The sequence below is a fragment of the Camellia sinensis genome, chromosome 7 (genome assembly GCF_055761805.1).
Source record: "Camellia sinensis isolate YWXY chromosome 7, ASM5576180v1, whole genome shotgun sequence".
Lineage (NCBI taxonomy): Eukaryota > Viridiplantae > Streptophyta > Magnoliopsida > Ericales > Theaceae > Camellia > Camellia sinensis.
The window spans coordinates 111,782,030-111,854,118 of record NC_138967.1 but is presented as its reverse complement, the minus strand read 5'-3'; the positions used below and the strand labels follow the sequence as shown (position 1 = coordinate 111,854,118).

The following is a 72,089-nucleotide window of genomic DNA, read 5'->3' as shown; positions in this document are numbered from 1 at the left end:
TCCAATCAGTGGCCAATCATGATGAAAATGAGGCAACAACACACGCACAAACATACAAGGTGCAATGGCTCCGAGTCCAGGGCACAAAGCACAACTCTACAAGAGCATTGGAAGGATGAAATATGGCGTGCAGTAGCACAAGTCCAGCTCTGAAATGGCATACAAGATGGTCCCGAATCATGCAAACAACTCACATAATGCATGTTAGATGGCTCAAATACCGAAACTAGTGAAGCACATTACAGTAGAGGTATGCAAAGCAATGCACAAATGACCAAACCAGCCCCAAACAGTCCCTATATAGGCCCAAAACAGTGGCAAAATGGACTAAGATGATGTCTTGAAGTGCGCAAAAATGAAGCTCATGCAATGGCTCATAAATGGGACATACAAGCACAACTCTCAAATGCGCTTAAAGAGTGATAAACATGGGAAGATGGCAAATGAATAAGCTCTCAAAAATCATACACAATGATACTAAAACATGCAAACACCTCAATATAAGCATGCAATAGGCTTCAAAACTCAAAGCTTAAAGCTAGGCATGGCTATTACACTACAAGCATGCATGGAAAGCATCATTCGACCATGGGACCTCAAAATAGAGCTAAGGTAGCCCAAATCATGAATAAAATCAGTTTAGAACATGGCCAAAATATGCTAGAATCAAGGGCCAAAACAACATGCAATATGAGCTAGTGAACATGGATTACACTACAAGCATATGAATCATTCAAGAGGCCATTAAACCAGCAAAATTCAAAGACATGACATGCCAAATAAAGCCCAAAAATCCACTGAAACATGATCAATGCATGCAATAATGACATGCTCCTTTGATAGGCTATAAGAGGGGTTATTCTACACATGCAAGAGACACACCCAAGGTGACAAAACCAACTCTGGAAAGAGCCTAGGCAGGCCCTAAAAGTCACCAAAAAGGGCCTGAAACAACGCTTGGAGGTGTGAAAATATAGGCCCCTTTGAAAGGCCAAATATGCTAGTAAACAAGACAACAAGAGAGAGGGTCACCCCTCTCTGATTTTGGCCCTCAAAACCATATTCTCACCACTGAAAATCCACTGGATTTCAGTGGTAGGAAGGCCAAGAAAATACTAGCTCAAAGGCCTTATGGCATGGCACAAAATAAGGCCAAAACAAGCATGCAAGAGGGTAGATGACCCTCAACAACAAAATGGTCTTAAACAAACATGAAAAGGACCTTAAAAAAAGACTTTTTTCAGTTGACAACAAAGCTTAAATATGTATGAAAATGAGGCTAAGAGAAGGATCAAAATAATGCTAAAAAAATCGAAAAAAGGGGTTACCCATGTAGCTCAGCAAAACCAACAGCTTCTCCAGCCCAAAACCAACTCTTCAACCTCTAAAAATACCCTCCAATAACCTTAGAACAATGGTGGAGGTGTGTGGCTATGAGGTGTGGTGCAAAGGTGCAAGAACAAGACCCTTTTGGACTCAAAATATAGAGATATGGATAGAGATATGTATTGGAGCTTCCAAGAAGTTCTGAACCTTTTGCAAGGAAGAGGAGGGCCTCTCTTATAGAGATACAAGGCCAAATCTTCTCAAAGAAGCTACAAACTAAGGCCAAAGATCCTCCATAGATGCAGTCTGTGCCTTCCAACTGGCACAGCTGGCAACAACTCACAGAGACAAGACAGGGGGAGGCAAGCCGACCAGTTCAGGTGGTTGGCCAGCCACTTTAGGTGGTTGGCCGACCAGTTCAAAAGGGTCAAGTCAAAGAAAGGTGGTCGGCTAGCCCATTTGGTGGTCTCCCAACTGAATACAAGCTAGTGGTGTGGTGGGAGACCAGCAATTGTAGCCCAAAAATGAGTGAGACCGATTACCTGACAAGGAAACTGGCTGGCAAGAGAAAAGTGATCTCCAAGGAGAAAAGGTGGTCTCCCACCCTTGTACCACCTCCTAAACAATGAAAACAAGGTCCATGCTAAAAATGAACCAAGACGGATGCAAAACGAGGGTTCGGGGGTCAAAACGCGCAGCTGGGTGCCCCGAAAACAAGCTGTTAAGCATCGAAAGTGGCATGCGACCACAAAGGTGGTCTCCTGGGCCACAGTGTCCCTCTAGATAGAGGAGACAAGGTGTGTGCCAAAAACCGTGCCCAACGGAGAAAGTTAAGCGGTCCCGAATCGAGGCGCACGGTAGACGGCTCCGAAAATCAGAAACTGGTCTCCAAATGGGAAAAGTGGCCTACGACCACGAAAAGTAGCCTACGGCCACTGAGAGATGGTCTACGAGACCTCTCCCTCCCTTCGGGAAGAGAAAACAAGACTTAGTTCGTAAACCGAGGCAAAGCACAAAGAGTCCCGAGGTCCGAGAGTAAGGCTCTCAGTTGAAACTCCGAAACCTCAGAACGAGCACAACATGCACCATCACCGAGCACTCAATCGATGACGTCTGAGTCTTAAGGTCGGTCAAAAATGGGGTGTCTACATGCTACTTCATGAGGCATGCAAGACTAGTTTGCAAAATTTACACTACAAGTGTATAAAGCATACAAGGGATGACAAAACCAAGTCAAAACAGTGGTATGCCATGTCAAAACAACCCCAAATACATGCTAAGATGGAGTCAACACAAGCTTAACAAACATGCTCAAACATGAGGCATACAAAGCAAGCATGCAAGACACAAGGAGAGGGGATGACCCTCTCCTATTTGGGACTTCAAAACACCATTTCCACTACTGAAATTCATCTGAGTTTCAGTGGTAAGAAGGCCAAAAGGATGTGGTCCCAATAGCTTAAGAGGATAGCACAAAAATAAGGCCAAACAAGGCCTAAGAGGGAGTAGACTACTCCCAACGCAAAAGAGACCTTAAACAAACATTACAAGCATGCAAAATCAGAACTTTTTGTAGTACAAAGTTAGGCCTAAAACAACATGCAAGTAGGGCCAAAAGCCTAATCAAAAAGAAGGGATTAAGAGGTTAGAAGCTCACCCTTGCAGAACCACTTTAGAGCAACAACTCCAGCAGCTTTTTTGGATCAAAACCTGTCCAAAAACTTCAAAACCAACCTCAAAGTGCCTCAACTCCAAAAGTATGGTGTTTGAGTGTGTGTTTGTGTGCAATAGTATGATGAAAATGCACTTTCATGCACAAAAAAGAGACAAAGAGAGAGATATAGAAATATATGTGTATCTATAGCTCAAGCCAGCTTTTCTGAACCTAAGGCATGAGGGAGGAGGCTCCCTTATATAGAAAAACAAAGTCCAAGCTTGTTGAACACACTTAAGCCTTCAAGCCATCCCTCTATATACGTGTATGGAGGATGCTTTCTGTGCCCAACAACTGGCACAGCTAGCAAGAAAATATCTCCAGCAAACTGAAGAAAAGCTGTCGACCAGTAGAAGTGGTCGGCCAGCTACTTTTACTGGTCGGCTAGCTACTTGTAGTGGTTGGGCGACCACCACAAGTGGTCTCCAAGGAAATAAAGTGGTCGGCCATGATGGAAAGGTGGTTTGCACCATGAAAGCAAGCTAATGGCATGGTGGGAGACCACTATTGGTGGTCCAAAGACCAAGAAAACCAGTTGGCCAACCAGAAAACTGGCTGGCAGGCAGGAAAAGTGGTCTCCAAGGGGAAGAACTGGTCTCCCGTCCTTATTCCACCCTCCAAGCAAGGAAAACAAGGTTTGTACCAAAAACAAACCAAAAAGGATGAGAGACAAGGGTCCGGGGGTCAAGGCACACAGTCGGAAGCCCCGAAAACTAGTCTATGAGCACCAAAAGCGGTCTACGAGGGAAAAGTAGTCTACAACTACAAAAAGTGGTCTACGAGACCACACTGTCCCTCTAAGCAAGGTCAACAAGGCATGGTTCAAAAACCAAGCCAAACGGAGAACGTTAAGCTGTCCCCAGACAAGGTGCGCTGCCGAAGGCTCCGAAAATTGGAAACTAGTCTCCAAGCAGGAAAAGTGGTCTACGACCACAAAAGGGTGGTCTACAAGACCTCTCCCTCTCTCCAGGAAAGGGAAAACAACAAGACAAGGCACTCGGCCAAAAGCTCCGGAAACTGGAAACTAGCCGACAAAAAGGAAAAGTGGTCTACGACCACAAACAATGGTCTACGGACCTCTCTCTCCCCTTCAGGCAAGGTTAGCAAGGCTTGGTCCACAAACCGAGCCAAGACACAAAGAGTTCAGAGGCCCGGAGGTAAGGCACTCGGCTGAAAACTCCAAAAAGTCGAAACAAGCACAAACATGCGCGATTACCGAGCGCTTAATCGATGACGTTTGAGTCTTAAGGTCAGTCAAAAATGGTGTGTCTACAATAGGTTATTGAAACAAAACAAAATTACAATGAAACTAACTAAAGATTTTAAAAGGAAGAGTGATACTTTTTTTTCTTTTTCTTTTTTTTTATTTAGTAGTTTAAGAATACAAAGGTTACTGAAATTTATAGATTATTAACACAAAATAAAATTAAGAAATAAAAAGGTGATCCCCTGATTTTTTTTTTTAATTAAGTAACTTTAGAATACAAAAATTGTTAATAATTATTAGTAGTATAAAAAAAATAGAGTTAAAATTTGTATAATAAGATATAATAAATGTTTATTTTTTAACTACACAAAATTTAAATTTAAAAAAATTATAGGTGGAATTTAACTCTTATCTAATTTTTAACTTACTACACGTCAATTCTTATTTTTCAAGTTTTTTTTTTAACAAATTTTAAAAATTATAGGTGACATTTCACTCATATCTAATTTAAACTACAACCCTCTATTGTGCTCCTATCATTAGAGTTGTATTAGATTTTTTTTTTCCAGGTTTGTTTTATTTTATTTTTGAATTTTAAAAATTCAACTTGATTTCTTTTTTTCTTTTTTCTTTTTTTCAATCTTCATTTGATATATAATGAATTCCTCCCCACCTCATTTTTCTGGATTTATTTAATTTTCTCTTTCTATATTCTTATAGTTTATTGTCAAATTTAAACTTAATTTTTTTATCTTTATTTTGTATTTACAAAATCCACTATTGCTCTTGTAATGCCCCCAAAATTATAAACAATAAATTAAATAAGATAAATATGCTTAACACACGATCTTGTCTCAATCAACCAACTTCCTCAATTGGTACATCATTTCATAGAAGAAGTATACAAACGAAGTGTTCACATGCAATACATATTCGCCCTCCTAAAAAGAAGAAGCCATAACATGTGTAACTATGCAAAAGTGAAAGAAAAGAACAACAAAATAGATGCCCTGAGGCTACAAGTTTTAAGGCTTAAGCTTGGTTAACATCATACAAAAAAGGAGAGTCTCTTGTCCTCAATACATTCCACACCTTTAACTAGGCGGGATTACTGCATCTTTTCCTGCACAAATCTACTAGGGGTGAGCACAAGGCCCAATAGAGATATCTTAACAAAGTATATATGTTTTAAGCAATCTCATATAGGTGAATGTGATGCCATGTCACATTCAAATGCCAAAGTTTTCTATTTCTTTCGAAATCCATGCGATATTTCATTCATAGTTTATTATCTTCATGAAAGCCAAATTTAGATAATGGGGTGGTAAATACAACTCAGGTAATTCCCCATGGCTAGTGTCTGCAAGTAGGCGTATCAAGCACTGCCAAATCCTACCTTACCGGCTACTGACCGGACGGCTTAGGCACCTGTGTTGGAAAATTGGTTTTTATAGGCTTATTTTGGGCCAACTTTGAGCCCAAACCTGAGTGGGGTCCACACGTTTTTTTGAGGTGGGTCCAAAGAGGTGACGTGTTCCTTGCCGTATGGCAAGTCACACGGTAAAGACGGTTTGTCAAAACCATTTATGAGTGAATAGGAAGTTGAAGTTGTTTTCGGGTTTGTGAAATAAGAAATTAAAAAAGTAAATGTGAGTTTCCTTGAAATAGGTTGTCCCACATTGAAACTTTAAGAGATCTTATGTGAGTATATAAGCTCTAGGTGTACAACCTTGGGTTGGGCCCCAAGGGGCACCCTAAGTTTGTAGAAGGGAGGAGTTATGGACAAATGGAACCTTGGCTCAAACCACCACATGTGTGCGCGCTGCCGCCGTCCGATCGGCTAGCCGAGCCGTGCCGAGTGTTAGGCCAAGTTTGGGAAGACTAAAAAAGTGTACTTTTTGTCTTTTTGGACTAAAAAATTGAGGTTGAAAATATGGGTGTTTGGGTTAACTTTTTGACTTTTTATTGAAAAATGTGTAATAAAAAATTGTAAAAATTGATTTATAGGGAAAAATTTGAATTGGGAGTTGTGCAGCCGTAATTGTTGACTTTTGGTGAATAGTGTTAACTTTTTAACTTTTTGAATAACTTTTTGACTTTTTGGCTTTTTTGGAAGTACCCAAACTTGGCCTTAGTGTCGGTGTGGGTCAGGTCAGTTCTAGTATTAATTTTTTTGACAAAATTCTTATAGGAAATTATTTGAATTTCAAAATGTGTTTGAAATCAAATTTTTTGTCCAAAAAATTGTGCCTCCGAATTCCCCTAAATTTCCAACTATTAAACAGGTTTTTTAACTTCCAAAAACTGCCAGCAATTTACAGATTCAACTGCCAGCAGTTTACAAATTCAAACAGTGACCAGATCTATTCAAATTTTGAATCTGTATCTATTCAAACTGTGTGCACCTGTTGGTTTCAAAACCAATCTGTTCCAATTTGAAATAACACCTGTTCGGGTCTATAAAACTAGATCTATTCTAGCATTTTGGTATTCCGAAAATTCATTTTCTTTGCCTTCATTTTGCTCTCTTACATCAACTTATTCTTCATATTATTTTAGGAAAAAATTCAGAGAGTTTAGAACACAGGTTTTGTTCGCCGAACAAATTATTTGGAGTGCTACTACAATTTGTGAAGATCATTGTATCCTGGGAGATAGACACCCTTTATCCGTAAGCACCGTAGCGGGGCAAATCTATCTTAAGAACAGAGTGTCACACACTCGACTTAATCTTTTAAATATTTATTCAGTTCGGTAAAATAAATTTAGTAAGTAATTTATTTGATTTAGTTTCAAGTTTTTTATTTTACACAAAAGATTGTTTCGACAACCCGTACACGCGTGTTTCTAGTCTTACACCAAGGATACTTAGGCCAACTTAATTTCCAATCTACACCCCTAACCAGACTTACCAAACGTATTTAGCCCGAAACATTTTTAAAAATAACAATTGTTTTCTCAAAACAATGAATTTATTTCCGAGTCAAGATTGTAAGTGGACAATATTTCAAGATAATGCAAATGAATGAAATGAGAAATAATTACATATAAATATCTTCTTTCCACAATATCTCCATAATTCTTACATTTATTCAAGTAGAGCTTTCATGATTCAATAGTTCTCGAAATCATAGCAAGGTACGAATCCATGTGACATATGACATTTTCTCATATTCACAATTAACGTCCATCTGTCAATTTTCCAAATTTTCAAACATAAACATCACATATTACTATAATTGTTCAATCGAAATTTCTCATTCCTTCCATGAGTGCCTCAATAACATAACACCCTAAGAGGATTTCTTTAATTTCTCAAAAGATTTAACATCAATTTCATGAATATTACACCAATTTCACTTTTTTCCAAATTTCCCAAAAATCTAGAGTTTGATCAAAAGAGGGTTTTTTCCTTCATTTTCAAAATAAGTACAAGCATGCATCCCCAAAGGGTTCATAGTTCACAAAAGAATTTATCTTGGACCAAATCATGAGAAAAAAGTCATTTCTCTAACATTTTTTTTTCTAGGTTCAACCTTTCATAATCCAAACCGAAACTAGAAATCGTAGTGGAATGAACAAGATATGCTAAAACCATATATATAACTCAAACAAACATCCCTACCTCATGACCTTGAGTAGGAAAGTTGAAAAGCTCCGAAATTAATGGCGTTAAAATCCGATCTCCACTGTACACAAAGTAGCTCTTGACGAACTCTCCAAAATTAAAGAAGACACTAAGGTCAAAATCTCAACGGATGATAAGTGATCAAAGACTAAATGAAGTAGGTGGAGGGTTTTCTAGTGAGAGATGAGAGAAAAGGGAGTGAGACTTAATGTAGAGAGAGAGTGTGAAGTGAAAAGTGATAGAAAAATGTGTAAGACTCAACTTTTGAAGTGATTTAACACAATTTTAGGAGCAGGCTGCGGACAGACTACTCAAGCAACCAAACCTGCGCTCGAGCGAACAATTCAAATTTGAAAGACCGCTTAAACGATCAAACATGCGCTCGAGCGAAATATACCCACTCCCAGAATCTCCACTCCTCTCTATAAAAGACCGCTCAAGCAATGAAACTTTGCTTGAGCGAAGAATGCAAGCTCTCAAAAGTTCAGACTACAAAACGAGGTACTAGAACGTCGATTTCACCGCTCAAGCGATCTTAACCTGAAGGTGAGACAAAGAAACTACAAAACATTAGCCAACCTTCCCGATTTGTTTTCAATCCCCAAAAGTACAAGATGACATCTCGGAACACACTAAGATGTACCTACCAAAACAACCACAAGGAATAATGGATAAGAACACAAGACCCAAAAAGGTTTAACAATGATGAAGACAACACAAAAAGACAGAGATTACCAATTAATGCACTCAATTTGCTTTAAAGGATTCGGAACATCACAGTTTTTGATTTTCAGCTGAGTTTATTCTTTTTTGAAAATTTATCTAATTTTCTTTTCTATATTCTTATAGTTTATCTTCAAATTTAAACTTAATTTTTTTTAACTTTATCTTATATTTATACAATTGTACTCTTATTCTTCCTTTTTAATTGAGTTTATTCGATTGAGTGTATTTCAAAAAAATTAAATTAGTCTTGTATATCTATATAAACATAGTGAAATCACTCAAATCTACTATTTAAATACTCATCTAAATTAATATCATAGTATTTTGTTAATTTTTAACATGTTTAGCATTGTTGTATCACCTTTTGTTACTTGTCAGTGCATAACACGGATTTTGCGCTTGTACTATATAAACAAAAAAACTCATACATAATTTTTATACATAATGATATGGCTTATTATAGACATTTCACTTCAAAACAAAATACCATTGAATATAAATTTATTTACAATAATAACATTACCGCATCATTCTTGTGAAATATTTTGTTGAATTTTATATATGAATATAATTTTCCTATCAAAAATGTTATTTTTTTGGTAAAAATTAGTGTGACATTTAATTTTTTTAACTGATAATAAATATTTAATGGCTTTTTAACTCTTTTTTTTCCCTTCTTGATAATCCTTTAAATAAAAGCAAATACTAACAAGCGTCCTAGGAGCATTGTTTAATGTTAGGAAGTGTGTAAAAAGTCCCTTAAAAATGTGTACAGATGTCATAAAGTGTATTGATTTCGTTAAAATTGCATTGAAATTAGTAAAAAGTGTATTTGTGTTCTACAAATATGTCTTTTAAGAGCACTTGTTAATAAGACTCATAATGAGTAAATTACACTTTGCCCTTTTTGTATTTGACCATTTTTCTACTTTGATCCTTGAAATTTATTTTTTTTCCACTTTAGCCCTTCATATTTTAAGCTTTTTCCTCAGTTTACACCTAAACTAATTTCTATTAAAAATTAGACAGAAAATGACACATTGATAGTCACGTGACATAAACATATTTCATTATAGGGTGAATTACACTAACAGTTCCTATAGTTTGGAGCTTGTACCACTTTGATCCCTGACCTTTCAATTGTGATACATTTGACCCTCTGAATTTTGAATCTTGTTCCAAATAAGGATAATTAAAGACATTGTTGCTTTATTTGAAGAGTAAAGTCATCGTACAACTTATGTTGTGTTGGGTAACTTATATATTGTTTGAAATATAATGATATTTTTTTAATGAATCATGCTGAAATTTACACCATTTTTATATAATATTATATTTTGGGAGGGTAGATAGAATTTTTTGTTTATATTTATTTTCGTTAAATTAATTTTTATTTTTCAAAAGTCAAATATGACGAAAACTTTGATATCATTATTAAACCAATCCATTAAACCACAAAAATTCAAAACTAAAAATATTTCATATATTAAACATATTGATTATACATTAAAGTCTACTAACCATTCATTACATGATAATTGTGGTGGGTAAAAATTGAACCACTTAGCTGCAGAGGCAACACGATGGGTATAGCTTGATTCCTGACCTCAAAAATGCTTAGAGAAAGGCAAAAGGGGGCGGCTGGAGCAGCCTAAGGACTCTCCGATGCCTAAGACAGTGACAAAGTAGGCAAAGGTGCAAGATTATAATAGTAGGGTTCAGATCAAAGTGAATGTATACCTTAATGGTACTGATTGTTTTCCCTTTTATAGCTGGCTCCTGCTAGTCGTTATGGGCTATTAGGTTTTTTCCCCACTCCTTGAGTCAACTCTCTTTCTTTAGGGATCATGTTCCACCAGGCGCGGATTTCTAGGAGTTGGTTGAGCCTAAAATGAGGAAACGTGGATTGACTGGGTATGCGCCCTTCCTGGGTGTGCTTACTGCCGCCTCTCTCCTGTCCTAAATTTTCCTGTCCTAGTCTGGTCCTAGGCCTCCAGACTAAACCCAAATTATCCTGGGCTGATTTTCTATTTTGCTGGTGTCGTGTCGTGTTCTTCTTGTTACTAGTCTAGGACATTCAGTCTCGCCTCAACCTGATTTGTTTTGGCCTCCCACAAAAACTATCTAAAAATATCTGTTAACAACAAATACATCCATTAGCACATGATAACCATCCAAAAATATCAACAAAAATAATCACCCAGTACATGATTATCATCTAAACACATAATAAAAATTAATTTGGTAAAAAAATAAAAAATAAAAAATTATCATTTTTATATAATTTTATCTTTGGTGAGTAGATATAATTTTTAAAATTTTAAAAATATTTTTTTGACATTTATTTTTGTCAAACTAGTTTATATTTTATCAAATTGACAACTTTGCCCTTGAAATAGAATAACAATGTCTTTAATCATCCTTATTTGGAACAAGATTTAAAATTTAAGGTCAAATATATCACAATTGAAAAGTCAAAAACTAATGTGATACAAGCTCCAAACTACATAAACTATTAGTGTAATTCGCCTTTTATTATATATAATTCGCACATCTGACACAAACTCAAATCTCAATATAGGAATTTATTTTTTATGTTATGTGACAATTATCGTGGCATTTTCTGTCAAATTTTGAACAGAAATTAACTTTAGGAGTAAATTGACAAAAACAATTTCAAACATGAAAGGCCAAAGTGAGAAAAAACAAACTTCAAAACCTAAAGTGAAAAAGTAACCGAACATAAGGAGGGCAAAGTGTAATTTATCCTTAAAATAATTATAGGGAAAATTACAAAAAAAACACCTCAAGTTTTGACTATTGTGTTAAAATAAACATTGAGTTTATAATTTTACCAATTTAAACCTTGAATTTTTTATTTGTTTTCAATATAAACCATTTACCTATTTTTGTGAAGTAAAATCAATAATAAATAAATAAATAAATAAAGTATTTCTCATTAAACTTAATGAGTATTTTAGATATTTTATGTATATTTATATTGAGTTTAATGACTAAAATACTATTTTTTTGTTAATTTTAATTAATAAAAATAAACAAATAGTTTAGATTAAAAATAAATTAAAAAATTAGAAATTAAATTGATAAAATTAAAAATTCAAAGTTTATATTGTTACAAGGGTCAAATATTATTTATTTATTTATTTTTGTAATTATCCCTATAATAATAATAAAAAAATTCCTATTCCTGAAATTTAACCAAACTGTTTTACCAATCGGGCTAGCACGCCACACGAGGCGATTCACACGTGTCGATTGATTCCGATGTTGTATTAGGTAATTATACCATGATTTATGATTTTTTAAAAAAAAAAGAAAGAGTAAGGAGCTTTTTTAGTAAATCATTTTTCTAAGAGTTCTATACTATACAACCTAAAACGTTTTAGATTATTCCATTAGGTCCTACTCATTATATAAAGACCAAAAACCCCTCAAGCCAAAAGCCACACTCATCATCTTTGAACCAAATAACACACACACACACACTCTCACTCACTCACTCTCTCTCTCTCTCTCTCTCTCTCTCTCTCTCTCTCTCTCTCTCTCTTCTCTAGAAAATCACAGAGAAGATCTCTCAACCTTTCAAAACCCTAAACCCTAGTCATCAATCCCCTATTTTCCCTCTTATCGCGATGTCCATCGTCTCTATGTCGTTCTTCGCCAAAATCGCCATTATCATCTCCATATTCGTCGGAATCACCATTGCCGACCACTTGTGGCAATCAAACCATCGAAATGGTCACCAAACGTAAGTATTCATCACCTATTTTCTACACAAACCTTAAAACTCTTCCTGAATTTGCACCAATGTAGATTTCCACACATATCCCTTGATTCTATTCATATAATGTGTGGAAGCTCATATTATTGTTGTTATTCCCTTAATCGTGTGATTGTTGTTATTCCCTTAATCGTGTGATTGTTGTTATTAATATTATTCATGATTGAATGTGAACCCCTCACCCCCAATTATATAATTTTTTTCATGAAAAAAAATTACAATAACAATTGTTATTATTGCTATTAATAGTAGTGAACATTCACATGAAAAACACAATTATAGACCAACTCACTTGTTTCAGTTGTTGTTGTTATTGTTGTTGTTGTATGTTATTCTGATGTGAACATTCACAATCGGCTTAAATTGAGCATCCCCTTGTTAATGGCTGTGAACATTCATATCATATGCTGTTTGATTACGAGGTTTATTCTTATTTTTGTATTCTCAGTAATATGTGTGAATATTCATATTGTTCAATGTTTTTCTGTGCATGTTGACACTATACAAGCCATTTTTATTTTAAACATAATTGTTTTGTGTTGCTATAATTATGGCTTAATTAGATTTTTCTAAAGTTTAACATTATTCATGTAACGCCCTCAAAATATTATACAAATCAACCATTCATAAATTCTAGAGACATAATAGACATGTTATATTTTCATTCATCAAAGTTAATATTACAAAAGATATCACATGCATTACACTTTCATAAATATTCATCTTGAAACTATAGCATGTAACTCTAGTTTAGAACAACAAAATAAATGCCCTGAGGGCTTACATCTTTCCAAGACTTCGCTTGGTTACAACAAAAGAAGAGTCTGGTCTCTATACAAGTAAAGCCCTCGGCTTGAATAAACATTCAACTCAAAACAAAATCACAAAGGTGGAGCCTTCAGCCCCTAAGCCTCCCAAGCTATGTCCTTGGAGGTGGCATGTCACCTGTACCTAAAATAGGTTTTCCAAGTAGGGTGAGCCAAAGCCTAGTAGAGATATGCTAAACCATACATGAGAATTAACTAAAATATAAGCATCAGATAAATGTGCAACATTCTTAGCCAACACATATTCTTTTTAAGGTCATTCAATATAAATAACCAAAACCTCAATTCATTTCCATTCTACCATTTCGGGTAAATCAATTAGCCAAATTCATTATTATCGAGCAACCAATATGAGACTACAACTCAATGGTTCATAATTCAATACATTCATCAAATCCAACACTTCTATTTCTTTCCATTTTACGGAACCACGTCCGAGGGAACCGGCACCCATAAATATATAAGATTTCGGGACTTTCACCCTAGACACTCTGGCCAACTTAATTATCAACGGAGTCCATCACCTATCTCTTCCAACACAATGGAGTACATCTCCTATCTCCTCTTAAACAATGATACATATACAATGTATTTAAACACGTTGTCAACAATAAAGAACCTCATTGAAACTAATCACTTGGTTGGTATCATTGAATATGACAGTTGGACATAAATATTGAATATGTGAATTGTTGGGTCATTGTATATGCCAACATATTTAATACATTGTATATGTATCTTTGTATGTGAGGAGATAGGGGATGCACTCCATTGTGTAGGAGGAGATAGGGATGGACTCCATTGATAACTAAGTTGGCCGGAGTGTCCAGGGTGTAAGTCCCAAAATCTTCTTTATTTATGGGTGCCGGTTCCCTCGGACGTAGTTCCGTAAAATGGCAAGTTATGGAAGTGATGAATGATGTTTGTTATTGAAGTGTTGTTACATGAGTTGTAGTCTCATTTTAAACTGTTTGGATAATATTGACTATATCAATAAATTGATTGGATAAATAAATGAGAATGGACTGAGTTATGGATGTGAATGTTAATTGGTTATGGAGAGCATGTATGCAGTCTACTTGTGTTAAACATTTATTGGATACTGATGTTTTAGTTAATTCTCATATGATGTTTAGCGTATCTCTACTGGGCTTTGGCTCACCCTATTTGGGAGATCATTTTTCAGGAAAAGGGGACATGCCGCCTCCAAGGTCTTAGCTTAGGAGGTTTTGGAGTTGAAGACTCTCTTTTGTTATTTTGTTTTGATATTAAATGTAAATTCAAGCTGAGGGCTTTATATGTAAAGAGTTAGAACTCTTCTTTTGTGGTGACCAAGTGTTTACTTGGAAGGTTGTAAGCCCGTAGGGCATCTATTTTGTTGATTAACATGTACTACCCTCTGTATAGAACACTCTGATGAATGAAATATAATGTTTTCTTTATGATTATGGATCTCATGAATGTTTGTTTTGTGTTGTAATTATGAGGGCGTGACAAGTGTACTCTTAATTACCTAGCGAATCTACGCTCGAATTGAACCGCCCCCTATATGCCTCTTCCACCACGGTCTTCACATCAGAATTGTCTTGCCCAACATTGAATCTATAACGTCAATGTCGAATCCACGACGATGAGCCACTCCAGAATCCACCAAAGCTTCGGGCCCAAATTCTCCGAAATCCACTGAAGAACAATTCTCTCTCTCTCTCTCTCTCTTTTGTGAATAAAACAAACTAAACAAACCCTTTGATATAATACACTCAATTCATGATTAAACTCTCACAGATATCAAAGGAAACAACAAAGAAGCCCCAGATGAAAACCCTAATACCCAAGAAGAAGATCTGGAAGCCGTAACTCTAAAATTTGACTGAACCGCATATTTATAGAAAATAGAACTGTGATCTCCGCTTGAGCGCAAGAATGGCCGCTCGAGCGGAAAAAAACAACTCCTAGTACTTTTGCAGGCGAGTGAAACTTCTGAAAGGTCGCGATCTCTGCTTGAGCACAGAAATGCCCGCTCGAGCCGACTAAACAACTTCGACTGCAATTTTGTTTTTTCCTTCAGGGGTGCTGCTTCTAAACCCTGCCTGGCACTGCCCCCCGAACCCCCGCGAGCTGTCCGGGCCGCTTGATCCCCAACATAGATAATAATATAGGTACATAACTATGACCATTATAATTTTTGTTTATTTTAATATTTTTTTATTTTTTGAGTGGTACAAACAAACTTGATGCTCTTATCATTCACTCATAATTTCGAAATCTACCTATCTAATTATCTATCCAAATGTGACTCGTCATTCGTTCAACAACATATCTGTCGAATATTATATATTTCTCTAGCTCACCATCACCACATGTTGTCACTAGCTGCCGGCTGCCAGTGACTTTTCTAGCGTCAATGACCTTTTCTAGCTTGTCTTTATCACTAAATAAGATTTTACCTTAGATTTAATGCCTTATATCCCTTTTCGATAGACTTGTCACCAATTCTCTTTAAAATTAGCATAAATAAATGAGAAAACTAAAAAAGGATAATATGGTTTTTTTAGAGTAAAAATGATTATTACAATTTATAAATTATGTTTTTGTATTTATTTTCATCAAACTAAATCTACTTTTTCAAAAAATTAAAAATTAAAAAAATGAAATCAAACAGAGGTTTGTACAAGGACTCCAAATCAGACTGTGGCGTCTAAATTTGTAGAGTTCATCACCTGTTATTGAACTACTTATTTCATAAGATTTTGCGTGTAAAAACTAAATTTATTCAATAATTATAACCACATTATTGAAGATAACAATTTGTCATGGCTTGTATATCTCCCCTCCATAAAGAAGCTGTGAGAGGTGTTCTACCCTCTCTTTGTAATATATATATATATATATATATATATAATAGCATATGCCCGTGCCTGAAGGCACAATGTAAGTAATATTAGGATTTGAATATAATTATAATCCCAACACTATTTAAATTTATTTTTTAATTTGATAAAATCACAAATTTATTATAAAATTTTGGAGTTCTCACAAAACTCCTCACGAAAACTCACTAACCTCCTCATGAAAACTCACTTTTGCTTATATAATATATAGCTAGATAGGTAGATAGATAGATGTGCCTAACATACATACAATTTCCACGGGCATACGTACAATACTGCTTTTACTTATATAATTATATAGAAATAGTATGCATGCCTGTAATGTCCTAGTGTATTAGGGCATGCATATATTGTATGGAAATATGTGTAAAATATATTGAACAAAAAGAAGAAAATAAAAAAACAAATAGAGAGAAAAATAAAAAAATAAAAGAAAAGAGAAAGGAATGCAGGATCATGGGATCATCGATGAAGGGGTGTGGGAAAAGGGAAAAGTAAGAGAGTGAGAAGCAGGAAAGTAGAAAATGTATATGTAGAACAATTTTTGAAAAACATATCTAAGCCAATGTTTTATAATTTGAACAGATCTGAGCCATCCAAATGTCCTAATAGGATAAAACTATGTTGAAGATTCATATAAGATCTAAATTTAGAAAATCTATCAGGTATTCAATATATTTAAAAATAATAATTAATTGTTCAAATTCATTTAATTTGTGGACTAAAAAATTCATTAATATAATCTCTACTACACACAGCAAAATCTGGCTCCTAATTCTGGGATCGCAGACTTTTCAATATAATATGAATAAAAATAAGTGAACAAAATGGAGAAAAATAAAACAAATAGAGAGAAAAATAAAAATGGGAGAAAATAAAAAAATAAAAAGAAAAGAGAGAGGAAGGTGGGATCATGGAATCATGGAAGGATGTGTGAAAAAATGAAAAAGTAAGAGAGAAAAGTGAGAAAATAGAAAATGTACATGTATGATATTTTTTGAAAAATATATCTCAGCTGTTGTTTTGTAATTTGAATAGATTTAAACCATTCAAATGTCCTAGTAGGACAAATGTGTGTAGGACAAATGTGTGTAGGACAAATAAAAAAAAATCCTGCTTTATTATATAGATGTTGAAGATTCATATGAGGTCTAAATTTATGAAGTTTATCAGGTATTCAATATATTTAAAAAAAATAATTAATTATTCAAATTCATTTAATTTGTGGACTATAAAATTCATTAATTTAATCTCCACTACACACAATAAAATTTGGCTCATAATTATGGAATTGCAGACTTTTTCCATATAATGTGAATAAAAATAAGTGAACAAAAATGATAAAATAAACAAAAAGAGAGAAAAATAAAACCGGGAGAAAATAAAAATAATAAAAAGAAAAGAGAGATGAATGTGGGATCATGGGATCATAAAAGGATGTGTGAGAAAAGGAAAAAAGTAAGAGAGAGAAGCGGGAAAATAGAAAATGTACATGTAGGATATTTTTTGAAAAAATATATCTTAGCCGTTGTTTTATAATTTGAATAGATTTAAGCCATCAAAATGTCCTAGTTGGACAAATGTGTGCAGGACAAATTCAAAAACCATCCTACTTTATTATATAGATGTTGAAGATTTATATGAGATCTAAATTTATAAAGTCTATCAGGTATTCAATATATTTAAAAATAATAATTAATTATTCAAATTTATTTAATTTGTGGACTATAAAATTCATTAATTTAATTTCCACAACACACAATAAAATTTGGCTCCTAATTCTGGAATCGCAGATGTTTCCATATAATATGAATAAAAATAAGTGAACAAAAAAGAGAAAATAAAAAAAATAAACAAATAGAGAGAAAAATAAAAATGGGAGAAAATAAAAAATAAATAAAAAGAAAAGAGAGATGAAGGTGGGATCATGGGATCATAGAAGGATGGGTGAGAAAAAGAAAAGTAGGAGAGAGAAGCGAGAAAATACAAAATTTACATGTATGATATTTTTTGGAAAATATATCTCAGCCGTTGTTTTATAGTTTTAATAGATTTGAGCCGTCCAAATGTCGTAGTAGGACAAATGTGTGTACGACAAATTCAAAAACCATCCTGCTTTATTATATAGATGTTGAAGATTCATATGAGGTCTAAATTTATGAAGTCTATCAGGTATTCAATATATTTAAAAATAATAATTAATTGTTCAAATTTATTTAATTTGTGGACTATAAAATTCATTAATTTAATCTCCACTGCACACAGTAAAATCTGGCTCCTAATTCTGGGAGCGCAAACTTTTCCATATAATATTAAAAAAAAATAAGTAAACAAAAATGAGAAAAATAAAAACAAATAGAGAGAAAAATAAAAATGGGAGAAATAAAAAAATAAAAAGAAAAGAAAGAGGAAGGTGGGATGGTATGATCATAGAAGAATGGGTGAGAAAATGAAAAATTAAGAGAGAGAAGCAGGAAAGTAGAAAATATATATGTAGGACATTTCAAAAACCGTCCTGCTTTATCATATAGATATATATATAATTTAATTTTTTGTAAACTATAGTAAAACTAAAACACAATAAAAATTACACTTGACTATTATTTTGTACTTTTTATATCTCATCTTATATCTTTTACTCATCACTTATCAATCATTATTTGTAATATATCTTATTATTCACTCATATAATTTTATTATATATTTTTTTAAAAATAAATGATTTCATTATTGTCATTCATTTATTTAAATAAAAATATACTAATAAATATCATGTGGTAATATGTTATAATTATCCTATCATATAATTTTTTTTCTTTGTAAATAATGTATACACTGAAACTTATGAAGACGAATAACTCAAATTATTGGAGTAGACTCACGATGTACATGCAACTAGGGGTGTGCGCGGTGCGGGTCGGTGCGGTTTGAGAGAAAAATAGAAACCGTATGGCGGGTGGCGGATTGATAAAAGTGTCACTAGAATTTGCCATTTTTCTTATCAAAAACCGCGGTTCGGTTGGCAAATAATGACGGATTTGCCTTGGCGGTTCGGGCGGATTGGCGGTTTATAAAAAATATAATTCAAATTACAAAACTTAAATCAAAGAGTAAAAAAAAGACGAGAGATATCGTGATGTTAAGCATCTTGCGAAGCTTTCTTCTGATGCAGCAAGTATAGCAACAACATGATAATATCAACGACTATGCCATCAGTTCATTACAAACATCTGTGGAAGCTACAATGATCAAATACAATACATAAAATTCCCCTCGAGCAGTAATGTAATACTATATTCTAAGGTATAGAACAATAAGCAAACTTAAATAAAAAAGAATTTTTAGAATCCTATAAAACATGATTTAATAGCGGTGCGGGTCGGTGCGGTTTGGAAGAAAAATAGAAACCGGCGGATTGATAAAAGTGTCACTAGAATTTGCCATTTTTCTTACCAAAAACCGGCGGTTCGATTGACAAATAATAACGAATTTGCCTTGGCGGTGCGGTTCGGTGCGGTTTTGACAGTTTCGGCGGTTTCGACGGTATTATGCACACCCCTACATGCAACAAACTCAAATAGGCCCCATTAGTCCAAACAATAAATTAATTGGACGTAATCTTTCCCAATTTGTTTACCGTATTTTTATAAATATAAATTATCATATCTTATTTATATCATATATAATGTTACAAATTAATGGGACCTATAACATTAATTATTGTGAATATCTCACATCAAGCTGTAAAGGAATATGATAATTAATATAAGGGAAAATTACACTTTGCCACTTTATATTCCGTCATTTTTTTACTTTGGTTCTTAAAATTTGCTTCTTTTTTTTTTTCTTTTTTTTTTTATTTTTTTTTTTAACTTTAGTCTTTCATGTTCAGGTTTTTCCCAATTTATGTTAAAAGCTAACTTATATCCAAAATTAGGCAAAAAATGATACATTGATAGTCATGTGACATAAAAATATTATGTCATATATAACTCACACCTCCAATCCAAACTTAAACTCTAATATAATAATATTTTTATATTATGTGGCAATTAATGTGACATTTTTTGTTTAATTTTAAACATAAGTTAACTTTAGAAATAAATTGAAAAAATTTGAAATATGAAAAGTCAAAGTGGGAAAAAAAATTGAAAGGCCAAAATGAGAAAATAGCTGAACACAAATGGACAAACTGCAATTTACCCTTAATATAATAATTAAAGATAATAAATCTTACATTATTGCACCTTATTATACATTTGCACCATAACTGTCGATAAAAAATAATTTTGTTTTCTCATTTTCATGATAGATGAATATTGTTTTGTCTCTTTCACTAATCATCACAATCCATTATCACCATAACTGTCGATAAAAAATAATTTTGTATTCTCATTTCATGATAGATGAATACTATTTTGTCTCTTTTACTAATCACCACAATCCATTATTTGTCTCTTTTACTAATCACCACAATCCATTATCTTGGATTTCACTTAATACAATGAATCTCAATTAAAGAAAAATAATATTATATACATCAATTGGTATACTACCTAGTGTAAAAACACTAGTTATGAAATTATTATCGACCCAACTAATTATACAAATTGTAAATACCAAAAATCTCTTAAATTATATCATATCATTGATTGGTACACTAGTTAGTACACTAATTAGTACATGTAGTGCCACCGATATAGAAATAGAATAAGAACACCATACCAAAAAATAAAACTTAAAAAAAAAACCATTAATGGATCATTTGTTAACGTTATCAAGTTTTTGTTTACAAAAAATATTTGTTTTGATATATACAAATATTTTTCAAAAAATAAAAAATAAAATAAAATTAGAGAACTACGTTTTGTGATGGTCAGAGGGCTACCGAAAGGTTGTCGGAGGTCACAGTCAACAATGGATCTAGGGGTGCGGGTGGGGCGATCACACTCCCAAAAATTTGGAAAATGTCAAATATTGTATTGAAAAATTTAAAATAATTCAAAATTATAAGGACTTGCACACCTAAATATACTTTTACACTCCCTAGTATTAATTCTAGAGTTGCTGAAAGGTGATAGTAGCGTCCCATGGTGGGAATAGATTGTGACCCTAAGTGGTGGGGTTGTGAGAGAAAGTGAAAATTTGTTTTTAAAATAAGTAAAAATATATATTTTTTTCATTTACAATATTTTTGATTTTATTGTTTTTTATGAAAAATGCTTAGGACTCCCTCTTTTTAGAGACTCTCACAATTCTCTTTAGATTTTAACCATTGATGTATGTGTGAGACTCACTTATGTGTATGTAGGGCCCAGACCATCAATGATTGAGATCTAAAGGGAGTTGTGGGGTGCCAAAAAAAAAAAGGTTTCAATCATTGTTATTTTTTATAATCAATTTTTTTTTTCCCAAATAATTTTTTGGTTATAGTTTTAAGAAAAAATAAAAACAAAAAACAAAAACGTAAAGAAATGTCTCCAATTCTTTGGTATACATATAGAAAGAAAAAAAAAAATGCTCAAGTTGTATTAGGAGAGATATGGTACACTACATTGTTTCATAAACTTAAGCATATTTTGGACATAATCAAAGTAATCATTTAATTCATTAATTTAAAATTTTGTAGATATTAATAAAAGCACGTTTTCTTTAGCTGAGTTTTTTTTTTTTTTTTTTTTTTGTTATAAATTTTTTTTAATTGTTAGATAGCTTGAGCCTTTGAATGTAAAGTTTTTATTTATTTATATAAGGATTTTTTTAATCTTTTCTGATTGATTGTCTTTACTTAAGATATACTTTTATTTTTTGGTATTTTTGATAAAGAGGAATTTTCTTCACTCTTTATCATTGAGGCTTTTGGACAATTTTTTTTTTTTTTTTTTTTTTTTATGGTTGAGTCTTGGCATAAGATTTTTTTGGGGCACTATTTTTTGGTTGGGTCTTTTAAAATGATTTTTTTTTTTCAACAATACTATATTTACCACAATTTTTTACTATATTTTAGAAAAATTTGCTGAGAAATCCATTTCTAGCGGGTTGTATAGCATTAAGTTCAATGATTTTTTTTCTTTGGTTGTATGGACACAATTAATGAAATTGTTTGGTGAAAATGACAAGTTATTATTTTGAAGGATAATATTCAGCTTGTTTGGTTCTAGTTTTCAGAAAATAATTTTCTAAAAATTTTACTTTTTTATTTTTCGTATTTTAATGTTTTCAATGAATTTTTTTAATATTTTAAGTAATTTTTTTTATTATTTTTAGACACACCTAACATAAACACACTTAAAAAGTATAATATTTGTGAATTATTTTTTTAAAAAATACACCAAATACCAAAAAATACAAAAAAAAAATGAAAATTTAGTACTTTTTCATATTTTTGTGTTTTTATTAATTTTTTAAAATATTTTTTCACAAATATTTTACTATTTAGATACATCTAAGTAAAATGCATTTAAAAAAGTAAAAAAATTACTTAAAATTTTAAAAAATTTCACTAAAAACAAAAAAAAAAAAAACAAGAAAAACAAAAAACTCAGTTTTCAAAAAACTAAATTCAGAAAACTAAAACAAAACGCACTGGTTGTTTTTTTCATTTTTGTCCACTACCACCAGACATCAACCATTGAAAAAGCCACTGATTACCAAAAAAGTCATTGAGAAAAGTTCCACAGAGGTGACCTGTGGTGGTGGTGATATGAAGAAATAGATAGATTAAAGTAGATAAATAAGAAACACGTGGATTGGTAGATGACATGAACATATATGTTTAATAGTATATACATAAATAGATAGATAGGGATAATACAATTTTTAAAATTGTTTTTGTTCTTATGATTTCAAAATATTAGAGCCTGATGCTATTACTTCAAATGTTGCAAAATTATATTTTGAATTATAATAGGTTAAACATTGTTTTTTGGATCTTCTAACTTTTTTTAAAAAAATTATTACTTTTAATAAAAAAAGGGTCTAAAAATATTATAGAAAATGGAAAGGAATATAATTCAAAGTGAGATGAGTAGGAAGAAGAGCTCATTCCAATTATACAATATTCACACATGATATAATAAATCTATCTATCTATATATTAAAAAAAATAGACTTTTTAATGAGAAGCCTTCTAAGAACTCTAAATCCTCATTTTAATTTTTTTGATTTTCTTAATTTCAAACAATTAAGAAAATATTCATTGGCTAACTTTTATTTGATAATCCCATATCGGGAAAAGAAAAAAAAAAAGAGTTGTTTTACTCATATAAAATAAATTTTTTACTCTCATCCCATTTAGTGAGGAGCGAGTTTCAATATCTCATATTAATTTTCTTAATTTTAAACAATTAAGAAAATCTTCATTAGTTAGCTTTTATTTAATAATCCCACATCGGGAAAATAAAGAAAAAATTGAGTTATTTTACTCATATAAAGTGAATCTTATACTCCTATCCCATTTAATGTTGTAGTGTTGTGCATGTTTCAATTCAATATAATTTAAATTTTAAAAGTTTTAATTAATTAATTATGATTTAGCCGATTAGGTTAAATCATTTTTGATTTGATTGATTCGTTGATTTAACCGCGATTTTAGCGATTTTATCAAAATATATTGATTAAATTTGAAACAAACTAATTTGTATAAGCAAAAGTAGATTGTTAGTGAGAAGCCCTATGATCAATATCTCATACTCATTTTTTTTATTTTATTAATTTTAAACAATTAAGAAAATCCCCATTGGCTAGCTTCCATTTAGCTTTTATTTTATAATCTTGCATAGACGTTTTGATTTTAAAAATAATTTTGTATGAGATTTTGAAATTCTCATAATATTTAAATTTAAAATAATTACAATCCTACATTGAGAATAGAAAAAAAAAAAAAAAAGTGAGTTGTTTTACTTATATAAAGTGTTACAATCACATATCGAGAAAAAAAGAAAAAAGTAAGTTATTTCACTTATATAAACTAAATCTCATAAAGGGGGTTTTGAGGAAGAAGTTTTCTAGAAGCTCCAAACGTTTATTCTAAAATTATTGAATTTTTTGAAAATAGAGGTTTTGTTTTTAAAAATAATTTTGTATGAGATTTTGAAACTTTCATAATATTTAACTGTAAAATAATTAGAATCTACATCGAAAAAATAAATAAAAAATGAATTGTTTCACTTATATAAAGTGAATCTTATACTCTAATTTAATATTATAGTATTGTACATGCTTCAATTTAAGATGATTTAAATTTTAAAATAAAATTTAAAGTGTTAATTAATTAATTTTGTTGTAAATTGGTTGATCTTTTGATTTAGCTGATTAGGCTGAATCGTTTTCGATTTGACTGATTCACTGGTTTAACTACGGTTTTAGCTGTTTTATCAAGATATATTGCTTAGATTTGTTTGATTTGAAATAAATTAAGTTTGACTATATTAAAAATTGAATGACTGAGATTACTTAATTAGAAATGAACTTCCAGCCCGAACGACTGTTAACTTTTATTTTACAATTTCACATCAATAAAAGGAGAAAAAATGAGTTGCTTTACTATATAAACCTTATGCTCCCATTTAATATTGTAGTGTTGTGTATGTTTCAGTTCAAGACAATTTAAATTTTAAAATCAAAATAAAATTTAAAAGTTGTAATTAATTAATTTTTGTATAAATTAGTTGGTCATTTGACCTAGCGGATAGGGTGAACCGTTTTCGATTTGACTGATTCACTGGTTTAACTGCGATTTTAGCAGTTTTATCAAAATATATTGGTTAAATTTGTTTGATTTGAAATAAATTAAAGATTGACCTAATTAAGGCCAAGTTTGGGCAGTTTAAAAAAAGCCAAAAAGTTAAAAAGTTACTCAAAAAGTTAAAAAGTCATTACTATTCACCAAAGTCAACAATTACGGCTGCACAATTCCCAATTCTAATTTTCTCCTACAAACTAATTTTTACAATTTTTTATTACACATTTTTCCATAAAAAGTCAAAAAGTTAACCCAAACATTCATATTTTCAACCTCAACTTTTTAGTCTAAAAAGACAAAAAGTGCACTTATTTAGTCTTCCCAAACTTGGACTTTGATTAATATTGAAAAATGTTGGACTTTTCATAGTTGAATGGTAGGTAAATAGTTGACTAGTTGAATGTTAGTTGAATAGTTGAAATGTTAGTTGAATAGTTGAATGGTTGGTTTCAATTTTGAATATGAATGGTAGGTGAATGGTTATTTTTTTTATATATATGTACATGTTTTCCAGGTGGTGTGTTCATTTTACAGCTGTTTGTGGTGTGTTCAACTTGGTGGTGTGTTTTCTTTGTGGTGTGTTCAACTTTATTTTCCAGGTGGTGTGTTCAACTTTAATAGTCAACTGTTGTGTTCATTAAGGTAACATTTTACAAAGTTCAATTTGCTTGCTATATGTACCAGTTTACAAAGTTCAATTAGTTTGAATTTTAATAATAATTCTAAAACTCTAAAACTCATTAAATGATAATTCTGTCAAAGTTCAAATGCTAATTCTGTCAAAGTTCAAATGGTAAATGATAATTCTGTTTGAATTTACAAAGTTCAATTTGCATTACTTGCTGTTTGTAACTTCTGATAAATGAAGTGAAGAAGCCGAAAAATGAAGTTCTGATAAAATGAAGTTCTGATAAATGAAGTTCAATTTGCATTAGCCCAGATGAAGAGGTATGGCCAATAATAGTCTAGTAGATATTGCTAATTTTACATCTATCTTTTCATTTATTTCTTTTACTCAAAAAAGTGTTTGGAATTTCATTCTGATTAATTTTAAAATAAATGTAAATTTGTCCTACATATACTAATAAGAAATATTAAACCTAAGCCCTCAGGTGGATTTAAGCTTCTTTTTTTTAAAAATTTTAAAGTTGATTAAATCCATTCATACATAAATAATGGATGACAGAAAATTATTCTATAGTGCATTAAGAGCTATGGAATAAATAATCTCCCATATTCCAACCATCTTGACTTTTTTTTATTTTATTTTATTAAAAAGGATTAGTAGCTCTATTCCTTAATAACTTTGAAATCTGTGACTGTAAATGAATATAATAGTAACTAAGCCTTTTAATGGTAGGTATTTTGGAGATGAATAACAGTGATAGCGAATGGAATGATGATTACCATGATGAAGATACTGAAGATGAAGGCAGTACATTGGAAAATCAACAACATAACATGCTCTTAGCTACGGCGGCAACAGTTGCAGTGACATATACGACAAATTATTTGGTAAAAGAACCATGTAGGACATCTAGTTTAACAGGGGGGAATTGGATGGTAGAATTACAAGAGGGGAATCGGACAAGAATATTTGAAAATTTTCGAATGGAAAGAGAGGTATTTTATCAATTGTGTGATTTGTTACATACAAAGTATGGCCTTGAAACTGGACGAAAAGTCTCGGTTCAGGAGCAGGTTGCAATATTTTTGTATATTGTTGGCGGTGACATACGAAACAGAAATGCCCAAGAAAGATTTCAACATTCTGGCGAGACTATTTCAAAGTACTTCAAGAATGTGTTAAAAGCTGTTACAAGGATGTCTATTGATTGGGTAAAGCCTCAACCGAGAAATGGTGTGCATCCATATATTCGAAGGAAGCGCAAATATTATCCTCATTTCAAGGTAAAAAAATGATTACAAGTGGAACTTCGGTAGTACATATAATAATGTTGGTCGGATATTTCTAATAATTTGTGACTAAAAATAATTTTATGAACTATTTTGTAATAGGATTGTATTGGAGCAATTGACGGAACACACATCAAAGCATATATATCTCCAGATAAGCAACCTCGTTTAATAGGTAGAAAGGGGTATGCAACTCAAAACATAATGGCCGCATGTGACTTTGATATGTGTTTCACCTTTTGCTTATCAGGATGGGAAGGAAGTGCACACGATACTCGGATCTTCTTGGATACAATTAGGAATCCTAGTTATAATTTTCCAAAACCACAAGGAGGTAACTGTTTTATATTTTATTGCTATAGTAGATGCACTACACTCATATCTTCATAGTTATTTTTACATTTATAATTGCTTACTTTAATTTCATTTTGCAATTTTAAAATAGATGAGTTTTACTTGGTAGATGCTGGGTATCCAAACATGAAAGGATATCTTGCACCTTACAAAGGAGAGAGATATCATCTAGCTCAATTTGAACATGGTCAACCCCCTCAAAATGCACAAGAAAAATTCAACCAAGCACATTCATCACTTAGAAGTGTAATAGAAAGAACGTTTGGGGTTTGGAAAGCAAGATGGCCGATGATAAAGGATATCCCACCAAACTACAGTTGGGCGACCCAAGTCAAACTTGTTTGTGCAACAATGGCAATTCATAATTTCATCCGACGCAGTGAGTTCCGCGATATTGCATTTGACTCTTATGATAGATTCGCGGATTATGTGCCTAATGAAGAGGAAGGATCTTCATCTCAACAAGCACGCCATGGAAATTATGTTGACTGTGATGACACTGAGATGGAAGTGAGGAGACATAATATTTGTATGTCAATTTGCCGACGAAATTAGGAGATCTTTAAATATTTATGAAGTTTTAATTTTATTGCTTTAATAGTAATTTCTTGTATTTTTATTGCAATAAACATTTTTTTGTTTCCTTTTCAACTCAATATTATTACAAAAAACATTTAAAAAATAAAAAAAAAAAGTAAGAAAATAAATTTGAGGTCATGAAATGTACAAAATTAGGTACTAATTAATCAACTTCCATTAATGAAATAACTTTTTCACAATTTAAAGAAAAGAAAATGACAAAATTAAAAATTTTCTGTTCATAAGGGCAAAAAGGACAATTATACAGCAAAAAGCTATTTTACAGCTTATTTACCAAACACTACTCTGCTGCTTAAATCTATAATCCCACAGTTACACCAAACAGGTTACCAGCTTATACTCACAGCTATAAGCTATAATCTGTTAAGCTATAATCTATAATCACTTTCCAACAGCTCTACCAAACGGGGCCATTAAACGGCTAAGATTGCTTAGTTCGAAATAAACTTCTCACCGAAACAATTGTTAACTTTTAATAATTAAGAAAAATACCATTGGCTAATTTCCATTTAACTTTTATTTTATAATCTCATATCGAGAAAAGAAAGAAAAAGTGAATTGTTTCACTTACATAAAGTGAATCTTATGCTCCCATTTATCTAAGCAAAAGGAGATCTTTAGTGAAAAGCCATATGATCAATATCTCATACTATTTTTTGATTTTTTTAATTTTAAACAATTAAGAAAATCTCCATTGATTAGTTTTTATTTAACTTTTATTTTTATAATCCTACATAGAGGTTTTGATTTTAAAAATAATTTTGTATGAGATTTTGAAACTCTCATAATATCTCTATTTAAAAGTATTCTTTTATAAAATATATAGATATATCAATAATCTCAATATCACTCTCATTGTTCCTTAATACAAAAATTATGAGAGAATTATAATAATTTTAAATTTGTATTTAAAACTTATAAATTATGAGATAGATTATTATAATTTTAAATTTATATTGTGTCAATTTTAAATTTAAATTAATAGATTGCTTTTCATATTTAGTGACAGTTTAAATTTTAATATAATAAAACTTAAAAGTGTTAATCAATTTGTGTAAGCTGGTTAGTCTTTTGACCTAATTGATTAAACTAAATCGTTTTTGATTTGAATGATTTGCACGGTAATTTTAGTGATTTTATATGTTACGATGATTTCTTTCTTACTCATTAAGTTTTTAAATTTTTTAAAAATTATTTTCTTTTCAAAAACTAATATAATAATTTTTTAAAATTCATATATTTTTATTCTAAAATAGTGAAGTATTAGAACTATGTCATTTTTTTTATAACCAAGTATAATTTTAATTAATAATTATCAATATAATAATTTTAATCTATCTGTACTATATATTATAGTAAAGGAATATTTGAAATAAAACGTTTAAATTTATATATAAAATTTTATTTACGAGAGGCAAAATATAAAAAATAAATAAATATAGTTATCGTATTTTTAATAAATAATATATTATTTTATCTCATGTATAGCACGGGTGATATGCTAGTAAAATATAATAAAAAAGTGTCATTATAGTATTAATATATTTCTAATTATTAATAGATAAAGAAAATTTTGAGGCCTCATTCAAAATGGGACTTAAAGTCATTGATTGGGTGGTTAGGCATTCATCATAAATAAGATTGACACTTAATCAACGTTATTTTAATTCATAGTTAACTAGGTATAATTGTGAATTATACTAAGATAAACATTGTATTTGGCTATAATTTTTATAATATTTTTGAAGGTTTTTTTGACAAATTCATTTTTTTCTCTTAAAAATTTTAGAAAGTTTTGATAAGGGTTATTAGAAGTTTCCCAATAACAAAAAGATTTGCACTTTGTTAAGTTACTAACAAAATAATTAGCCAAAATAGATAAATAACAATAAAAAAAATGATTTGGACCCCCACAGGGGCACGACCCCTCTAGCTGTGATTGGTCAATTTTTTTTTTTTTTTTTTCTTTATTCACTAGCCCCCACGTGTATATGGGGGATAGAGGTGATAATTGGAGGGGTCTCAATCACTTTTAATAATAGGATGGCCAAGTTTGCATACCTCAAATAATCCATCTTTTTATCTTTTTTCTATTACATCACTTCTCTATTTTTCTGTACATCTTTTCGTAAGAAAATAAAAAACACACTTATTTAGATCATTCCAAATAACTCTTAAATAGAATTAACAAATTCAATAAAGTGCCTGTTTGGTAAAATTTTTTTTCAGCTTATAACTTAAAATCCAAGGGAAGAGGCATAATCCAAGGGAAGAGGCATATTGATCTTGTTAGGTATTTTAGGTAACATTGCCCTAATATTCTTACTCCAATAGACTGGCTAAAGGGTTCCTATTCTTCCTCATCCCTTCTCCGCTGGCTACAATTGGAGAGTGATTGAAGGCTCTCCAAACTCTACAGTGAAGCCTCTCCCGCGAAATCGATCCTCTACTTCAGCGCGAAATCGATCTTCTCCTCCAGCGTCGTCTGCAACTCCCTCCATCTGACCTCTTCCTTAAGGTATGGATCCTTCTATCTCTTTGTCTTCCCCTTCTATGCAACTCATAAACTCTCTCTCTCTCTCTCTCTCTATATATATATATATATATATAAATATATATCTCCAACTCTTCCCCTCCCATATCTGCAAACCCCTATCTGTGAATCCTTTTTTCCCTTTTGATTTTTAGTTCGTCTTCTATGAACCCCATTTTTACCCATCTTTGCGAAAACCCCTTCCCAAACCCATCTTCGAACCCCCATCCATTCTTGTTCGTCTATTATCTGCATGTTATTTTCTTTGTTTTTCACATGTATGTATCTGAGATTGGTAGTCTTGTATGCTGCTGCTACAGTTGTTTAGATTCATGTATTTGAAAATATTGTTGATTTTAATTGGTTGAAATCTTTTTTTTTTTTCTACATTCAATTATCATAAGACGCCAATTTGATGGGTTTTGGGAAAGATCAAATTGGGTTTGTTTTACTTTTATCTAGTTTTTTGATTTGCAGGTTATGTTTATGTGTTTTAATTGAGTTGAGTAAAATTTCTGTGAAAATTTTTGAGGTGGTGTTACCTTGTTTCCTTGAATATAGATGATGTTTAGTTTATGAATTTTACTTTCAATGATCAGCAATCAGAACATAGAGATAAAATTAGTTTATGAATCAGGACCTGCAAATCATTGGTCAGTGATTTCAATGTTTTTAGTTTATGAAATAGGTCAGAGATAATATTATTAGTTTTTAGTTTGCAGTTTATGTCATAAACTTTCAATGTTTATGCCCTGAATTCATAAACTAATGTTGGCCATGTAACCTGCAAATCATTGGTCAGTGATTTCCTTGAAATGCATTCGTTTTGTTTGATGTGTGATTCTTTATCTTTTTCAATTGGATTGCATGCATGCCACTTCATGCATCTCAAGGTTTGAGACTTTTTTGTATATCTCTATTAATAACTTCCAAAGCTTCATATTGAATTTTAGTTTTCATAAATATAGTTTTTTTTGCATTCTTTTGTCACCAACAACTGTTGGTAAATACTTGGTTGAAATTTTTTTTAAAGGGAATCTTTTGATCTCGGCTGGTTTGTAATTCTAAGTGGTCTGAGAAGAGCTTTTATTGAGATTCACTGAATGATTGGAACTTGTAATTTGGCTTATAAAATTTATTACAGTGCTTGATTTGCTATTTAAATGATCTTTTCTTTATGTAAGTTTTTGTTTGAGTATCATTTAAGTTAACCTAGAAATTTGGAACTGAAACCAGACACAGTTGTCAACATTATTGATATTAACGGTTGATATGTTTACTTCATTGAAAAAAAATGTTTCTCTAAGTTCAACATAGTCATCTTGTCTTGCTTCATTATGAGAGAATGCAATAGGATAATTGGATGGATAAACTCTCCCTCTCCCTCTGCATAGTATTTGAACAATATTATATGAAATTTAATCAGCTGTTCATATTGCTCATTGTTCTTACAAGGTGTGCTATGAGCCTATTATCATGTTTTTCCTTTATTTGTAGTGATGCTTGTGCTTCATTATTCTGTATTGGTTGGGGTGCTCCTGTGGGGGATATAGCCAATTAAGTCTCAGAGTTGCTCTTTCTTTTAGGTAATAGTCTCTGATTGACAAGGAATCTTTGAAACTGAGAACTCATTGTGTGACTATAGTTCAATGAAAAATGTCAAAAAGGCCTCCTATTTTTGTTATGTGGGAGATGTGCCTCGACTTTAATAACCACTACTCTACTAAGTAGGTGTTAAATGCAAGCATAGAAACTCAGTTCTAAACATATGTTCATTCGTTTGTTCCTTCTTTCTCCAATCCATTTTATGGGAATTTTTTGAAAGTGAAATAGTTTGGGAATGAAATGAACAGGGGAGAAACATGGAAGGACATGTGTTTTTGTCGGCATTCATACAAATTATAAATATAAAGTGAAAAAAGAGTTTGGGAATGGGAATGAGAATGAAAATGGGGGAGAAACATGGATAGTTCTTTAAAAACTCCACATGTTGTCATGGACCCATACCAAACCAAACTAAGCCTTAAGTCCCATCAAATGGGGTCGGCTACATGAATCCTTCTTTTTCACGCGGCCCTATCAAAGGCCATTTCGCTAATCAAATTAAGTAGATCCATATCTCTATTCACAACGTTAGCTAACGTTAATCTAGGCCTGCCCCCATCCTCTAACACTCCCCTTTACCATTACAACATCGCATCTCTTCACTACTGCGTTTGTTGGTCTCCGTTGAATGTGACCAAACCATCTCAATCGATTATCTCTCAACTTATCTTCTATCGGTGCTACTCCTATCATTCTCGAATACACTCATTCCTAATTCTGTCTTGTCTAGTCTTGCCACACATCCACCTTAGCATCCTCATCTCAGCCACACTCATCTTATCTACATGTTGTTTCTTGGTTGCCCAACACTCTATTCCATACAACATCGCGGGGCTAATAGCCATTCTATAGAACTTACCTTTTAGTCTAGTGGGTATTCGTTTATTGCACAGTACGCCAGACGCACTTCTCCACTTACACCATCCCGCCTTAATCCTATGGGCCACATCTGCATCAATCTCCCCCGCTGTTGTAATAATCGACCCTAAATAACAAAAATGTTCACCCTTAAGAAGTTCTTGGTTCTCAATCTTCACTTCTCCTCTGCTTTCATTATTACTGTTACTAAATTTACACTCCATGTACTCTGTCTTAGTTCTGCTTATCTGGAATCTTTGTCGATTCAAGAGTTTTTTTTCTAAATCTCCAACTTTGTGTTAACTCCTTCTCTAGTGTCATCTACTAGCACGATATCGTCTGCAAAAAGCATACACTATGGCACGTCATCCTGAATATTTCTCGTCAACTCATCTATAACTAAAGCAAAAACATAAGGGCTTAAGGTAGATCCTTGGTGTAACCCAACAGTAATAGGAAATTTATTTGTCTCTCCAGCAGGCGATCTAATAGTGGTCATCACCTTTTCATACATGTCCCTAATCACATTAATGTCACCTTTTGTCACCCCTTTCTTCTCTAACACCCACCAAATTATATCTCGGGGCACTCTGTCATATGCTTTCTCAAGGTCGATAAACACCATATGAATGTCTCTTTTCTTTTCTCCGTACTTTTCTATTACTCTTCTCAAAAGATAAATCGCTTCCATTGTTGACCTGCCGGGCATAAACCCAAATTGATTCTCTGGCACTTCTGTTACAACCTCGGCGGAGTTACATGTTCTCATGGACCCACCTTGAATAATATATATGACCCATGATGGGAATTGTAATGGGAGGTTCAACTTGACAAAAGGTTATATTGAATACGGATGGAGAAGATACTCCCTTTAGGAATACCATAGATCATGTCTGTGAACACAGTTGAAAAGGGATGGATGATGATGATGATGATGATGAGGCTGTCAAACAAGTGAATTTTGTTTCTGATAGGCCTAAGGTCCCCCATGCCAATTTCTGTTAAACCAATTTTTGTTATTACCAAGATTAGATTTGGTTCTATTTGGAAGTTTGCATTTGTTGTTGCAGGCTTTGCTAATAAATTAATATTTCTATGTGTATTATATGATTATATATTGGGGGTTTAGTTTTCTTGTGATGATAACGTTCAACTGATCTACATTGAAGATCCCAAACAATTTGGCAATCGATGAAAGTCTCCCTCCAGCGGTGTCACACGAGCGCACACCCGAACTTTATGAATTCATTCAAAATCATCATTGCATCAGAGATAGACAAACTTATTCTAAACTCCAAGCAGACCTAGTTGAGCATTTGTGGCATCAACATGGAGATTTGTAATAACTTGAATTAGAAATAGTTTATTTATTTTGAAATTTATTCCTAACTTTGTTATTTATGTTTTTTTTTTCTTTCTTTCTTTCTTATTTTATTCATTGACCTTTGTAATTTCCATGATTAGTTAATTTGTGTTCTTTCGGTTCTTAATTTAATAAATTACAATTTCCGTTGTATTGTTATTTGTTTTAAAATTCTTTATTGTTTTCTTTTATTTTTCCCCTCCCTTCCCCTTCCAAATGGTTTCACAAAATTCATATGTTGGTATATATTGACATACTATACATTTTATAAAACAACTTAAATATTAGTTAAAAATTAATTTTTATAATATTTTTAAAACTATTATTAAAAAATATTATTTTTAAAAATATTATCGCAAATGTCACATTGACAACCATATTAGCATTTGGTGCGTATGTGGCATTTTATGAAAAATACAGTAATATATATAGCATTGTTTATTTTCAAAATTAGTTAAGTTAGTTTGAATGACTAATGATAATAAAGAGTATGGTTGGAACTCACAATAGCTAAACTAATTAGGTAAAATAAAGAGGGTATTTTTTTTATATTTTAGGTAGTGAAAAATAAAGAGTGTGGTTGGAGTTGCTCTAAGGCATAGATTATAGCTTAATTTAAGCCATTTTCGGTTTAAATCTGAAAGTTGCTCCGAGGGTGCTTATAAATTTAGCTTAAGCGTGCAGTTGATCTGGAGGGACAAAATGACGTAAATGCTCTCCAAAAATTTCAGAAATTATGAAAATGCCAGTATATATTTCTGAGTTCAGACCTAACACTTCTCCTTTGAAACGATGCTCTTCTCTTCTTCTCTCCTTTCACTGCCGAACGATGAAGAACTGCTCCACACATCGAAGATCGCCGGCGATCATCCCTGTTTTCTGTTGATCTCCACCAAAAAGTAAGATTTGAAACCCCAAACCCTATGCTTTGTTATATATAGATATATATATATATATATATTAGATATACACGTTGATTTAGGATTTTTTTGGTTTTTGGTTGCTCAAATCCGATTAGGGTTTGTTTTTGGTTTCTGGTTGCTCTCTCTCTCTCTCTCTCTCTCTCTCTCTCTCATCGATTTTAGTTTTTGGTTTCTGATTTCTGGTTCATGTAGTCGCACATATATTTTAGATTTATCTGAATAATTTTCTTTTTTATAATTTGGATTTTACCCATATCTAATAAACGTTTTGCTATGTTTGCTATTCTGGGTTCTCTGATCTTCTCATGCATATATTTGGGTTTTGATCAACTGGGTCTCTTGCTTTTTGATCAAATTTTAGACCCTGTTTAGTGTTTGCACTAATTTTGATATTTAGGTTATTTAAGATTTATGTAATTATAGTTTACCTTAGACATGTTTATTTTATTTGATCTCATCTATATGCTTATGTGGTTACCCAATCCTGCTTATTAATTATTATCCATAGTTCATGTAGTTTTCTATGTTTATGCAATCCACTTATTATCTGCCACTAAAGCACATCAAAATCCTTAATCTAGTTAAACTTGCATTCTACCAATAGGAAATCAAATCTGTCCTCAAATCTGCCCTCAACATTCTTTATCTTTGGCATTTTTACCCTGTCAAAAAATAGAAAGGAAGTTCAAAATATATGAGAGGCATTGGATTATCTCAAACTTCTTAATGCTTAGGTTTGAATGTAAATCTTTGATGCTTAGGTCTTTATGTAAAGTGTATATGGACTTGCTTGGGTATGAGTTTCTTATTTTGTTCTTTATGGTTTTGCTGAGAAGGATCTTCTAGAATTTGAACCCAGCTTGTGAGGTGGATATCATGATTCATTCTTAAATGGATGCTACAGTTGTAGAATAGTTTGGGTTTAATGTTCCTGAACTGTTTTATTTTTTGTAATATTATATTTTATTTTTATTTTACCTTTCTCCTTAAGACATGAACAAATAATTTCATAAATGTTTGAAAATCTTGTCTAGGTTGACAATTCATCCAAGCCAATTTAATTTTAGGAGAATAGGGAAGAAATGCCTTTATTAATTTTACCTTTCTCCTTCAGAAATGCCTTTATTAATTTTACCTTTCTCCAACAGTGTAGTTCTGCATCATTAATTTTTCCTTTCTCCTTAAGAAATGCCTTTATCTTTAGAGGCTTGACATTAGGGTCACTTTTGAGTTTAATTGTTGAAGTTTGTTGATGTGCTAAATTTAGTTTATGTTAGAGGCTTGACATTAGGGTCACTTTTGTTTAGTTGCATTTAAATTTAAGGCTTAATTGTGATAAAATAAAGAAAAATGAGGAAACAAATTTGTGTACCTAGATAAGGTTTTGCCACCAATAAACAAAAGTCCTGGATACAGGTACCACCATATATCAAGAAAACATCTGAATTTATCAATAGGGTACTAGCCCCATGGGGCAGTCCCGAACCCAGACACTTTGGAGGAATAGCTCCCAGCCAAGTGCTAACTATCCCCCTTCAGGTTGACTTCAATAGGTTAAAACATCAAATGATGAAAACTGCATACTACAGATACTCTAAATCACCCTCTATTGCTTTGACCATCATGCATGCTTTTGCCCAGAGTTGCACATTTAAATTTCATAAATCTGATGAAAATTCAAAGGCATGCCTGCCCTCTACTCATTCTACATGAGGTCGGGTTATTGAAATAATTAAAATTAAGATGACAAACACTAAGAAATAGGGTAATCAACATAAGTTGAGCCTTTAATTGTCTCCTGAATCCACCGGGAAATTACTCCAGTATGGTGGGAATTTTCCAAATCAGATAAACAAACTTTATATTTGGTTGTGCTACAAATTTAAGGAAGAGCACAGCATGTATAACCCAAAATGGAAAATTTGGCAGATGGCCAGTATGTCTTATGTTAACATGGATACATGCATGTCAATTTGTGAATTGCCCATGAACACATCACCAATTTCATGTCTACAAAAGTACATGCATAAGAAGAGAGCGCAAATGGATAGTTTTTATTGGCATTTGAGAAATCATATTTGAATTCTTAGCTGTTCTTCATGCACTATCATACAACATGAAAAAACACGTCTTTCAAAAAAATCTGCAATGAAATGATTGATTCAACTAAGCATTATGGAGATGGTAACCTATCAATCAAAGACCTACAGTAGCAAGTAGCGACTAGACACTCCCAAGAGTGTGTGCCAATATTGTAGCAAGAAATCTTGCTCTTCTGGGAAAGTGGCTATGAAGATTCCCTTTGGAGAGTGACTCATTATGGCATTCTATTATTAAAAACAAGTATGGGGTTCATGATGATGGTAGGTGTTACAGGGTCAATTTTTGTTTCAAATTCTAGCCTGCAATGGCACTAAGTTGGACACTTAGTCTCAGCCAAGTATGAATACACACACACAACAGTGTTATAATAAATAAGAGAATAGGCAACAAGTGATTACAGGAAAACTCCCAACCTTTATTAATTGCACCAACAATACAAAGGATGCCTATGGAAACTCTTATCAACACTTAGTTAATTTTCGAGTTCCATGGCTTATGCCTAAATAGGCTTACAATCAGTTTTAACTTACAACCAGCATTACAAGGAAAGCATGCCAAGTGGCATGGCAGTTGACACCCCCAACTGCCTAGGGACTTAGGAACATTTCTGGAGCATAATTGCTCTTAACTGCTGCTATATTTCAGCCTTGGTTCCAGATGTCCAGACCTGCCTTGTCTTTGCCCATCATGGATAACTGCTGCCAACTGACATGTCTAACTGCTAGAAACTGCCATGTTGTTTGCCTCATCAAGTCAGCCACGAATTTGGTTGTCTTGGCCCCCAGACCAAGCTTTGCCTACTGATTGCTTTGAACCCCCAAGCATGCTGCAGCCCACATTCGGGTCATGTTAATGCCTTGCATCTGTGCCACGGTTGCACATACTTTGGCCAAGGGTTGTGCTGCTGCCTCAGCACTTGGACAACACTTCACCTTGTTGTCTTGGCATGCCACCATCATGCCTTGGTCTTGGTTGGTCATGGGCACAAGGTGCTGCCAATGCCAACCATGCAGCCTTCAAGTAGAAGGTGCTAACAGTAGGTCTATTCATGTGGTTTTGGCGGATAATTGTCGATCGTCTTGGAAGTGAATAACCCATATTTTCCCTCTTTTCTCTAGATTTCTCTCTTAGGGTGGGAAATTGGGAGTCAATTTTGTTTTGGAAGGACATGTGGGTTAGAAATTCTTCTCTTGCTCGGGATTTCCAGGGTCTTTACAGGGTTGCAAACTCTCATGGTTCCTCTATTGTGTTGTTGGCATGTCCTAGTTTGGCTCCAATTGCATGGAATCTTAGATTTACTAGAAATCTCACTGATAGGGAGATTGGGGATTTAGCTTCCTTGTTATCTCGTATTGAGCATTTGTCTTTGATTTCTTCCTTGAATGATAAATTGGTTTGGGTCCTAAATTCCTCCGGTGTTTTTTCTTGCAAATCTTTTTTCAAAAAAATCATTGAGAAGCCAAATGTCCCCATTTTTCCTCTTCACAAAAGAATCTGGAAGTCTTTTGCGCCTCTCAAAGTGGAGTTTATTTTTTTTTATTTATTTTTTAATGGTTTTTGGTTCATAGAAGCATCTTGAACAATGATGTCCTTCCAAAGAGCAGGACTAATCATTATCTTTCTCTTCAATGGTGCATTATGTGTAAGGGAGAGGGGGAGACTCTAAATCATCTTTTTTTGCATTGCCCAGTGACAAGGAGTTTGTGGCAGCAGTTCTTTTCATGGGGTGGTCTAGCTAGGGTGGCACCTGAATCATGTAGTTCAATGCTCTCTGTTGATTTTCGATTTTGGGGCTTAAATAAAAAGGCAAAGATGTTGGGGATTTGTGCAGTTTCTACTCCGTTTTGGGTCATATGGTTGGAAAGGAATGTGAGAATCTTTGAGGATAAATGCATTGATGTCTGTTCGATGTGGGAGAAAATCAGATTCTTGGCATCTTTTTGGCCTTCGTGGCTCCCCCATTTAAGGGAATCCTGCTTTTTTTTTTTTTATTATTTCTAGCGATTAGAAGTCCATGTGTCATTTTTTAGGTTTTCTTGGTTTTGCTTTTGAGGACTTTGTACTCATTTTTTCTCTTTTCTCCATTTTAATAAAATCTTCTTTTGTTGCTGATCAAAAAAAAAGAAAAGAAAATGTGTGTGCGCGCCAATAATGCTCCACGAAGAAATGGGGTTAACTAGACTACCTTACCAAAGCCAAGGTTGCTAACCATGCTCCATCACGTGTAGAAGTCAGTAGTAGTACAAACTTCTACAACATCAAAGATTGTACTTGTAAGCTTCAAACCAGCAACTATGGTTTGTTGTACAATAACAATCCCCAGCAACAGTCAAGCACAACATACCTGGAACTTCTATTATGAGTAAAAAGTTAAAAACATAACTGTGACTAATTTATTTCATTCACGTGTCTAATTTACGAGTTTAACTTGATTAAACAGTACCCGTAAATTGTGGCATTTAATTAAATAAACCAAATAAATTATCTAGTTTATTTAATTAAATACACTAGATAAAAATAATAATATTAAATTTAAGTTTTTTAGAGAGTAACTAATAACATTCTCGTAATTATGTTCTCTAACTAGTATGCTATTCCAATTTATATGGGTTTACTTAATCAAGTGATACCTATATATTGTGTCATTCAACTAATTTATATAAATTCAGACAACTGATGATATATCATAAATTCATAATGGGAAATAATAAGAAGAAAAACATACACAAGTACTCAACTCAAGAAATTCCAAGTCATTCATCTCCTAAATTAATCCAATGTTATCATGAATGACTTCAAATGCCCACCCAAAGATTCTGAGATGATTACAGATGGCTAAGAGCTTCAATAATTGCATTATTGCTCCAATGTATCCAAAATCATACTAGTGGGCTCAAAATTACATGATGCAATATGATAATCAGGATGTTAAGAATTGCTTTGCCAGATTTGTAGTGTTCAGGACACTTTGGTAGCTCTGGACCTATCTTACTAGTGGGCGCTGCATGTAGCAAGTCATCTAGGGGACCTCTTAATTGTAAACAGATTCAATCTGTTCTTTTGTGTTTCATATGGATACCCTGCAATCCAGTGTTGTCAAGGGTATGCCTCTTACCTTGATGGCCTGAGGGTATGTGGTTAGGCATCTTATATTGTCTAGTCTTCAACTTTTTCAATTCATATTATTTTCAATCTAACCAAAACAAAAGGTAAAATATAAAATAAAATAATAGATATATAACAAAAATTCAAAAATTTGGAAACTAGAGTAAAAGCTTATTGTGATACTAATTTTTCAAATATGGTTCCAGTAGAATTGAAAAACTGTAAATTTTCAGCCTTACATTACTCCTCACAACAATTAATCTCAACCCATCTACACCAATAACAAGTAATGTTCTAATATCTAGCAAATCAAGCAATCCAATAAAGGAATTGGAATGATCCAAGGGAGTGTTTTTGGAATAATCTTTTTTCCAAGTTTTGGTGGGAGGTGTAGATACTCATTTTCCGTGGCAGAGTATTTGGATTGTTGGAGTTCCTTCTAATGTAGCGTTCTTTGCGTGAATGGAAGCGTTAGATAGGATTCTCACAATTGATAATCTTATTTGGCAACGACAGATTATGGTCAATTGGTGTTGTATGTATCGTGGGGTTGCGGAGTCCTTGTCTTATCTTCTTCATTGTTTGGTGGCATATCAGCTTTGAGTGTTGATTTTTTCCATGTTTGAAATGGTTTGGGTGCAACAAGGGAGTGCCGAGGGTGTTTTTCACAGCTGGAGGCCAGGGGCTTAGGAAGACGTAGGCTTTGGCACCTCTGTGTTTGACGTGGATGATGTGGTCATAGTGTAATTGGCATATTTTTTAGGGGGTGAATGAATTGGCGACTCATATGAAGGATCGGATTTTGGTGATTTGGTACAGTTGGTTTTGGGGAGAGTGTCCCAGATTTGTTTGCTTTTGTTGATTTTTAGATACTCTTTGTGTTTAGGTTTGGGTTTTCTGTTGATTCTTTTTCATTGTATTTGTTAGCATCACCTTGATTCTTCTCTGTTAATAATAGACTTTTATTTGTCAAAAAGAAAATAAATATCTCTATCTTGTAATTGCTCTGACTTTCATAACAATCATTAAATGGTTGGAAATACCTTACCTACCCCAATTTTATGATGAATGTACAACCCTTTTAAAACTTGATAACCACTGTCTGGAACTGGTTAATTTGCCAATTTTCAACACAATTAGACACAACCCAGGGAACTAACTATTCAGACTTTATTTATATGGTACCTTACTAAGACAGAAATAGAAAATCCAGAATACAAAATTAAATAAGTATACCCAATCCTTTCAAAGTAAATATGCATCCCTGCACAATGCCAGTAGCCCATTACAAAATTGAATTAGACCAACACCTAGCAAATATGGTTAGAAAAAGCATAACCCTATTGCTGGAAGAGCAACTTCCGTAGCATATACCTCAACTACTAATGAGAGTAACAAAAACATTTCGCAAAGTTGGCGCGACCTCCTTTGCTTTTGAGAATGCAACAAAATTAAAAAAAAATTAAAATTCAATTGACAAATAACAAATTCGGTTTTCCGATTGTTTTCCCAAGTTTTCTCACCAACCAAACAAGGAAACAACAGAAGAAGAGAACTACTGTGCTTACCTGATCTTCAACAGAAAATCCCAACGACATCACTTTCTCTGCCTATCTATCTCACAGTTGGGTAATCAAGATCCTCAAACAACTATCCGATCCTGGAACCAATCGGACAGAGTGAACCCTAGAATACCCACATCATATATATGCAATCATTTGAACCGTCTCAATAGAATACCAAAAAACCGCACCGAACATCATTTCAGTGCGGTTCTTCTGGGCTTGGTTGGTTACTTATGTTCTGTATGGTCATATATGTTTTGAATTGGAAGATTTTGTAAACAGACGTCACTCAGTTGCCTACTTTTGTGATTAAGGGAATGCTTTGCTGCGACATATATTTCTCTATTATCATAGTAATTTTGATGCCTCTTTGAAGCTGTCTTTTGTATATGGTTTGCCACGTCTGCACTGAAAGAATTTTGTTAGTTTTATTTTTCTTTGTTCCTATTGTGTTGGCTGTTGTGGGAATAACCATTTTAAGTTGTTTTCAATGAAAATTATTTTTTGTTGTGTTTGTTTTTTCAGAAATTGAGAGGAAGCCATCCAAGCTACTGATATTTGTTGGTTTGAGAAGGTTCATCTTTATCTATGCCGTCTCTTCAGCTATTGCAGTTAACTGAACATGGTCATAGCCTTTTGGCCTCAAGGAGGTATTGACTGTTCTACTCTTATTGCTATTATTAATGATAAGTCTGGACTTCCCATGACTCTGGTACCGACTGTTCTACTGTGTTATTATTGATGCTAAATCTAGAATTCCCATAACATTTGAATATTATCATTGGAGTCGCATAGCTCTATCGTCACATTGTATATCTAAGGCGTTCAATGTGCTGTCTTTATGTAGTAAAGAAAATGTTTTTTGGTATATTTTGACTTTGTCACCCCTTTAAATGGATCTCGGCTACTAGTGCAACTAGTCCTGTCTACTCAAAAACTGATTATTGAATTGCTGAATTTTTTGCTCATAGATTAACTAGGTGACTGCTATGAATTGTTGATCATAGATTATCTAGGCGACATAGATTATCTAGGCGACTGCTACGAATTGTCGATCATAGACTAGCCAACTCTGGGCACACTTCATGTTTGGATGCACAGTTGTAGCGGGCAGTTGCTGCTGTATGGCTTGGATGATGGTCAATGATAAGACTAATAATCAAAGCAGTTAGTTAAGTGTAGGAAAACTTATTAAGCATGGATTATGCTTCATCATTATATTTCTCAAGGAAACTCCTACAATATCCTGTATACTCCTCAACTATATGAGAAGTTTATGATTGGAGAAGTGTTTAAATTTTAAACTATGTGCATTCAAGTATGTTAAAATTGTACTGGTGGAATACGAGAAAAGTTTAACATGAGCTTGTGCTGCCATCTACTACCATTTTCAAGTGTTCATCTTTGAAATAGTAGTGAGGAGAGAATAATTGATGAGATCTTTAGGGGTCATTTAGAACCAGCATTTTTGGGTGTATTTTTCGTCTTCATTGCTATTTTTCAATTGACATTCATTTTTTTAAAAACAAATTTTCTGTGGAAATTTAGTCTAAAAATGGAAAATAAAGACGAAAAAGCCCTAAAGCTGGTTCCAAAACCAGCCCTAGTCATTAGGGTTGGTAATGACAAACAGCAGAGAGAGGAAGGGTGGGTCAAATTTTCATCATTTTACTGTTGTGATTGTTGAAAAGTTTTTAGCCTAGTGGGTGAGTTAACTGTCAAGAACACAATGCATGCAAATAGAAGTTCAGCACCCAATATTTAATGGATTCAATGATGGATATTTTCATGGCTGGAAGTTTGGAATAATTAGATGTTTAGATGACCCATTGGTTAATAAATACATAGTATTTACCGCTGGCCATCATTCATAGTGTTTCTAGAGATCCAGTTCTGATTCGGGCATAGAAGCGACTACCTTTGATCTTGTGAAAACATACTGTAGAGCTTGAACTTTATAGCATGTCCTTGTAGCAAGTACATGTAGTTGGTAACAAAGTAAAAGGATTAGAATGAAAACATTGATAGTTTCAATAGCATACCATTGAATTTAGGAAAGGCTGTCAACGCATTAAGATAATCATAGCACATATATTGTAGACTAAGGCATGAATCCAATTTTATTGAAAAAAACCCTATTGCAAATATCTCTATGCAAGTGAGATTCTCACTAAATGAAGCATTGACTAATCCAAAATTTCAATATAAAACTAAAAACTCAAGAACTAGAAATCAAATCTCAATCTTGAACCTATTGCCATGCCTGCACAGAATCGTCAATACTTTTTTATTTTTTATTTTTTATCATAAACACACAAAGTCAGCTCTTTTACCTTGCATTCAATGCAAAGGATTACATAACTTCTCAGAATATATTATCACGCATCGGTTGTTAAACTATGATGTGAAACTGTACACAACCTATATGTGCAAAACTTTGGTGAATTTCAGATTTGTGTTGGACTCGTTTATTGAATTAGAACAACAGCAAGACAAATAAGTTATAGTCCTCGTTTGGGGTTTGGCATTTTTAGTGAATTTTTAACTTGTTGAGTATAACAAAAAAGTTAATGTGTTTGGGAATGACTTTTTTTAGTTGTATTAAAAAACTTGAATGACTAGTGTGTTTGATTTGATTTTTTTAGTAATTTTGACCTTTTGGTCTTTTAGTAGCTTTTTGCCTTTATTAGTCAAAAAACCAAGGTGCCAAACAGGGCCATAATTTGAATGTCAAGTGTTTGGTGGACTGTATAGAGATAATTGTGTAGACCTACATTGAGGAGGATGAGATGCTGGTCCACAAGATTAAGCATGGTATGCTCTTTTGTATTCATGGCTTCCAATGAAGGGTTTTGTTTCAACTACTTGCATTACAGGCTAAATATGTGACCTTCAAGGCAGTCTCTTTTGTATGCCCATGCGTATTTGGATTGCACCTCTTCTGGTGCTATTTAGTGATAGCTTTATTTGTTACTAAGAAAATAAATAATAGTTTTTGTTTGAATGAGAATTTGTGGAGTCTGGTAGGATTTGACGAAATTTACTGAAATAATTAAAAACATTTAAAAAATTTAGTCTGTCGAGATTTAACCTAATATGAGGCAATTCAAGACTTGTTTAAATTTAGGATGGTCCTTGGCATCAACTGTAAATTCATTGCTTTGGAACCATCTTTTTGAGTGACTCCTTTTCTAGTATGATCCTTCTATTTTAATTCTGTCAGTGGTGGACCCATAGTTTCTCTTTTTTTCTACAGGAAAGCAATACTACTTGCTACTGGTGTCGTGGTTGCTGGTGGGACAGCTGCATACTTGCGATCAAGATATTGTGGCAAAAGGCCTGATTGTTTTGGTCACTACAATGGGCTCAGTGATAATAAAGAACAATTAGAGAAGGTGGTTGGGAATGAAAATATTGTAAAGAAAAGTAGGCAAAAAAAGAAAGGTGGATTGAAGTCACTTCAGGTTTTAGCTTCAATTCTTCTATCTCGTATGGGGCGAATTGGGGCAAGGGATCTTCTCTCTTTATTGGGCATAGTGGTAAGCCTCTTTTGACCACGCCTGCATTTTGTGGTTTAGATATGCTATGTTCTGTTTACTCATATTGCTTTTTTAGTGGATTTATGTGTCTCATGTGTCTGAAACTAGTGTCTCCTCAAAATACTATATCTGGTGACTTTGATATGCTGCTCTGTTTCCTTCATTACTTTCTGGTGATTTCTGCTTTATTCCCTTTGTGAATGCTGTTGAAAGGGCTGTTAATATTTGTTCTATTAGATATTCATTTGAATACTTACTTTGCAAGAATTATAATTGAATAAACAGAAACATTTCAAGATGCTTGGAAATTTGCAAGATAATCAAAAACGTTAAACAGGATTGGTGAGTGCTATGCATTTACCTATAGAACTAGTATATTAATATGTATTATTATTATTATCATTATAAGGAAAAAATTATTAAGTGCCAACAGTAGGATGCAACCATGCAACCTTTTATAGACCGAGACAAAACTATATTGACTATAATCTACAGGTATATACAATTCTCCCAAAAGTCAGCAATCAACAAAAAACAGCAAGGGACAGACTCTCTTGTTAACAAAATCAGGTAAATGTGCAACTTTTTCCTCAGACAATGAATCAAAAGCTCAACCTCCTCAAAGACCTACAATGTCTTTCCATCCAAATACTTCATATAACTCATAAAAGAGTGGTCTCTTACACTTTCTTTTCTTTCTTTCTTTGCCAACTCTGAGCCCAACATGCGAAAAAGATCTGCAAATTTCAGCATTTATAGAATGAAACGCCCAACATCAAAATTTCAGCTTTCATCTATTGTGTGTTAGGTAGCTAGACAGCCAACACGTTAAAACCCCGTCGGATCCTGTATGAACATGAATGCGAATACAAAGATTTGGTACCTAATTTAATTGAGCATACGGCCCTTGACAGAACAAAATGGAGGAAAAAAAGATTCATGTAGCTAACCACAATTGATTGGGACGCAAGGCTTTATTTTGTTAGTTTTAAATGCTGAAGCCCTTGACTGTTTCGTGGCATTTAAAGGTACTCTGTAAATATGTGCTTGTTGGCTGTACATGTCTCTATCTTTTGACTTGTAGATAGACTAATAATCTATAAGATATTCTTGGAATTTGGTTTTACGCTTTTCCTCTGTATGTGAAGAAAATGCATCAGAATCTCATATAAATTATAATAGGAACACTGGGGTTTTGGTAAATAGACCATTTGCCTAAGTTGTAAATTTAGTGTTCACATTTCCTTTTTTAGAAGGGAAACTCTATACCCACTGCCTCTAACCCACCAAACAATTTATAACAAAATTAATCCCATCCTCGGATCATACTCATTTTTTTTTTTGTACACCTACCCATTCTCCCACCACCTGTCAGACCATCGTAGACCACCAGCTGGCTGGTCACCAATGCTCATCCGGCCGCCCACTGCCAGTCAGACCATTGTAGACCACCGACCAGCTTGTCATCGATGATCGTCCTCCACCCACCTCTGGTTGGCCCACTGCTCCATTGCTGACAATTCCCAGTTTGAAATTTTAGGGTTTACAGATATTAGTTTATTGTAAAATGTTGTTTATTGTTTTGAACAGTTTGGGAGTTTTTTGAGAATGAGAGTTTTTTGGGAGTAGTTTGATGTAGATCCTTTCATTTTGGAAAATGGGAGAAAAACCTCCATTCGACCTTGGTTCACTGAAAAAACTAAGATTGTTTGGTCTTAGTCAAGTAAGATCGTCGACCATATCAAGTATGTCTGGGCTTGGTTGGTTCAACAAAGTTTTAACCTGGAAATAGGTTTTAAAATCACCAATTATGTAGAAAAATATGCACATTTTTGTTACTAGAATCCTCCATTACTCAAATAAATATGAATTATACAACAATGACCATAGTTTATGAGATTGGTTGTGATTTTTGAGTGAGATTAAGAATAATAGAGATAGGGAAAGAATTGGGTGGTTGGAAAGAAATTTAATTAATTTTCTTCTTCAAGTGTAATTTTGCTTGGGGGTAAAAATGTTAGAAACATTTTCATTGATTGATCAGTGTAAAGATTTAAAAGATGCAGTGTATTTAGAAGTCCAAATCACAGTCAAAATTCAATTGAGTAGTAATTACTCAATTTTCGATCACACCAATTCTTAATATGTGCCACCTTGACCACAAATAATGTCAAACTCAGACCTCATAAGGGCAGACATGGAATACATAATCTATAGTTGTGAATGCATTTGAGGTTTATTAGGCAATAATTTTGGAAAGATGGTGTGCACTATCATGCATTGGTTCAAATGGCAACCTAAAGAATATAAATTTTAGAATCTTTACTTTTGTTTTCATAATAAGGTAAGTGTTATGTACCATAATTATTTTTTTTATTTTTTATTTTTTTTATATTTAATTGGAAAAGGATAAGATTGTTGTTTTTGTTTAAACATAAAGCTTTCTTTTTGGTAAAAAAAACAGTATGTAATGACAATGGATAGTGTTTCATTTTAATTTTCTGTTTATTTTTAATTGGAAGAAACTATTGTTGGGTTTTGAAGATTTGTATGTTTGGTTTTAATTTTTTTGTCTTTTTACGCGCCGGCTGAAACTATCGAAACTTAAATGGATCTTTCCATTTGATTACGATTATCTGTAAAACATGAGTTCGAATCATGGAAAGGATTGGTTGCTGCCTTTAATTTAATGTTTGCTTTTTTGTACCTTTTTGCAGGTGTTGCGAACTGCTTTAAGCAATAGATTAGCAAAAGTGCAAGGATTCCTATTCCGTGCTGCTTTTCTTCGACGTGTGCCAACTTTTTTCCGTCTGATTTTGGAAAATCTTCTGCTGTGTTTCCTTCAGTCAACCTTGCATTCTACATCGAAGTACATAACGGGGACCTTAAGCCTGCGGTTCAGAAAAATATTGACAAAGCTTATTCATGCACAGTATTTTCAGGTAGTTATTGACACAAATGTTACTGGCAGACTACTATATCTATCGTTCAATACCTATTGTTTCCGTGGCTGCCTATTTTAATCTCTTTTGATTAGTTGGATTGATTGTTTTTTCCCCATCACCAATTGTTTTTTCTAGTTCAGTTATTTCTCCTCTACATGGTGCTGAGTGTACACATAGCATTGCATTTTGGGCATCATCAATGCCCTGTGCAAGTTCTCTCATATTGTTGGCAGTTGGTTGTTCACTTGTTAGATCTGCATTTGTTCTTCTGTATGATGAATGCAAACCTGTAACCAATAGGGAGCTGTAGACCTATCCCTTTGCAAAAGAGCTCATGTAAGTAATGTAGCCTAATTTTCCTATAAGAACTACCCTCCAGTTGCTATTTATGCCTTCATAATTAATCATAGCATTACTACTTTTTTCACTGCTCAAGTGGAAATTGACCTGAGGATGGGTTATTTTTGAAATCTCTGTGCAGAGACAGCTGCACAAGCTAACCTGGCTTTTGCTTTGAAATAATGTAATGTTACGGGTGTAAATCGGGTGTGTTTAGTTGTGTTGAAGGTCTGTCCAAACCTAGCTTGAAAATAGGGGTATCACATAAGCCCAGGTTGAGCCTAATGTCACGTACCGACTCATTGGTAATGTGAGTTCTACACCATGCACCTTGTAAACACATAAGTGTGTGAGTAGCAAGGCAGACAGGGTAGATCCCTATCGCATCACTTGGGTTGGATCCTTGGGCTTAATGCACGGGGTACACAGTACCACTTGTGGAGTCGGCTTCTCGGGAGGATGACAAGTGCTCAGTCCATGAGAAGTGGTATCAAAGCCAACCTAGGGGCATTGAAACTGGAACGGTACGTGGGACTTACACTAAGCACCTTCATTGTGGGGTTCGAGCCAAGGGTGGTGTCTGCGTTGGGCGGGTTCCCATGGGTAGGGGAACAGACAAGCATGAAGGCAAGCCTGACGAGGGCGTTAGGGATTAGCGATGGTAGCATGTCACGTATTGACTCATTAGTAACGCGAGTTTTACATCAAGCATCTTGCAAGCACATAAGTGTGTGAGCAGCAAGGCAGACAGAGTAGATCTCTATCACATCACATAGGTTGGATCCTTGAGCTTAATGCACGAGGGTATGCAGTACCACTCGCGGAGCCAACTTCTCCGGAGGATGACAAGTGCCCAGTCCGTGACGCCGAGCTTGCTTGCCAAAGCCTGACGCTGATCTTAATTCAATGAGGTTGGTTTGACTAAATGAAGTCAAAAAATCTGGAGCTTTACAGAAACACACATCTTAGCCAACAATAAACACATACATTTAGATGGTCAAACAAAATATGTACATATAGATAACATTCATTTGTTGCTCTCTGTTTCTCTCTCTTTCTCTATATAGATATATATGAAAATTGTTATTTGATGACAATTAGTCAATAATAACAAGGATGAGACTGATGGGTCAAACTTACTTAAGACGAAGAGAACAATGGAGCCTCATAATTTGGTGAACTAGTCACTTTTGACTGGATATACTTTCCCATGAATGCATTTACTTTCTGTGTTGTTTATTCATCTGTTATCTGTGTTTCAGAACATGGTATACTACAAAATGTCACATGTTGATGGTCGGATAACTAATCCTGAACAACGGATTGCAAGTGATGTACCACGGTTCTGTTCCGAGTTGAGTGATATTGTTCAGGATGATCTCACAGCAGTCACTGATGGTCTGCTCTATACTTGGCGCCTATGTTCATATGCAAGCCCAAAATATGTTTTCTGGATATTGGTAAATCTGCATCCTTGGACTACTTTAACTTGTCAACTTGATTTGTGGGCGTTGATATTAGATGCTTTTGTAAAACTATTGCTCAACATTGCATTCCTCTTAGTGATTGATTTTTAAACTTATCATGATAATTATTTCAGTTAGTAGTTTGTCATCTCAAAATAAATTGTTTCTTTCCAGGCTTATGTTTTAGGGGCAGGAGCCATGATCAGAAACTTCTCTCCTTCATTTGGGACACTAATGTCTAAAGAACAGCAATTGGAAGGGGAGTATAGGCAGGTTCACTCACGATTAAGGACTCATGCAGAGAGTATCGCTTTTTATGGTGGTGAAACTAGAGAGGAATCCCATATTCAGCAGAAGTTTAAGAATCTTGTTCGGCATATGCGTGTTGTTCTTCATGACCATTGGTGGTTTGGCATGATCCAAGATTTCTTACTGAAGTATCTTGGTGCTACTGTTGCTGTTATCTTGATTATTGAGCCGTTCTTTTCTGGTGATCTAAGACCTGATACTTCAACTTTAGGACGGGCGGAGATGCTGAGCAATCTAAGATATCATACTAGTGTTATAATATCACTATTTCAGTCCCTGGGAACTCTATCCATTAGTCAAAGGCGGCTTAATCGACTTAGGTATTACGCGATATTCAACATTTTAGGGTGAAACACTTTCAGATGGTTATTATCTTAAGTTATAACTTTCTCATTTCATCACCAAATATCTGCAAATTTGGTGGATTGAAGAATTTATACTTTAATTCATTGTTCAGATTCTCGCTCACTTTTTCTCTTCTGCGACTGAATCATTTCAGGCAGGTTGAATTTTAAACTGAATTACTGGACACAGGTGTTTTGTTTTGGAATGAATCTCCTTAGATGCCAACTGTATTTTATGCTGAATTTTGATGAATTCTGATGGACCTGCAGTAATTTGTTGTGATGTATTTGCAGTTACTAATTTCCTGTTAGATTTTAAAGGCAATAGAACATAGTGGAAAGAATGAAGCATGCTCAGACAGTTTGTCTTTTGGTACCTTACTTTGTGGTCATTTATAATATGCAGTGGTTATGCTGATCGCATTCATGAACTGATGATTGTATCAAGAGAGCTAAGCATTCAAGATACATCTTCTCTACAAAGAACAGGGAGTAGGAATTATGTTAGTGAAGCTAATTACATTGAGTTTGATAATGTGAAGGTACTTGAAAAATTATTGGAGACCTTGCCCTGTTTTGGGATCAATTTGTGTTACCCACGTTCTTATAGTTTTGTTGTGCATTCCACAGGTTGTTACTCCAACTGGTAATGTTTTGGTGGAGGATTTGACTCTAAGGGTTGAATCAGGATCTAATCTATTGATTACAGGTATTTTCTTTGACTAGAACATGATCCATATTTTTTGCATGTATTTTGTTATTTTTTCATCAGCTTGTCTTTGTAAATGCGGTTCACTTTTGCTCCACCGTGAAATATAAGAGAATATTTCTTGTATGGATTCATAATACGGGTTTGATACTTCATTGTAAGCTCTCTCTCTCTCTCTCTGGAGTAGGTGGGGGTCATTGTTGGCTGAGCTACAGGGTTTGAATGGTTGTTGGAGCTTAGTTAATATTGTTAAAAATGAATTGTTCTGCATTTTATATGTTGTGTTTAGTATTGGCTAGGCATTGGCTTTTTTCTTTGGTCAATTGCTATTGTAAACTGTTTTGCGTCTATCCACTGGTTTTTTTTTTTTTTTTGTTGACTTTCGTTTTCTAGCGTACCAAATGCTATAAAGTGCACAAAAATTGATTTCCAAAAAATGTTTTCTACCCAAAGAAACAAAACGTTTTTAAAGTTGAGTCTAGCTATTGGAATTGTTCAGTCTGGTATTTTCTGACATTCAAATCTAATTCTCCAAAAAGTAAGCAAACTGTCATTGAGCTCCAAACCTAAGCTTTGTCAACTGTTGTGAAAATTCATCCTTGAAGAACATGAATGCAGTATGAAAGAGTGTATTTGTCATGCATTTCTTGTGTTTATAGTAAAAAATGATTGAAAAATCAAATAAAGCTATCATATAATATTTGTGCAATGTTCTTGGCAGTTTTTGCTTTAGTAAATTTAAACAAATGTAAGATGAATGGTAAACTAAAAGTTTGAAGAGAGGCTCTAGAATCCAGAGGGTTTTAAATAGATAGAGAGCTATAACTGAGCATGTGGAAAAATCAAATATGACTGCGTATTTATATGTATTTTGTTTTTTTATGTGGATTTAATTACTGACTGTGGCAAGTAAATAACCTGGTAACATCTTTATATGTTTTGTGTTGAGGTCCAAGTGTCATTTCAAGTTCTTCATTGTCTTCCTTAGTTTGATAGGCATTTTTAAAAAGTAGGGCAAAATTCATTCTACCCCCTTGTGGTTTGGTCATGTGTAGATGACCCCCTGACATTCAAATATAACCATATAACCCCAATTTGATTTTTTGACTAAAATGCAAAATTTTCCATCCAACTTAACTGTTCTTGTATGTCACGTGTTAGCTCCACAAATATCTTCCATTTCTCACCCATTAAAATGATCAAAATGCCTATAATATTGTTCTTGATAATCTTGGTTAAAATTGCTGCATATTTGAGTGAAAATTAAATTATATAATTAGACATGGAATCATAGGACTTCTGTAGCCCCAATCTATTATGACAAGTTGGTTCAAGCCTTGTTCAGATTAGATTACCAATTGAAATTACAAACCGTAGTTTCATGTAATCATGAGATTTAGTTTGGGTGGTTGTTCAATTCACTCATTTAGAGTGAGAATTGATTAAAATCTTTTTGTTAAAAGCCAACAAATAGCCAATTCCCAAATGGGGCCTCAATGTGTTCTTGGTTGAATTTTATGCCCAGTGATGAGAGAAATCATGATGTAAAGGATTTATGCAAAAACCACACCCAACATCACTGGTTTTGATAAAATTGGTCAATGAATTCATATACAAAATTGTCAAATATTAAATCCTTGTGTTCAAAATTTATTTTCAGACAATACTCATGGGCTTGATTATGAACAATCTAGACTTTTGGGATAAAAAATGACAAAACTCACTGTTTAAGGTTTTTGGTGGTAGAGAACTCTTGGAATAGGAAATCCAGCCATCCAAGTTGCGTTTTCCAATGTGTTTGATTCCATCAGGTTTGAATCTATCTTACTTGGAACACGATTTGTTGTGGTACAGTGGGAACGTGGTGCGCTACTTACCCAAAATTGCGGTATTTGTATAGAGAGTATCTAAACACAAGTAAATTCCTTCCGAACATCAATAAAAAAATACATTTGTATTAATTTTTTTTATTTTTATGATATTAGATGCATTATGGCAAATTCCTCAGGAAAAAAAAGAAGTGCGTTCCACAGGTTAATCTTTATAAGTGAGATTTTGAATGAGTGTTTCATAATCTTCTTCTATCCGAAGAAATGATTCATCGAAAAACATGAGTTGTCAGTTTCTTCATTCATTGTGCCAGTTCTTTCCTTGGGCAGTTCGAATCTTTTTGTTCCGTACTTTATATTATTTTTCAAGTTAATTATATAAAACACGTGTGTAAGAGCATTATGGCACATTTTTTATCTTGTCAGAACTCTACTCTATCTAAATTTTAGCTTGTTTTATTTGTTTTTTATTGTTAAGGAAATGAATAGGAAAAGCTTCGGGATCAACGTAAAACAATGCTGTACCATGTTTTGGAATGCTTGTCCCAAAACATATATTGCTATGGTATTAATGTTTTCTAGTAACACATATGGATCTTTATGGGCTTTAAAAGCCCTAATATTTCATAGTTCAAATTCGTGCTTTAAAGAACAAATTTTGTATTGAAGTGTAGGGTTTCAGACAAACTTGATATGGGGATATAATGGACTTTTTGTTGTAGCCCGTTAACAATGTGAGCCGTGCCTTAGTCTAGAAATCACATGTTTTGTTATGTCGTTATATTTGAGTGTCAAAGGGTCCTTCGCACATGGACTAAACCATGCATCTAAGGGTTGGATTAGTTTAATCCACACATTAGGAAAAGTGAGCATGATTTTCACTGTTTTGTTTAAAAGTTCTTTGTGTATAATATAAGGATTTTTTTACTCAGCATAGAGTCTCCATCCCAAGTACTACACTCTGGGAAATTATGTTGTCAAGGAATGCAAAACGGGGTCATGCCATGGAATTTCATTTAAATCATTCATTCACTAATCTAGAAGAAGGGAAAAAATATCATTAAATTTAAATTAGTTCCTCTTTCACTTACAGTTGCCTTTGGACACATCAACCTATACCCGTACCTTTATCATGTTGTGCCCGTCAGAGTTACTTAATTTTTTTTGAAGTATGTGCCTCACATAAGTTGTATTTCTGACTGTTCATTGGGGTAGCTAGCAAATAAATGTTTTCAAAACTTCATTTTTACTTTACATATTGTTTGTGCATTCAATCCGTCATTATTTTCCATTTTGTGTTGCTTATTGCAGCCAACCTTTTGTTTTTCTTTTCTGATAACCCCTTCCCTTCTTCCTTGTAATAATTTTGTAATGACAATTATTTGCTGGAGTAATATCAGTAGCCATCCCTTTGTGTGTGTGTGTGTGTGTGTGCGCCTCTCTCATACCCTAAGAATAACAAGAAATTTCATGAAGAGTTCTAAACTTTGTTTTAATACATATGTTTCAAAACATGATTTTCATGGATACTGCTTATGGTTTTAATCTTATTGGAACTTGTTTTGCAATCTCGTTTGAAGGTCCTAATGGTAGCGGCAAAAGCTCACTTTTCCGAGTTTTAGGAGGACTTTGGCCACTGGTGTCTGGCCATATTGTGAAACCTGGATTTGGTTCTGATCTTAATAAGGAGATTTTCTATGTGCCACAACGACCATATACAGCAGTAGGAACTCTTCGTGACCAGTTAATCTATCCCCTTACTGCAGATCAAGAGGCTGAGCCACTGACACACGGTGAAATGGTTGAACTGTTGAAAAATGTAAGAAATTTAGCCGTGTCATTTTCACTTAGTGTCTCTTGCCATGGTACTAGTCATCTCTTGACTCTTAAAGAAATCATAAATTCAACTTGGATTGACTTTTAGTGGAAATTTTGTCATTTTACTAGGTTGATCTTGAGTACTTATTAGATCGTTACCCATCTGAAAAAGAGATAAATTGGGGTGATGAACTATCTTTGGGAGAACAACAAAGATTGGGAATGGCCAGACTCTTTTACCATAAGCCCAAATTTGCTATTCTTGATGAATGCACCAGTGCCGTGACAAATGACATGGAGGAGCGCTTCTGTGCCAAGGTCAGAGCAATGGGAACATCTTGCATCACCATATCCCATCGCCCTGCACTAGTGGCATTTCATGATGTGGTTCTGTCCTTGGATGGTGAAGGAGGCTGGCAGGTTTATTACAAGAGGTTAGATTTTTGGGTTGGTGATTCAAATTGTCCATGTTTATTCACTGCACGAACTGCTAATATTTGTTTTTTAACACTGTTCTGGAATCTTCAGGGAGGACTCTGCAGTTCTTGGTGAAGCTGGGGTCAATATGATGAAACCTTCTGAAACAGAACGCCAAAGTGATGCTATGGCAGTTCAACGTGCATTTGCAAGTGCAAAAAAGGTATTGTGCATAAGAAAGGGCTAAAAAATCACACGTTCTTTTATTACGGAATTGCTTTTTTCTTTTCTTTTTATTTTATTTTATTGGATCTAACTTTGAATTTTCAAATTTTGGTTGTTACCTTATATCTAGGATTCTTCAATCTCAAATTCAAAGTCACAATCATATGTTTCGAAGCTAATAGCAGCATCCCCCCCTGTGAATCATGATGTTCCATTGCCCCTAGTTCCACAACTCCAAACTGCTCCAAGGTTATTGCCGTTGAGAGTAGCTGCCATGTTTAAAATACTGGTGAGTGCCTTTAGCTGCAAGAACACATCTCTCTCTCTCTCTCTCTACTGTAATATTTTTTAAAGTTCTCGTCTGGACTTTATGCAATGATTTATTAGCCTCAGACCTTGCATTCACCCTCACCTTCCATAAATGTTCAAGGTACTTGTGTTCATATGCTTTCTGCTTAAAGTCGAATGTTTTGCGGTGATGCTTGTTGGTGTCAGTTCTGGATTTGTGATGCAAGAGCTGCGACCTCAAAAGCATTGATTCCACTATGCTTTCTTGGCTTAATACATGTCACAGCTGTTGCTTGTTTGTTTCTGGATGTCTCTCTGTTGTCCCCATAGGAATGCTACATTTTATTGGTGATTTTCAAATTTATAAGATCTTGTGGTTGTCTCACGTCATTGATAGAAGGCATTAGACTGCCCTGGGAACCTGAGATTAGTTGATAAAGCACTGCGAGCATAATTGTAGGGTCAGCGATGCATACAAAGTGGTGGATGGTGATGATTTATATGACTGATGTTGGTAATGATGCTGGCTGGTGTGAGGTTGACTAAGAATTTGTAAAAGATCCTTTAGTTACTGGTCATTATAAGCCACTGATTGCTGATCAATACGAGTGTTCCATTTTTTCCCTTTCTGATATAATTAAATCTAATAATGTTTGTTATTGAATGAAGTGGAGGCTTTTGTTTTTCAATTAAGTTGATTTAGTTACCTTTGTTTCTTATGCTAGGCTGAACTAGTGAGGAGTTAAAAACATATCATAGCACTTGAAAAAACCAAACAGGGTTCGGCTATCTGTAATTTTATTTTATTCTGTTCCAGCTTGATTTCTTAGCAACATAAGAATAATTTGTTGTTTTCTGGAAATTATGAACCAAGTACTGCATTGTTTGCCTAGTACTCGATCTGTGCCATCTTGCTATGGTAGGCACAAGAAAAATCTGAAAGATGCTGATTTCTCTCTATGGTAGGCAGAAGAAAAATCCGAAAGATGCTGATTCCCCCCCCCCCCCCCCCCCCCCCCCAAATTCCTTGTTGCATATAAAATATTGAGTTCCTTGAAAATAGTTTTTAGCATAGGAAACATTTTCGTGTTCAAAAATACCCAAGGGCAAGTAGTGTATCTCAGAATTGAAGAAACAGATTCTGTACTTCGAATCTCTTTTCTAAGTTTTTTTAGTCAATGTTCTGCCTTCTTTGTTGTTCCTATAGCACACTTTGGTTGGCTTGTCATCATCTTGTTTTTTTGAGCTTCAGGGGTGAGTGCCCAGCTCCAACTTGTTGATGTGTGACTAAACAATTCCAGATATATATATCTCTTGACATTTATCTTTACGTTCTTCTCAAAGTGTTCTGGTTCCTTTTTGTTGCCATAGGAACATCTGAAGTATTTCCATTTTGTATTGAACTGTAAAGAAACAAGGATTAAAATCAAAATTCAAAGTATTTCTCAAAACAAAGTTGTGTCCATCTAAGCATGCTGTAAAATGGTTGAAATATAACAGTTCTGAAAATTTTTGTTTGTCTTATCATCTAAGATGGAGGACATTAAAAGGCTATATTCATTTATCCAAATAATAAAAAGGGAGTAGCCTGTTGGGGAAATTGAAAGCTAACAATGCAACAAAATATTTTAGTCAGTATATCTTCACTTATTAATATACTTCACTACTCTGATAAAAAAAGGGGGAAGGGGGGGGAGGACTTTACTGCTCTTTATTTGAATTTATAAATATTTCATTGTTTCCATTACTTATCTGAAATGTTGACATATCTGAGCCAAATGAAAACTGCATTCTTACACAAAGTTTTGATCTTTGCTTGCTGGTCGTTCTTAGGTACCCACAGTGCTTGATAAGCAGGGAGCACAACTCCTTGCAGTTGCTGTACTTGTGATTTCGAGAACTTGGATATCAGATCGCATTGCCTCTTTAAATGGTATTCTTTTCTTTTTTATTTTCCTAAATTAATTAAACTTTATGATGTTCTTGGAAATTGAAAAGCTTTTGTGATTTAAATGCGTTGGTTTTTTCAGGGACGACTGTAAAGTATGTTTTAGAGCAAGATAAGGCGGCCTTCACTCGGTTGATTGGTGTTAGTATTCTTCAGAGTGCTGCATCTTCTTTTGTTGCACCTTCTTTGAGGTAAACTATACATTGAACGTTTTCTTAATTTCCAACCAAATTACATCACTTAATACCCACAAAAATGAAGTACAAAAACCTTCTAAAGACTCCATGAGAATTCCTATATTACTAAAAGACGTTTTGCTAATGGGAACTCGTTATTTGCTACTTTTTAACTAAAACTTGTGATTGCATCATTGCATGGCATCAGCATGAGTCTTTTTTAGTCTTGAGAATGTGAATGAATTGTAAGGGCATGTTCAGATCTGTTATGGAAAACTTTTTTATTTTTAATGGGTTCAGTTGTTGAATTGGCTTATGTAATAGATTGTTTTTAAGAACACTCTGATCATCTAACATTAATGAACAAACTGGACCTGAAGATCATTACTGATCTTAAGTTTTTTGTCACATAATGCAGGACTTCATCTCAATGCCAATTGTTTAATATTTAATTTATTATTTCTTGTTTCATAGGCACTTGACAGCAAAGCTTGCCCTCGGATGGAGGATTCGATTGACACAACATTTACTAAAGAACTACTTGAGAAATAATGCATATTACAAGGTAATCAAATAGGAATCCCTTGTCCAATTAATTTGACTCAGTGTGAACTTAGATTTGGATCATTTTCTTTGCTTGGAATTTGCTTAATTTGTCATAGAATATGCTTCCGCGGGATTTATAGTTTTTTTTTTATCTTGTTATACTTTTTGAAGAATTTTTTCAAAGCATAGAGTACTCGCAACAAACTATCTTGTGCATGTGCATAGATTTTAATTGTAATCTGAATTCCAGAAAAGTTTTGGCTTCTGCTTTAATGCTGTGTGATCTGTTTGTTGCTCCTAAAACTTAGGCTGCCAAACATCTAAAATGTTGTCAAACCAATGGAAAATCTACATTTTTGTAGGTATTCCAGATGTCAAGCATGAATATCGATGCAGATCAGAGAATAACTCAAGATCTGGAGAAGTTAACCGGTGACTTGTCAGGGCTGGTTACTGGAATGGTAAAGCCAACTGTTGACATTTTATGGTGAGTGTGTGCAATTATAATTGAGTCTATTCTGTTTTTGGGTGGTGAGCCAGCACTTGCCATGGCTTCATTAGCAGATGTTGATATGGGGAAATATGAATACATTTTCTTGATCCCTTCAATAATCTTAATTAATGCTTCAATTCCTTAGGTTCACCTGGAGAATGAAGCTGCTGACTGGAAGGAGGGGAGTTGCTATTTTATATGCTTATATGTTACTGGGTCTGGGTTTTCTAAGGAGTGTTGCTCCTGATTTTGGTGATCTGGCAAGTCGAGAGCAACAACTTGAAGGAACCTTTAGGTCATTTTGTTTTATTTACTGCTACTTTTTTTTTTATTTTTTATTGCTGATTTAGAGCTATGTTGCTGTGAACATCAATCTGACATTATATCATGCATTAATTAGGTTCATGCACGAGAGATTGCGTACCCATGCTGAATCTATTGCTTTCTTTGGGGGTGGTGCTCGGGAAAAAGCGGTAGGATTCTTGAATGTTACAATATTATATATGTTTCAAATTTAGATCGTGAAATAATGTTCATGAGTTACCACCTCTGTTTTTATATATATTGTTTGATATTTCTGGCAAGCATTCTTGAATGCCTAATTTCTGTTGTTTAAACATAATTGTGTATATTTGTGGCCATTACCATATAGTAATGTTGACAAATTTATTATGTACTAACTAGACAGCACCCCGGTGCATGTTTGTAGCAAATTTGACTTGAAATCAGAGCTTGAATATTCATTTCAGAAATCAAAGTTCCTTCAAAAGGAGGAAAGGGAATTCTGATAAATCTTTGCATTACTGGGTCGCTATCAATCAAAGTAAATTTAGATACCCAGTGAAGGTTATGGTTGGGTTGGGTGCACTACACGCTGCGTGAGATGTTTGGCTTGTTTCCTAAATGGAATCTACCTTCTTAGTTGAGGCTGTTTAATATATATACATACACACAAATGTATATATATATAAATATATATGTATATATGTATAATTCTGTACACTATTATATGAGACAAATATATAAATTTTGATTGATTGAGCTGAATTTCTATATTACGAATTGCATAACTTGGAAGATGAAGCTCAAAAACATATATCTGCAATTGATTCTCTTGTTTTTTTTATTTCTCCTTTCCAACTAAGTTTTCTGTTTTTGTATTAAGCAGACCATCTCCATGGCAGTGCAAACAACATCAATTTTTATTTTTTTTAAAGAAAAGAAATTAAATGATCAAACATGGGTCTGTGATGCTTTGAGGGTCTCCAACATAATTAAATCTAGGATGCTAGTATGTATCAAGAACGTAAGCTCAACTCATTTGGGGAGGAAAGGAAAGATACCCTTTTCTCTATTACTTTGCCTCATTCAAAGAAGATACAAGTAAGTTCTAAAATTAAGAAAGAAAACTGACTTTTGGATAATGCAAAACAAGTCTTAGGATATTGTCACTTTTTAAGATAGAATTCACTTGTCATAAAATTTCATGAATCTAAAATCTTCTGGTGGTGCTCTTTGTGACAAGCAGATGGTTGAATCAAGATTTGAGGACCTTCTTGATCACTCTAAGTTACTTCTTCAAAAGAAATGGCTATTTGGTACACTTGATGACTTCATCACAAAGCAGCTCCCACATAATGTTACTTGGGCTTTGAGCTTGTTATATGCTATGGAACACAAGGGGGATCGGGCCTTGACTTCCACTCAAGGTTACTTTAAGTAGATAATATTTTGTTGAACTGGAGCAATAATATTGTATTTCTTAACAAAGTGAAGTTTGCCTGTTTTGTACTTCATTTTTTTTTTCAGGTGAACTGGCTCATGCTCTGCGTTTCTTAGCGTCTGTTGTATCTCAAAGCTTTTTGGCTTTTGGTGACATTCTTGAACTGCATAGGAAGTACCTCGAGCTCTCTGGAGGTATTAATCGAATTTTTGAGCTGGAAGAGCTTCTAGATGTTGCTCAAAAAGGTGCGTCTCTTGTCTCTTCTATTTTTTAGCATGGATGTTTTCCATAATGTAACTTATTTTTCAAGTTTTTTGAATTGAAGTTAGATCTCTTTGAATTCTATTTTTATGCTTTTTGGCATCTTTTTAGAGTTTCTGGTGAATTTATATTGGTCCACAAGTAATATTACCTTTTACACCAGGGTTCTTTAGACAAAAGATTCATCTTTCTATTTTTCATACAATGGGGCATTTCACTTGCATGTTAGGCCAATAGAATCTTATTCAGAAAATTGGTCGGCATGCCTTTTTTTCAAGTAAAAGAAAATAACTTTTTATGACCCCACGAGTGTGTAATTCCTGAAAGGCAATAATGATTTTTGATGAAAATTTTATTTGCGTGTTTTTTTGTCACTATCAGTTGCCTTGCTGATAACAACCCTTGCTTTTTCTATCAGTTGTTTAGTTGAATCTATCTTATTTTTTCTTGATAAAGTTACTTGAGAGTGATGCATTCCTGCTGACAAAATCAGTGCTCGTGCAGATAATCCTGTTGCTCTCATTGAATCACCGACTAAGTTGGCAGAAACTCAATCTAATGATCTCATTTCCTTCTCCAAAGTGGATATTATTAGCCCATCTCAGAAACTGTTGGCTAGGAAGTTGACTTGTGACATACTACCAGGGAAAAGCCTGCTTGTTACTGGTTAGTGTAATATTCTTTGTCGATCTTTTAATGTAAATACAAATCTGACGAGTCTGCAATTTTGAAGGTCCAAATGGAAGTGGAAAAAGTTCTATCTTCAGAGTCCTTAGAAGTCTTTGGCCCATTGTAAGAGGAAGACTTGTTAAACCGCACCAACAGCTCGATGAGGATACTGGATACGGCTGTGGTGTCTTTTATATACCGCAGCGACCTTATACATGCTTGGGAACCCTAAGGGATCAAGTCATATATCCACTCTCTCTTGAGGAAGCAAAGCAAAGGACATTACCTTCGTATAGAGAAGGTTAGTTGGTATAAATATCTAATCATTACATTCAAGGTTGTTAAAATCGGGATCCTACGTTGGATCGTTGGAGGTGTTTATAGGATCAGATCGCAGAATTGAATCAAGGATCGTAAAATTTTATTGAAAAAGACAAATTACGTAATAATTTAATTTAAATAAACATTTCTTAAAAAGTATACACAAAATGAGCCTATATTCTACTAAAAAGAAGTGAAGATATTGTGAAATGCTCTGTTATCAGAATCTTATGATTCGCTATTTGATTCGTATTTTTTGCAAAATCGATACGAATCTATGAGTTAATCTATTTTAGAAGTGAATCTCTTGTGAATTGCACGATTTACAATCAATTCATGATTTGATTCATGCAATTTTTGAAATTATTTTGTCCGCCATATTTTCGACTCTTTTTTCTCCATCTTTTTAGTGAAAATTCTAATAAGGTTTAATACCAAAATAAGCAGCATATATACATGATTTGTTGTTATTTTAGTGATCATGGAGTTTTTAATAGGATCTAATTAGATTCAGTTAGACCCAACATATTTTTAACATTTTTCTCATTTTTTTCCCTTTAAAAAATTATAATATATCTTCTAAAGATGTTCAAGATTAAAGTTAGAATATGAATTATCTATTATTATTTTATTAAATTGAATATAATTGAATATTACATGTGTGAGGTCAGTTATACATTTTAAAATGTTTTAAGCTTTAAAGTAAAAGATTCTAAATAATTATTTCTTATTACTTGCTCATTGTTACTTAGAAAAATATGTATGCTTATTGTCCAAATATCAATATATCGTTGTTAATTATTGTTACTTTGGTAATTATTTTTACTTTAGAAATTGATAGTTTGTCTATTTGGTTATTATCTTTATTAAGAATGGTCTATAAGAAATATGTACAAAAGAAAAAAACGTAAGATGGTGATCTTACATAGGAATCTTTGTTAACTTTTTACTTATTAAACTACGTGATTAACATTCAAAATAACATTTGCATTTATTAAGTCTAAATATTTCATATTCATAAGATTTATTTAACATATAAATGTGTAGATATATGCTTTTAAGTAATTTAAAAAAACTGATCATGATTCGATTTGATTCGCGATTTGGTATGAGACTATTTCGATTCATGATACGAATCCCAATTTGATAACTATGGTGAAAAGTATAATACTCCATGTAAAATGTACATATAATATTATATAATAAAAAACTCGATGGGAAAAGTTTTGTATTTCATCAAAAAAGAAGGTGAAGAAGAATTCTAGAACAAAATACTTTGCAATCTACAATAATGCATAAAAAGTGAAGAAAAAATATTTAACAAAACTGGATATGAAAATAGATTAAGAAATCAAAAGAGTGGCTTAACCGAAAAATAAGGTTTGTGGTTAGAATCCCTGGTGGAGCAGATTTGAGTCACAAAAATAGTGTCTCCAAAAATTGAGATAAAGTTTCAATCATCTTGCCATTCTCAGACTTCGCTAAAGCTAAGTTAGTTTTTCGGACTAGTTATTTTTCTTAAATTACCGCAATATTTAAATGTCTGTTCACTAGTTTGTTTTTCTTAGTCTATTTGATTCAATACTACTTAATTTTTATTATTTATTTTGACCACATAAATTGGCATTTAGACAACAAATATAAAATTTACAATAAAATATGTTATACAATACAAAACAAGGCTTGTAAATTGGATTGGATTGGATTGGATATGATCAAATTCGGATCGAGATTTCATGATCCTATAAGATCCCATTACCAGGATCGAAAGATCCTACCTATAAAGAATTTTTTACAAGATCCGGATCGATTGTGCCCAAATGGATTGTAAGATCCAAATCGGGATTTTGATAACCATGATTACATTAGTCTAGTTACCTAGTGGCAGTGGCAGCTCTAGAAATATTAATTAGGGTATTCATTCAAAAACTTGAGTAAAATTTATGCCAAAGAAAAGAAAAAGAAAAAAATCAGACTTGTCAATCTATCATCCATTTTCAATAATTTCTTAATTTAAACTTCTTGAATAACAAACAAAGAAGAAATTTTAACATGTCGTTACTATTATTTCAACAAAAAATAATAATAAGAAATACATGGGAGCTTGAAATCATTTTTTTTTTTTTTTTTTTCAATCTGTATTTATCAAGATATTTTGTTTTTGTTTTTGTTTTTGTTTTTGTAAGGATGGTGCTAAATGCATTTTGAGTATTGTTCATATCACATCAACTTTAAATATATATACCATACACTTCATTCTATAGACAATTTTTTTTTTTTTTTAAAGATATTGTAAGTTGTAGGATGGGTGTGCAATGTTTGAAGTGAGTGACTTGGATATTCAAGATTCATGAGATGAGCATTCAAAATTTGTGAATTTGTTTAGGTATTCAAATTATGAGTGGACTAATTGATGGTGCTAAATGCATTTTGAGTATTGTTCATATCACATCAACTTTAAATATATATACCATACACTTCATTCTATAGACAAATTTTTTTTTTTTTTAAAGATATTGTAAGTTGTAGGATGGGTGTGCAATGTTTGAAGTGAGTGACTTGGATATTCAAGATTCATGAGATGAGCATTCAAAATTTGTGAATTTGTTTAGGTATTCAAATTATGAGTGGACTAATTGATGGAGATATTACCTATATGTACTAAGGGGGAAAAAAGGGTAATCAATTGAATACCCTTTGTTGGCTGTGGCGCCACCAATGTATTGAACAATTACTTAAATGAAATTTGATTGGAAAGCTTTTCTTTGCTTGGTCCCTATCCCACCTGAGTTACCAAGTTCATAAAGAACCAGGTTTCTTTCATTTAATAGATGGATTTATTAGCCGTAGTAGTGGTGTGATGCTTCTCTCTCCCTAGTGAAATACAGGCATGTGGTAGTTTATCAATATGTTTTTGTTCTTAATGGTGTGACCCACTCAAATTTACCATGAACTCAAGGTCGTGCAGTCTGGTTGTATGGCAACAAAAGTTCACTGGCACAGGACCTTGGCAGAGGAGAACTTACATGCCCTACTCTCCTACTGGGGGGAAGGGATGAATACAAGTGTAAAGAAAATGGTTTTCTCTTCCTTTTCCCCCCAACTTATTTCTTGGGGTGGGGTGGGGTGGGGTGAGGTGGGGTGGGTTGGGGAGTGTGGAGTGGGAGTTATCTTAATTTGACATGTACTCCTGTTGTGAAGTTCAATTTTGGCATTTTTTTCAGTGACGATACTCTCTCTCTTACACATAATATATAGAGGTAATTATTCAGTAATTCCAGAGTATGGACACGTGGTATTCCATAGTATTATGATTGGTGCAGAAAGTGGGTATGTAGGGTATTGTGTTGGGTGAATGGGGAACATGAGGGGGCATATTGAATGATGATTGGCTAGGGAGTACAGACACGTGGTACTTCGGAAATATTGAATAATTTCCCTAATATTTAGATTATTGTATATTTGTGGTTTGATGGACTAGAAATCTTGTATCCATTTTTCACTTTTCAATATATATGTTAGTGTGCTTGACTTTTTTTTTTTTTTGTCAGTTTGTAAAATAGTTTCTATTTATCTTATCGCATTTCCTGGGTAACAGAATCTTCTATATGCTCAGGTCAAACATCAGTCAATGCGACAAGTAGTCTTGATGCACATTTAAAAACTATTCTAGAAAATGTTAAATTGCTATATCTTCTGGAAAGAGAAGGCAGCTGGGATACTTGTCAGAATTGGGAAGACATCCTATCGCTTGGAGAGCAGCAAAGATTAGGCATGGTGAGCTCACTTATTCTACACCATTACCACCTTGATCTCATGCTTGTTTGAACACTAACTAATATTAGCGAATTGGAATGCTCAACTTATTGACATGGTATTTTTTGTTTTACAAGGCACGCCTCTTCTTTCACAAGCCAAAATTCGGCATCCTTGATGAGTGCACCAAGTATGCAACAAAAACTTGCATTCCTCTTTCTTCTTTTTGTCCTCGAGGCAAAGGCCTGCCTATGACCTTATGATATCTCATTCGTTCGTTTCAAACTTTTTTTTTACAGTGCCACAAGTGTTGATGTTGAAGAGCATCTATATAGGCTTGCAAGTAATATGGGGATCACAGTTGTTACCTCCTCACAGGTAAGTTCTATTAATATGCTGAGGATGAATCTAACACATTGTAGTTTGGCATGCACAAGATAAAACTTTTCTGGTGACACTTGGTTTGTGTTTAGTAAGCTAGAAAAGCATGTAAACATAGTATATTTTGTGCTGAAGTTGGACTTTTTTTTTTTTCTCTCATCATTGCAATTACATTATACAACATAGCTCGCTTTACTACAATGTGACAGATAAATCTCCTTCAAACTCTTTGCAATGCACTTTATCATGTCAAAACGTTATTCATTAACGTCCTACAAAAACTGTTTTGAATTCAATTTTTTAATTTGTTAATAATTGTTCGGTTCACGTAGCATTTTCTCTTGCTTCTCACAGCGTCCTGCTTTGATACCATTCCATTCAACGGAATTACGATTGATTGATGGCGAGGGCAAGTGGGAGCTTCGTGCAATTAATCAGTGAGTTGACAAATTCCAGTGCCCATTCCTACCATATAATTTATCACCATGTTCTGTATGTGGTAGTGAGTGCAAGCCAATTTTGATTTAGCTGTCCCAACGGTTACTGTGGTCACACCACAAGCTGTGGTGGCATACAAACATCAAGCAATTAAAGTGACAGAAAGCTAATCTTATCACATCTTTTTGTTCTGTCACGTAAAATAAAATTAGAGAATACAAAGCATGGCATTATTTCTTGTCATATATGAAAAAAAAATTATGTACAGGCTTATTTTTCTTGCTAAGTTGCTAGCTACTAATGGTTTGTTGGTCCTATGCTGTAGAAACTTGATGCCTAATCATTTTGGTTAGCCCCCTCATTAATCAAAATAAATTGCAGGGAATCTTGGTGTCCCTTAAATGTTTTTTTTTTTAAAACCATTGCATGCTCAATTCTTAACTATCCCAAAGCATTTCTCCTTTCTTTTTTCTTTTGCCAAAGGGTGGTTGAAACTTGAAAACCACTCACAGTTATGTTTGGGAGTATTATTGTATGCTTATAAGGGAATGCCTCAACATTTTCATTTTTCAGGAGTCGCACATTCACACAAGTGAATCTTCGTATATATATATATATAACAGTTCCCATGTGCATGTGTGGCTCCTAGGACTGTTGCACATTGTCATGTGAATGTGTGGCTTTTGATACAGTTGGACATTGCCCTGGGAGCACTGAATACCTTCTTGGGATTGTCCAAGTTGAGAGAGAGAGAATCTACGCTTATTATTATTATTATTTTTGGGTGATTTTGTGAGATTTTAGGTGGGTAAGTAGCTGGTGGTGGATAGTCCAAGTTGAGGATTTGTAATAGGTAAGCAAATCAGAGTTCATGCAGTGGGAACCCTTGTAATGGGGGATCCAATGGTAAGTATGTTGTTTGGTTAGTAGAATTAGTTCTAGTGATAGGAATGACTCTGAAAATCATTTCATTTTTTTCATTTGATTTTACTCATTAGCAAATCAACGATTGATTTTTTTTTTTTTTTTTCTCTTTATACAGATCTAACGAATGAGAATGATTTATGTGTAGTATCCATAAATCACCACTTAAGTACCATAAAAATAATTTTAAAAATTTAGTACCTTAATGTTGCAAGGATGGTTTGAATATTTAAAATTTTTGCTTCCATTGATTATATAAATTTCCTTTCTTTGTCCTATTTTCTTCCTTAAATAACTATATATATATATACATATATATAAAGGATCAATTGATATAATCACTTAGGTGGTGTTTGATAAAGTTAAAAACTGAAAATTATGTATTAAAAATTGAATGTTGAATTTTTTAAACTGAAAAAGCTAGTTGATAAAAATTTAAGTGCTTAACTAAAATCAAGTTGTTTGATATGTATAAGATCAATTTGAAATTTATTATTTTTAAATTATATTTCAATTTTTATATTGTGATGGTGGTAGTCATAGTAGTGGTGGTGGTGATGGTATGGCGGTTATAATGTGTTGGTGGTAGTGGTAGTGGTAGTGGTGGCGGCGACATAATAGCATTGATGGTGGTAGCGATAGCAATGATAATGGTGTTTATGGGAACAATGACAATGGTGATAAAGGTGGTGGTAATAGTGGGTGGTGGTCGTGGTGACATGATGGTAGTGGTGGCATAGTGTTGGTGGCGCCGGCAGCGGTAGTGGTAATGGTAGTGAGTTTATGATAGTATATATCGATATTTATGTTTAATATTTATAAATTCAGTCAGAATTAAGTAAGTTTCATATGATTTAAATTTTTTCTTAAGTTTTAACTACATTTTAAGACATACTTAAATTTTTAAGTGATATTAATTGTGATTATCAAACGGATGTAATTGATTAGTACTTAATACATTCAGTTTTAAATGTTGAATTGATAAAGTTGAAAAATGAAGACTGAATTGAAAATTGAATGATGAATTTTTTAAACTAAAAAGTTGTTTGATAAAATTGTGCTGAACTAAAAATAAGTTGTTTGATATGTATAAGATCAAATTAGAATTTATTATTTTTAAATTGTATATTTCAATTTTTATATTATGATGGTGGTGGCTGTAGTGGTAGTGACGGTGGCATGTTGGTGGTGGTGGTCATGGTGGTAGCGTTAATGATGGTGTGGCAACAATGACAATGGGTGGTAGTGGTGGCGGTGGCATGTTGGTAGTGGTGGTAGTTGTAGCGATAGCAGTGGTAGTGGTGGCAACAATAGCATGATGGTGGTGGTGGTGGTGGTGGTGGTGGTAGTGGTAGTGGTAGTGGTAGTGGTGATGGTGATGGTAATGATAGTAAGTTTATAATAATATATATTGATACTTTTATTTAATGTTTATAAATTTAATTAAAATTAAATAATATGATTTAAATTTTAAAAAAATTTTAACTCATATTTTTATTTTAAGAGGCACTTATTTAAATGATATCAATTAAATAAGCTAACCTTACGGGATGCAAATTGAGCTAACCTTGTGGGTTTGCTACTTTACTTTATCAACATCAACACATGTTTTGCTAGGGAGCAGCATCCCATTGCTTTAATGTGCACCCTGTTGACATTTTGGCAACATCAATGACCAAAATCAATTCATTTTTTTATTGTGCTGGCCTAGCAAAGAAATAAGTTATCTTTTATTTCTGTGACTGGCAATCTTCAAAGTTCTCACATGACGATGTTTAAATCATTCGACTTACAGCAGAACCGAGTTTCACCACAAGTGGAAATAGTGTCATGCCTATTTAGGAGTGAAAATAAGAAGAAGAGGAAGAAGAAGAAGAAGAAGAAGAAGAAGAAGAAAGTAAAGGAAGAAAAAGTTAGCAGACTGATTGAATTCATGATGAATGATACATGGATTTGATCTAAACCATGGTTGATAAAGACTTATAAATTCAGATTGCTAATGGTTAATCCTATGGATTCATGATAACACACAAAAGCTAAAATTTGAATAGTTACTATTTTCCATAAGATTTGACTCAGACAAATCGATGTTGGTGAGTTGACTCAAGACTGACAGGCAGTTCATGTCAAGTGTTCCGCTCTTTTGAGCTTTTCTCTAATATTGATTGCAAGTACATCCCTTGTGACTCTATTCTCATCTGCACCTTCTTTTGTACCTATGAAATATTGGGAAAACGAAAGAGGAAAAAGTAAAAATAAAAATCAGACAATGGCCAAAATCCTGGCATGAATTAGCAAAAGGTTTGTGACACTATAAATAAGAGGCCTACAGTTTAGAGGGAAAATGATTGTCAAACTGTCAAATGATAGAGATCTCATTGCCTCTGCAACTGGCATTTCATTAGCAACATGTATTCTTTGCACAGCTCTAGCGAGACTGACCAGAAATCTCTACCCCCCAAAGCAGCTGAGACTGTGCACTGACTGACACAGAGGAGTCTGGGAATACAACAACTGTCTAAAAGCCCCTCGCGCACACGCCCACCTCAGCACAAAACCTTCCACCAGCAACATGTCCATTCTCACAGCCACTTTAGAACCAGCAGCTATTGTACTGCAATTGTGATCCAAAAGAGTGGAACCACTAACCATCATTTTAAAAATAAATAAGTAAATGTAAAAATATATATTAGTACAAACGCAGAATGGGAGAAATAATGGATAACTTACAAGGATGAACAGAAATGAATAACTACGTAAATGATTTACAAACATACATTCTATATTAATCATCGAGTACAATCTTATAATTCCAGCTGCTACACTCGTCACTGGAAATTGGAGATAATTTCAGACTTTCAGCACAAAATGTAATCTTTAGAGATATATGTTTCACGGTCATCGCGGTGCTAAGATCAAAGTCCAATCCCATTTGCAATCCAAACTCGACCATCTTAGATAGCCCACACAAAAAGCTAACTTCGTTGTACATACCGACTGCTTAATAAATTATTACATGAACAAGTTTTTGATACATTTCAAATTTTGACACACCAATAATCAGCAACAAAGACAGGTTAAAGAAGTTTAGCTAAAATCGATCTTTTCTCCAATAACAATAACTGACAATGGAAATTGAAACTACTAAAATCATGTATCATATGGAACAGGAACATTTCAAACTGAATCACATTTGTCATTAATCCCTATTATAAGAGGTAGCCAAACATGCCCAGTTGCATGATCTTGACTCAACTCAGGTTCAGAATCTTAATCCAAGTGAGATGAATCAGTCCAATAGTTTAAGAGTTTAAGAAATATGAATGACATGTTAGTCATATGTTTAAAACTTGACAAAATTTGTTTACATGTTTATGAGTTGATTGCCCCTGAGGTTAATCAATCCGTTGATGTGAACCAAGCTCTATTTTCTGTGTGTGTAAGAAAATAAACAAACCAAACATGAATGTGATCTTTTAGAGCAAAGCAATAGGTCTTTACAAAGAAGTCCACAAACATCCATACTGAACAAGGACTTCAGCCTTCAGGAGTACAAAAAGACATTTTGTTCAAATATCACTTTACTACTAATTTTACTGACAAGCAGATATGTAAGAATCATTTCAAGAAACATTCAAATAAGTGAAAGAGAATTTATCTTCGTCTATATGGAATGTCCACATGTAATATGCGCATTCCTTTCTGCACTTCACTCACTCATGATTAACGAGTAGATTCCATGTATTTACAGATCGATATCTGGAACGTGTGCTATCCTATACCAATCCTCCTCATTTCCCTATTAACAATCGCCTTGCCAATTCAGGAATGCATCCACAAATGCTCAAAGTTTGGAGTTTGGTTGGGCTTTGAAAGCTATGCAGTAGTGATGGAGTCTTGAGGCAGTCCCAAATGCACAATGATTGAAGAGACGTAAGGTTTCCCAACCATTCAGGAAGCGATGTGAGCTCGTGATACCCAGAGATTGATAGAGATCGTAATCCTGGGGCATGATGCAATGCTTCAGGCAAAGTCTTCCACTTTGCACAAATAACAAGATTATCCGATCTCCTGCATGTGGGTTGACCAGAAATAGTTAGGTGTCGAAGGGAATTAAGAAGTTTAATGCTCTGTGGAAGAGTCACTAAGTTAGGGCACCCACTAACATTCAATTTCTCCAAGGCCATTTCATGTTGATGCCCCACAAATCGAACACTCTCAGCGTACCAAAATTTGTGAAGTCACAAGAAAATGGCGAATTCTTTGCTTTGATATATTACTTGAGTTTTCAGACTCCATCATATGATATTCATCTTCCATCATAGATTGGACAAGATCGTGGATAAGATCATGCATTTTGACAGTAATGTTTCCCAGTTCTCTGTCCACATCTGGAAAAAAGATCTCCAATATAACTCATTCCATATCCCATTTT

At 33.5% G+C, this 72,089-nt stretch overlaps 2 protein-coding genes across 6 annotated transcripts; both read left to right on the top strand.

Moving 5' to 3' along the window:
• The first annotated feature begins 25,379 nt into the window (after nucleotides 1-25,379).
• On the top strand, nucleotides 25,380-27,842 carry LOC114290393 (protein ALP1-like). 2 transcript variants are annotated; one of them, XM_082877112.1, is made up of 4 exons: nucleotides 25,380-25,506; nucleotides 26,225-26,775; nucleotides 26,884-27,115; nucleotides 27,227-27,842. In XM_082877112.1, the coding sequence occupies exons 2-4, from the start codon at nucleotides 26,236-26,238 to the stop codon at nucleotides 27,688-27,690; spliced, it is 1,236 nt and encodes a 411-aa protein (XP_082733238.1). In that variant the 5' UTR covers nucleotides 25,380-25,506; nucleotides 26,225-26,235; the 3' UTR covers nucleotides 27,691-27,842. The 2 variants fall into 2 exon arrangements, with proteins under 2 accessions (XP_082733238.1, XP_082733239.1); XM_082877113.1 differs by having other exon boundaries at nucleotides 25,387-25,506; nucleotides 27,245-27,842.
• A 2,134-nt stretch (nucleotides 27,843-29,976) lies between these two features.
• LOC114283956 (ABC transporter D family member 1-like) lies at nucleotides 29,977-67,132 on the top strand. 4 transcript variants are annotated; one of them, XM_082879121.1, is made up of 27 exons: nucleotides 30,008-30,253; nucleotides 34,779-34,993; nucleotides 42,316-42,440; nucleotides 45,047-45,329; nucleotides 48,047-48,271; nucleotides 49,876-50,073; nucleotides 50,254-50,708; nucleotides 51,139-51,274; nucleotides 51,363-51,441; nucleotides 54,851-55,089; nucleotides 55,218-55,522; nucleotides 55,617-55,728; nucleotides 55,861-56,019; nucleotides 57,852-57,951; nucleotides 58,049-58,157; nucleotides 58,617-58,707; nucleotides 59,051-59,175; nucleotides 59,327-59,476; nucleotides 59,582-59,654; nucleotides 60,710-60,890; nucleotides 60,991-61,149; nucleotides 61,670-61,831; nucleotides 61,899-62,135; nucleotides 65,772-65,932; nucleotides 66,049-66,101; nucleotides 66,211-66,289; nucleotides 66,647-67,132. In XM_082879121.1, the coding sequence occupies exons 3-27, from the start codon at nucleotides 42,379-42,381 to the stop codon at nucleotides 66,731-66,733; spliced, it is 4,020 nt and encodes a 1,339-aa protein (XP_082735247.1). In that variant the 5' UTR covers nucleotides 30,008-30,253; nucleotides 34,779-34,993; nucleotides 42,316-42,378; the 3' UTR covers nucleotides 66,734-67,132. The 4 variants fall into 4 exon arrangements, with proteins under 4 accessions (XP_082735246.1, XP_082735244.1, XP_082735247.1 ...); XM_082879119.1 differs by having other exon boundaries at nucleotides 30,020-30,253; nucleotides 65,754-65,932; XM_082879120.1 differs by lacking the exon at nucleotides 34,779-34,993 and having other exon boundaries at nucleotides 29,977-30,253.
• The last annotated feature ends 4,957 nt before the right edge of the window (nucleotides 67,133-72,089 follow it).

Coding starts and splice junctions, on each gene's coding strand:
- LOC114290393 (XM_082877112.1), top strand. CDS start 26,236: ATGAATAACAGTGATAGCGAATGGAATGATGATTACCATGATGAAGAT. Junction 26,776..26,883: donor AATATTATCCTCATTTCAAG/GTAAAAAAATGA, acceptor ATTTTGTAATAG/GATTGTATTGGAGCAATTGA. Junction 27,116..27,226: donor TTTTCCAAAACCACAAGGAG/GTAACTGTTTTA, acceptor ATTTTAAAATAG/ATGAGTTTTACTTGGTAGAT.
- LOC114283956 (XM_082879118.1), top strand. CDS start 42,379: ATGCCGTCTCTTCAGCTATTGCAGTTAACTGAACATGGTCATAGCCTT. Junction 45,330..48,046: donor TCTCTTTATTGGGCATAGTG/GTAAGCCTCTTT, acceptor ACCTTTTTGCAG/GTGTTGCGAACTGCTTTAAG. Junction 50,709..51,138: donor AGGCGGCTTAATCGACTTAG/GTATTACGCGAT, acceptor TATAATATGCAG/TGGTTATGCTGATCGCATTC.